This window comes from Balaenoptera borealis (genome assembly GCF_965194805.1).
Source record: "Balaenoptera borealis genome assembly, chromosome: 3".
NCBI lineage: Eukaryota > Metazoa > Chordata > Mammalia > Artiodactyla > Balaenopteridae > Balaenoptera > Balaenoptera borealis.
Window position 1 is genome coordinate 97,708,318 of NC_138866.1, and position 72,089 is coordinate 97,780,406.

Consider the following 72,089-nt stretch of genomic DNA (forward strand, 5'->3'; position numbering starts at 1 on the left):
TTCAATCCAGCAGGCGCACCATTGGACCTCTCACCTGAGAAGACAAGAATCGAGAAGACACAGGCCGCAAAAGCTGCAGTGCAGCCTTATTCACAATAGCCAAGAAAGTGAAGCAATCAAAATGTCCAACAAGAGGTGAATGGATAAAGAAGAAGTGGTCCATGTACACAATGGAATATTAGCCATGGAAGACAATGAACCATTGCTCTCTGAGGCACCACAAATGAGTCTGGAGATAATCACGAAACATGAGGTAAGTCGGAAAGCAAAAGACCTATATTCTATGATATCACTTATAGGCGTTATCTAATAACTGACACAAATGAACGTATTTCCACAGAGAAAGACACCCACAGACTTAGAAAACAAACTATGCTCATCTAAAAGGAAAGGTGGGGGGAATGGATAAATTAAGATTAGTGTTACTATATGTATACAAACACATATTATATATACATATATCAAAAAGACCGACCATATAGCAAGGGAGGTCTGCGGAACCCTCAGTAACATTTTACATGGGAAGAGGATCTGTACTTGAATAGACATATATAATGTACAAATGAACCAGATCGTGTACACCTAGGAGAAACAATATTCTAAGCTTTACCCCAATTAAAAAAAAAATTAAAACCAAGAAGAAATAATGAGACATAATCTTATGGGGGTTTCTCCATGCACATTCCAATGTAATTTACAACCTAGGAACACGACTTCCAGAAAGACTCTGCTGCCCTCGTACCCAGATTTGGGAATGGAGAAATGCTGCCTCCTTGAGGCCACTTCCCACAACAGCAGCTTTAAATCCATTGCCAAAGGTCACTAAATATTCACCAAACTTGCAGTTCGGTAAATGACACCTGCTCTCTAAAAAAATTCTGGGGTGGAAAATCGACCAAAAAATTCAAAAGAGGGAAACCTTCCAAGAAGACAATTGCAAGAGTTATATTGTACTCCCAATTGTTTCCTTTTTTTAACAGAAAAGAAAACGGCAGAGAAAAATGATGAGTTTTACGAATTTTCAAAGACATGCAAACCCAAATTACAAACACCTATCAGCTCACAGCAGCCAGAAGGGCCGTTAGCATAAATGCTGCAAACAATAAATGCTGAAGCGATTGTGGAGAAATGCGTACCCTCGATTCTAAGGGGGACGTGGTAAGAGCCACTAATGAAAACACAAAGAAGGTGCTTTGAAAAGGGTAACACGGTGCTACCAGTCAATCAATCCCAACCACTGCTGGGCCTATCACCTGAGAAAATGAGAATTAAAAAGTCACAGGCTGGCAATCCTGCACTCCAACAATATTTACCATAGCCAACACTTGGAAGCAATGAAAATGTCCATCAACCGAGGAATGCACAAAGTAGAAGTGGTCCACGTACACAGTGGAAAATTACTCCAATAAAAAATAAAAAGTAAATTTAAAAAACCAACAAAAGTAAGGAGACATCAGCTTGTGTGGGTTTGTCTGGGCACACTCCACTCTAATTTATAACCGAGAAACACCACAGGCCGCAAGGGCTTTTCCCTAGGTACCAGGGTGGGGAACATAGAAAGGCTGCCACCCTCTGGCAGTTACCTGCAAAAGCAGCTTTAAAGGCTGTGCTAATGGTCATTTCATAGGAACAAGTACTGCAGAACTGTAAATGAAACCTGCCCTCAAAATGTCTTGAGGGAGGTAATGGCCAAAACATTTCAAAATGTGACACATACTTTAAGAGAACACTTTGAAGAACTAAGGGGTAATCACAGCTTGCAAAATAAAAAGGACATGCCTTAAAGCTCAATTTCAACGGATTATGAGGCGCGTGCGAATTCAACCACAAAAAGGTATCAGCTCACACTTGTCAGAATAACCATCAGCAAGAAAACTACAAACAATAAATGCTGAAGGTGTTGTGGAGAAATGCACACCCTCAACTTCGAGTGGGACGTAAGTTGGAAAGGGCCACGAATGAGAACAGAACGGATGTGCCTTAAAAAGGTCAACGTTGAGCTACCATATGATCCAGCAGGCCCACTCCTCGACCTAAAATCTAAGAAGAGAGAATTGCAAAGACACAGGCAGGCAAATCTGCATGGCACAGTATTACAATAGCCAAGATATGGAAGTAACCAAAAAGTCCACCAACAGATGGGTGGACAAAGAAGAACTCCTCCATGTACAGATGGAATATTCGCTAGTGAAAAAAGTGAAACAATGCCATTTGCAGCACCATAGATGAGTCTAGACGTAATCACGCCACGTGTAGTAAGTGAGAAAGCAAAAGACACATATCCTATCATATCACTTTTAGGAGTTACTTAAAAATTGATACCAATGAACATATTTCCACAGAGAAAGGCAACCAGAGATTCATTAAAAAACTTATGGTTCACCAAATAGAAAGGGATGAGGATTGGCTACATTACCATATTGGGGTTAACAGAGATATACAAACCATGTGAAATATATAATCACCAAAGACGTACGGAAGACCAGGAGAGAGACTACTCAACATTGTGTCATAACCTACATGGAAAAAGGACGCGAGGAAGAATAGATACACGTATATGTGTGAAAGAACCACATCTTGCACACCTAGAACAAACAAACCATTGTAATCAAATTTGCTGGGATAAAAAATCAAAAGTAAATTACAAATATGAACAAGAAGTAATGAGACATAAACTTACAGGGCTTTTTCCTGGCACATTCCATTCTAATTTACAACCTAGAACACCACTTCCATTAAGGCTCTGTTTCCCCAGTAACCAAATTTGGTAAAGGAGAAATGCTGCCACCTTCTGACCTTTCCCTGCAGGAGCAGCTTTAAACTCACAGCTAATGGTCACTTAACATTCCCAAGGACTCAGGGCTGTAAAGGACACCTGCCCTAAAAAATTGTGCTGAAGTAGGGAATGGACAAAAAAATTCAAAACAGGCAAATGTTTCAAGAAGAGAGTAGGAAGAGTTAAGTTTTACTCACGCTCTTTTAAAAAAAAAAGGAAAATGGATAAAAGCTCAACCTCAGGGAGTGTTAGACCCATGCAATCTAATCTACAAAAAGTTTCAACTTACACCAGTCGACTGACCAGCAGCAAAAAGTCTACAGACAATAAATGCTGAAGGGGTTTTAGGGAACTGTGTACCCTCTACCTGCTGGTGAGACGTAAAGGGGTAACAGCCAATAATGAGAACAGAAAGGAGCTGTGTTTAAAAGTAAAAATGGAGGTACCATTCAATCCAGCAGGCGCACCATTGGACCTCTCACCTGAGAAGACAAGAATCGAGAAGACACAGGCCGCAAAAGCTGCAGTGCAGCCTTATTCACAATAGCCAAGAAAGTGAAGCAATCAAAATGTCCAACAAGAGGTGAATGGATAAAGAAGAAGTGGTCCATGTACACAATGGAATATTAGCCATGGAAGACAATGAACCATTGCTCTCTGAGGCACCACAAATGAGTCTGGAGATAATCACGAAACATGAGGTAAGTCGGAAAGCAAAAGACCTATATTCTATGATATCACTTATAGGCGTTATCTAATAACTGACACAAATGAACGTATTTCCACAGAGAAAGACACCCACAGACTTAGAAAACAAACTATGCTCATCTAAAAGGAAAGGTGGGGGGAATGGATAAATTAAGATTAGTGTTACTATATGTATACAAACACATATTATATACATATATCAAAAAGACCGACCATATAGCAAGGGAGGTCTGCGGAACCCTCAGTAACATTTTACATGGGAAGAGGATCTGTACTTGAATAGACATATATAATGTACAAATGAACCAGATTGCGTACACCTAGGAGAAACAATATTCTAAGCTTTACCCCAATTAAAAAAAAATTTAAAACCAAGAAGAAATAATGAGACATAATCTTATGGGGGTTTCTCCATGCACATTCCAATGTAATTTACAACCTAGGAACACGACTTCCAGAAAGACTCTGCTGCCCTCGTACCCAGATTTGGGAATGGAGAAATGCTGCCTCCTTGAGGCCACTTCCCACAACAGCAGCTTTAAATCCATTGCCAAAGGTCACTAAATAGTCACCAAACTTGCAGTTCGGTAAATGACACCTGCTCTCTAAAAAAATTCTGGGGTGGAAAATCGACCAAAAAATTCAAAAGAGGGCAACCTTCCAAGAAGACAATTGCAAGAGTTATATTGTACTCCCAATTGTTTCCTTTTTTAACAGAAAAGAAAACGGCAGAGAAAAATGATGAGTTTTACGAATTTTCAAAGACATGCAAACCCAAATTACAAACACCTATCAGCTCACAGCAGCCAGAAGGGCCGTTAGCATAAATGCTGCAAACAATAAATGCTGAAGCGATTGTGGAGAAATGCGTACCCTCGATTCTAAGGGGGACGTGGTAAGAGCCACTAATGAAAACACAAAGAAGGTGCTTTGAAAAGGGTAACACGGTGCTACCAGTCAATCAATCCCAACCACTGCTGGGCCTATCACCTGAGAAAATGAGAATTAAAAAGTCACAGGCTGGCAATCCTGCACTCCAACAATATTTACCATAGCCAACACTTGGAAGCAATGAAAATGTCCATCAACCGAGGAATGCACAAAGTAGAAGTGGTCCACGTACACAGTGGAAAATTACTCCAATAAAAAATAAAAAGTAAATTTAAAAAACCAACAAAAGTAAGGAGACATCAGCTTGTGTGGGTTTGTCTGGGCACACTCCACTCTAATTTATAACCGAGAAACACCACAGGCCGCAAGGGCTTTTCCCTAGGTACCAGGGTGGGGAACATAGAAAGGCTGCCACCCTCTGGCAGTTACCTGCAAAAGCAGCTTTAAAGGCTGTGCTAATGGTCATTTCATAGGAACAAGTACTGCAGAACTGTAAATGAAACCTGCCCTCAAAATGTCTTGAGGGAGGTAATGGCCAAAACATTTCAAAATGTGACACATACTTTAAGAGAACACTTTGAAGAACTAAGGGGTAATCACAGCTTGCAAAATAAAAAGGACATGCCTTAAAGCTCAATTTCAACGGATTATGAGGCACGTGCGAATTCAACCACAAAAAGGTATCAGCTCACACTTGTCAGAATAACCATCAGCAAGAAAACTACAAACAATAAATGCTGAAGGTGTTGTGGAGAAATGCACACCCTCAACTTCGAGTGGGACGTAAGTTGGAAAGGGCCACGAATGAGAACAGAACGGATGTGCCTTAAAAAGGTCAACGTTGAGCTACCATATGATCCAGCAGGCCCACTCCTCGACCTAAAATCTAAGAAGAGAGAATTGCAAAGACACAGGCAGGCAAATCTGCATGGCACAGTATTACAATAGCCAAGATATGGAAGTAACCAAAAAGTCCACCAACAGATGGGTGGACAAAGAAGAACTCCTCCATGTACAGATGGAATATTCGCTAGTGAAAAAAGTGAAACAATGCCATTTGCAGCACCATAGATGAGTCTAGACGTAATCACGCCACGTGTAGTAAGTGAGAAAGCAAAAGACACATATCCTATCATATCACTTTTAGGAGTTACTTAAAAATTGATACCAATGAAGATATTTCCACAGAGAAAGGCAACCAGAGATTCATTAAAAAACTTATGGTTCACCAAATAGAAAGGGATGAGGATTGGCTACATTACCATATTGGGGTTAACAGAGATATACAAACCATGTGAAATATATAATCACCAAAGACGTACGGAAGACCAGGAGAGAGACTACTCAACATTGTGTCATAACCTACATGGAAAAAGGACGCGAGGAAGAATAGATACACGTATATGTGTGAAAGAACCACATCTTGCACACCTAGAACAAACAAACCATTGTAATCAAATTTGCTGGGATAAAAAATCAAAAGTAAATTACAAATATGAACAAGAAGTAATGAGACATAAACTTACAGGGCTTTTTCCTGGCACATTCCATTCTAATTTACAACCTAGAACACCACTTCCATTAAGGCTCTGTTTCCCCAGTAACCAAATTTGGTAAAGGAGAAATGCTGCCACCTTCTGACCTTTCCCTGCAGGAGCAGCTTTAAACTCACAGCTAATGGTCACTTAACATTCCCAAGGACTCAGGGCTGTAAAGGACACCTGCCCTAAAAAATTGTGCTGAAGTAGGGAATGGACAAAAAAATTCAAAACAGGCAAATGTTTCAAGAAGAGAGTAGGAAGAGTTAAGTTTTACTCACGCTCTTTTAAAAAAAAAAGGAAAATGGATAAAAGCTCAACCTCAGGGAGTGTTAGACCCATGCAATCTAATCTACAAAAAGTTTCAACTTACACCAGTCGACTGACCAGCAGCAAAAAGTCTACAGACAATAAATGCTGAAGGGGTTTTAGGGAACTGTGTACCCTCTACCTGCTGGTGAGACGTAAAGGGGTAACAGCCAATAATGAGAACAGAAAGGAGCTGTGTTTAAAAGTAAAAATGGAGGTACCATTCAATCCAGCAGGCGCACCATTGGACCTCTCACCTGAGAAGACAAGAATCGAGAAGACACAGGCCGCAAAAGCTGCAGTGCAGCCTTATTCACAATAGCCAAGAAAGTGAAGCAATCAAAATGTCCAACAAGAGGTGAATGGATAAAGAAGAAGTGGTCCATGTACACAATGGAATATTAGCCATGGAAGACAATGAACCATTGCTCTCTGAGGCACCACAAATGAGTCTGGAGATAATCACGAAACATGAGGTAAGTCGGAAAGCAAAAGACCTATATTCTATGATATCACTTATAGGCGTTATCTAATAACTGACACAAATGAACGTATTTCCACAGAGAAAGACACCCACAGACTTAGAAAACAAACTATGCTCATCTAAAAGGAAAGGTGGGGGGAATGGATAAATTAAGATTAGTGTTACTATATGTATACAAACACATATTATATACATATATCAAAAAGACCGACCATATAGCAAGGGAGGTCTGCGGAACCCTCAGTAACATTTTACATGGGAAGAGGATCTGTACTTGAATAGACATATATAATGTACAAATGAACCAGATCGCGTACACCTAGGAGAAACAATATTCTAAGCTTTACCCCAATTAAAAAAAAATTTAAAACCAAGAAGAAATAATGAGACATAATCTTATGGGGGTTTCTCCATGCACATTCCAATGTAATTTACAACCTAGGAACACGACTTCCAGAAAGACTCTGCTGCCCTCGTACCCAGATTTGGGAATGGAGAAATGCTGCCTCCTTGAGGCCACTTCCCACAACAGCAGCTTTAAATCCATTGCCAAAGGTCACTAAATAGTCACCAAACTTGCAGTTCGGTAAATGACACCTGCTCTCTAAAAAAATTCTGGGGTGGAAAATCGACCAAAAAATTCAAAAGAGGGAAACCTTCCAAGAAGACAATTGCAAGAGTTATATTGTACTCCCAATTGTTTCCTTTTTTTAACAGAAAAGAAAACGGCAGAGAAAAATGATGAGTTTTACGAATTTTCAAAGACATGCAAACCCAAATTACAAACACCTATCAGCTCACAGCAGCCAGAAGGGCCGTTAGCATAAATGCTGCAAACAATAAATGCTGAAGCGATTGTGGAGAAATGCGTACCCTCGATTCTAAGGGGGACGTGGTAAGAGCCACTAATGAAAACACAAAGAAGGTGCTTTGAAAAGGGTAACACGGTGCTAACCAGTCAATCAATCCCAACCACTGCTGGGCCTATCACCTGAGAAAATGAGAATTAAAAAGTCACAGGCTGGCAATCCTGCACTCCAACAATATTTACCATAGCCAACACTTGGAAGCAATGAAAATGTCCATCAACCGAGGAATGCACAAAGTAGAAGTGGTCCACGTACACAGTGGAAAATTACTCCAATAAAAAATAAAAAGTAAATTTAAAAAACCAACAAAAGTAAGGAGACATCAGCTTGTGTGGGTTTGTCTGGGCACACTCCACTCTAATTTATAACCGAGAAACACCACAGGCCGCAAGGGCTTTTCCCTAGGTACCAGGGTGGGGAACATAGAAAGGCTGCCACCCTCTGGCAGTTACCTGCAAAAGCAGCTTTAAAGGCTGTGCTAATGGTCATTTCATAGGAACAAGTACTGCAGAACTGTAAATGAAACCTGCCCTCAAAATGTCTTGAGGGAGGTAATGGCCAAAACATTTCAAAATGTGACACATACTTTAAGAGAACACTTTGAAGAACTAAGGGGTAATCACAGCTTGCAAAATAAAAAGGACATGCCTTAAAGCTCAATTTCAACGGATTATGAGGCACGTGCGAATTCAACCACAAAAAGGTATCAGCTCACACTTGTCAGAATAACCATCAGCAAGAAAACTACAAACAATAAATGCTGAAGGTGTTGTGGAGAAATGCACACCCTCAACTTCGAGTGGGACGTAAGTTGGAAAGGGCCACGAATGAGAACAGAACGGATGTGCCTTAAAAAGGTCAACGTTGAGCTACCATATGATCCAGCAGGCCCACTCCTCGACCTAAAATCTAAGAAGAGAGAATTGCAAAGACACAGGCAGGCAAATCTGCATGGCACAGTATTACAATAGCCAAGATATGGAAGTAACCAAAAAGTCCACCAACAGATGGGTGGACAAAGAAGAACTCCTCCATGTACAGATGGAATATTCGCTAGTGAAAAAAGTGAAACAATGCCATTTGCAGCACCATAGATGAGTCTAGACGTAATCACGCCACGTGTAGTAAGTGAGAAAGCAAAAGACACATATCCTATCATATCACTTTTAGGAGTTACTTAAAAATTGATACCAATGAACATATTTCCACAGAGAAAGGCAACCAGAGATTCATTAAAAAACTTATGGTTCACCAAATAGAAAGGGATGAGGATTGGCTACATTACCATATTGGGGTTAACAGAGATATACAAACCATGTGAAATATATAATCACCAAAGACGTACGGAAGACCAGGAGAGAGACTACTCAACATTGTGTCATAACCTACATGGAAAAAGGACGCGAGGAAGAATAGATACACGTATATGTGTGAAAGAACCACATCTTGCACACCTAGAACAAACAAACCATTGTAATCAAATTTGCTGGGATAAAAAATCAAAAGTAAATTACAAATATGAACAAGAAGTAATGAGACATAAACTTACAGGGCTTTTTCCTGGCACATTCCATTCTAATTTACAACCTAGAACACCACTTCCATTAAGGCTCTGTTTCCCCAGTAACCAAATTTGGTAAAGGAGAAATGCTGCCACCTTCTGACCTTTCCCTGCAGGAGCAGCTTTAAACTCACAGCTAATGGTCACTTAACATTCCCAAGGACTCAGGGCTGTAAAGGACACCTGCCCTAAAAAATTGTGCTGAAGTAGGGAATGGACAAAAAAATTCAAAACAGGCAAATGTTTCAAGAAGAGAGTAGGAAGAGTTAAGTTTTACTCACGCTCTTTTAAAAAAAAAAGGAAAATGGATAAAAGCTCAACCTCAGGGAGTGTTAGACCCATGCAATCTAATCTACAAAAAGTTTCAACTTACACCAGTCGACTGACCAGCAGCAAAAAGTCTACAGACAATAAATGCTGAAGGGGTTTTAGGGAACTGTGTACCCTCTACCTGCTGGTGAGACGTAAAGGGGTAACAGCCAATAATGAGAACAGAAAGGAGCTGTGTTTAAAAGTAAAAATGGAGGTACCATTCAATCCAGCAGGCGCACCATTGGACCTCTCACCTGAGAAGACAAGAATCGAGAAGACACAGGCCGCAAAAGCTGCAGTGCAGCCTTATTCACAATAGCCAAGAAAGTGAAGCAATCAAAATGTCCAACAAGAGGTGAATGGATAAAGAAGAAGTGGTCCATGTACACAATGGAATATTAGCCATGGAAGACAATGAACCATTGCTCTCTGAGGCACCACAAATGAGTCTGGAGATAATCACGAAACATGAGGTAAGTCGGAAAGCAAAAGACCTATATTCTATGATATCACTTATAGGCGTTATCTAATAACTGACACAAATGAACGTATTTCCACAGAGAAAGACACCCACAGACTTAGAAAACAAACTATGCTCATCTAAAAGGAAAGGTGGGGGGAATGGATAAATTAAGATTAGTGTTACTATATGTATACAAACACATATTATATACATATATCAAAAAGACCGACCATATAGCAAGGGAGGTCTGCGGAACCCTCAGTAACATTTTACATGGGAAGAGGATCTGTACTTGAATAGACATATATAATGTACAAATGAACCAGATTGCGTACACCTAGGAGAAACAATATTCTAAGCTTTACCCCAATTAAAAAAAAATTTAAAACCAAGAAGAAATAATGAGACATAATCTTATGGGGGTTTCTCCATGCACATTCCAATGTAATTTACAACCTAGGAACACGACTTCCAGAAAGACTCTGCTGCCCTCGTACCCAGATTTGGGAATGGAGAAATGCTGCCTCCTTGAGGCCACTTCCCACAACAGCAGCTTTAAATCCATTGCCAAAGGTCACTAAATAGTCACCAAACTTGCAGTTCGGTAAATGACACCTGCTCTCTAAAAAAATTCTGGGGTGGAAAATCGACCAAAAAATTCAAAAGAGGGCAACCTTCCAAGAAGACAATTGCAAGAGTTATATTGTACTCCCAATTGTTTCCTTTTTTAACAGAAAAGAAAACGGCAGAGAAAAATGATGAGTTTTACGAATTTTCAAAGACATGCAAACCCAAATTACAAACACCTATCAGCTCACAGCAGCCAGAAGGGCCGTTAGCATAAATGCTGCAAACAATAAATGCTGAAGCGATTGTGGAGAAATGCGTACCCTCGATTCTAAGGGGGACGTGGTAAGAGCCACTAATGAAAACACAAAGAAGGTGCTTTGAAAAGGGTAACACGGTGCTACCAGTCAATCAATCCCAACCACTGCTGGGCCTATCACCTGAGAAAATGAGAATTAAAAAGTCACAGGCTGGCAATCCTGCACTCCAACAATATTTACCATAGCCAACACTTGGAAGCAATGAAAATGTCCATCAACCGAGGAATGCACAAAGTAGAAGTGGTCCACGTACACAGTGGAAAATTACTCCAATAAAAAATAAAAAGTAAATTTAAAAAACCAACAAAAGTAAGGAGACATCAGCTTGTGTGGGTTTGTCTGGGCACACTCCACTCTAATTTATAACCGAGAAACACCACAGGCCGCAAGGGCTTTTCCCTAGGTACCAGGGTGGGGAACATAGAAAGGCTGCCACCCTCTGGCAGTTACCTGCAAAAGCAGCTTTAAAGGCTGTGCTAATGGTCATTTCATAGGAACAAGTACTGCAGAACTGTAAATGAAACCTGCCCTCAAAATGTCTTGAGGGAGGTAATGGCCAAAACATTTCAAAATGTGACACATACTTTAAGAGAACACTTTGAAGAACTAAGGGGTAATCACAGCTTGCAAAATAAAAAGGACATGCCTTAAAGCTCAATTTCAACGGATTATGAGGCACGTGCGAATTCAACCACAAAAAGGTATCAGCTCACACTTGTCAGAATAACCATCAGCAAGAAAACTACAAACAATAAATGCTGAAGGTGTTGTGGAGAAATGCACACCCTCAACTTCGAGTGGGACGTAAGTTGGAAAGGGCCACGAATGAGAACAGAACGGATGTGCCTTAAAAAGGTCAACGTTGAGCTACCATATGATCCAGCAGGCCCACTCCTCGACCTAAAATCTAAGAAGAGAGAATTGCAAAGACACAGGCAGGCAAATCTGCATGGCACAGTATTACAATAGCCAAGATATGGAAGTAACCAAAAAGTCCACCAACAGATGGGTGGACAAAGAAGAACTCCTCCATGTACAGATGGAATATTCGCTAGTGAAAAAAGTGAAACAATGCCATTTGCAGCACCATAGATGAGTCTAGACGTAATCACGCCACGTGTAGTAAGTGAGAAAGCAAAAGACACATATCCTATCATATCACTTTTAGGAGTTACTTAAAAATTGATACCAATGAAGATATTTCCACAGAGAAAGGCAACCAGAGATTCATTAAAAAACTTATGGTTCACCAAATAGAAAGGGATGAGGATTGGCTACATTACCATATTGGGGTTAACAGAGATATACAAACCATGTGAAATATATAATCACCAAAGACGTACGGAAGACCAGGAGAGAGACTACTCAACATTGTGTCATAACCTACATGGAAAAAGGACGCGAGGAAGAATAGATACACGTATATGTGTGAAAGAACCACATCTTGCACACCTAGAACAAACAAACCATTGTAATCAAATTTGCTGGGATAAAAAATCAAAAGTAAATTACAAATATGAACAAGAAGTAATGAGACATAAACTTACAGGGCTTTTTCCTGGCACATTCCATTCTAATTTACAACCTAGAACACCACTTCCATTAAGGCTCTGTTTCCCCAGTAACCAAATTTGGTAAAGGAGAAATGCTGCCACCTTCTGACCTTTCCCTGCAGGAGCAGCTTTAAACTCACAGCTAATGGTCACTTAACATTCCCAAGGACTCAGGGCTGTAAAGGACACCTGCCCTAAAAAATTGTGCTGAAGTAGGGAATGGACAAAAAAATTCAAAACAGGCAAATGTTTCAAGAAGAGAGTAGGAAGAGTTAAGTTTTACTCACGCTCTTTTAAAAAAAAAAGGAAAATGGATAAAAGCTCAACCTCAGGGAGTGTTAGACCCATGCAATCTAATCTACAAAAAGTTTCAACTTACACCAGTCGACTGACCAGCAGCAAAAAGTCTACAGACAATAAATGCTGAAGGGGTTTTAGGGAACTGTGTACCCTCTACCTGCTGGTGAGACGTAAAGGGGTAACAGCCAATAATGAGAACAGAAAGGAGCTGTGTTTAAAAGTAAAAATGGAGGTACCATTCAATCCAGCAGGCGCACCATTGGACCTCTCACCTGAGAAGACAAGAATCGAGAAGACACAGGCCGCAAAAGCTGCAGTGCAGCCTTATTCACAATAGCCAAGAAAGTGAAGCAATCAAAATGTCCAACAAGAGGTGAATGGATAAAGAAGAAGTGGTCCATGTACACAATGGAATATTAGCCATGGAAGACAATGAACCATTGCTCTCTGAGGCACCACAAATGAGTCTGGAGATAATCACGAAACATGAGGTAAGTCGGAAAGCAAAAGACCTATATTCTATGATATCACTTATAGGCGTTATCTAATAACTGACACAAATGAACGTATTTCCACAGAGAAAGACACCCACAGACTTAGAAAACAAACTATGCTCATCTAAAAGGAAAGGTGGGGGGAATGGATAAATTAAGATTAGTGTTACTATATGTATACAAACACATATTATATACATATATCAAAAAGACCGACCATATAGCAAGGGAGGTCTGCGGAACCCTCAGTAACATTTTACATGGGAAGAGGATCTGTACTTGAATAGACATATATAATGTACAAATGAACCAGATCGCGTACACCTAGGAGAAACAATATTCTAAGCTTTACCCCAATTAAAAAAAAATTTAAAACCAAGAAGAAATAATGAGACATAATCTTATGGGGGTTTCTCCATGCACATTCCAATGTAATTTACAACCTAGGAACACGACTTCCAGAAAGACTCTGCTGCCCTCGTACCCAGATTTGGGAATGGAGAAATGCTGCCTCCTTGAGGCCACTTCCCACAACAGCAGCTTTAAATCCATTGCCAAAGGTCACTAAATAGTCACCAAACTTGCAGTTCGGTAAATGACACCTGCTCTCTAAAAAAATTCTGGGGTGGAAAATCGACCAAAAAATTCAAAAGAGGGAAACCTTCCAAGAAGACAATTGCAAGAGTTATATTGTACTCCCAATTGTTTCCTTTTTTTAACAGAAAAGAAAACGGCAGAGAAAAATGATGAGTTTTACGAATTTTCAAAGACATGCAAACCCAAATTACAAACACCTATCAGCTCACAGCAGCCAGAAGGGCCGTTAGCATAAATGCTGCAAACAATAAATGCTGAAGCGATTGTGGAGAAATGCGTACCCTCGATTCTAAGGGGGACGTGGTAAGAGCCACTAATGAAAACACAAAGAAGGTGCTTTGAAAAGGGTAACACGGTGCTAACCAGTCAATCAATCCCAACCACTGCTGGGCCTATCACCTGAGAAAATGAGAATTAAAAAGTCACAGGCTGGCAATCCTGCACTCCAACAATATTTACCATAGCCAACACTTGGAAGCAATGAAAATGTCCATCAACCGAGGAATGCACAAAGTAGAAGTGGTCCACGTACACAGTGGAAAATTACTCCAATAAAAAATAAAAAGTAAATTTAAAAAACCAACAAAAGTAAGGAGACATCAGCTTGTGTGGGTTTGTCTGGGCACACTCCACTCTAATTTATAACCGAGAAACACCACAGGCCGCAAGGGCTTTTCCCTAGGTACCAGGGTGGGGAACATAGAAAGGCTGCCACCCTCTGGCAGTTACCTGCAAAAGCAGCTTTAAAGGCTGTGCTAATGGTCATTTCATAGGAACAAGTACTGCAGAACTGTAAATGAAACCTGCCCTCAAAATGTCTTGAGGGAGGTAATGGCCAAAACATTTCAAAATGTGACACATACTTTAAGAGAACACTTTGAAGAACTAAGGGGTAATCACAGCTTGCAAAATAAAAAGGACATGCCTTAAAGCTCAATTTCAACGGATTATGAGGCACGTGCGAATTCAACCACAAAAAGGTATCAGCTCACACTTGTCAGAATAACCATCAGCAAGAAAACTACAAACAATAAATGCTGAAGGTGTTGTGGAGAAATGCACACCCTCAACTTCGAGTGGGACGTAAGTTGGAAAGGGCCACGAATGAGAACAGAACGGATGTGCCTTAAAAAGGTCAACGTTGAGCTACCATATGATCCAGCAGGCCCACTCCTCGACCTAAAATCTAAGAAGAGAGAATTGCAAAGACACAGGCAGGCAAATCTGCATGGCACAGTATTACAATAGCCAAGATATGGAAGTAACCAAAAAGTCCACCAACAGATGGGTGGACAAAGAAGAACTCCTCCATGTACAGATGGAATATTCGCTAGTGAAAAAAGTGAAACAATGCCATTTGCAGCACCATAGATGAGTCTAGACGTAATCACGCCACGTGTAGTAAGTGAGAAAGCAAAAGACACATATCCTATCATATCACTTTTAGGAGTTACTTAAAAATTGATACCAATGAACATATTTCCACAGAGAAAGGCAACCAGAGATTCATTAAAAAACTTATGGTTCACCAAATAGAAAGGGATGAGGATTGGCTACATTACCATATTGGGGTTAACAGAGATATACAAACCATGTGAAATATATAATCACCAAAGACGTACGGAAGACCAGGAGAGAGACTACTCAACATTGTGTCATAACCTACATGGAAAAAGGACGCGAGGAAGAATAGATACACGTATATGTGTGAAAGAACCACATCTTGCACACCTAGAACAAACAAACCATTGTAATCAAATTTGCTGGGATAAAAAATCAAAAGTAAATTACAAATATGAACAAGAAGTAATGAGACATAAACTTACAGGGCTTTTTCCTGGCACATTCCATTCTAATTTACAACCTAGAACACCACTTCCATTAAGGCTCTGTTTCCCCAGTAACCAAATTTGGTAAAGGAGAAATGCTGCCACCTTCTGACCTTTCCCTGCAGGAGCAGCTTTAAACGCACAGCTAATGGTCACTTAACATTCCCAAGGACTCAGGGCTGTAAAGGACACCTGCCCTAAAAAATTGTGCTGAAGTAGGGAATGGACAAAAAAATTCAAAACAGGCAAATGTTTCAAGAAGAGAGTAGGAAGAGTTAAGTTTTACTCACGCTCTTTTAAAAAAAAAAAGGAAAATGGATAAAAGCTCAACCTCAGGGAGTGTTAGACCCATGCAATCTAATCTACAAGAAGTTTCAACTTACACCAGTCGACTGACCAGCAGCAAAAAGTCTACAGACAATAAATGCTGAAGGGGTTTTAGGGAACTGTGTACCCTCTACCTGCTGGTGAGACGTAAAGGGGTAACAGCCAATAATGAGAACAGAAAGGAGCTGTGTTTAAAAGTAAAAATGGAGGTACCATTCAATCCAGCAGGCGCACCATTGGACCTCTCACCTGAGAAGACAAGAATCGAGAAGACACAGGCCGCAAAAGCTGCAGTGCAGCCTTATTCACAATAGCCAAGAAAGTGAAGCAATCAAAATGTCCAACAAGAGGTGAATGGATAAAGAAGAAGTGGTCCATGTACACAATGGAATATTAGCCATGGAAGACAATGAACCATTGCTCTCTGAGGCACCACAAATGAGTCTGGAGATAATCACGAAACATGAGGTAAGTCGGAAAGCAAAAGACCTATATTCTATGATATCACTTATAGGCGTTATCTAATAACTGACACAAATGAACGTATTTCCACAGAGAAAGACACCCACAGACTTAGAAAACAAACTATGCTCATCTAAAAGGAAAGGTGGGGGGAATGGATAAATTAAGATTAGTGTTACTATATGTATACAAACACATATTATATATACATATATCAAAAAGACCGACCATATAGCAAGGGAGGTCTGCGGAACCCTCAGTAACATTTTACATGGGAAGAGGATCTGTACTTGAATAGACATATATAATGTACAAATGAACCAGATCGTGTACACCTAGGAGAAACAATATTCTAAGCTTTACCCCAATTAAAAAAAAATTTAAAACCAAGAAGAAATAATGAGACATAATCTTATGGGGGTTTCTCCATGCACATTCCAATGTAATTTACAACCTAGGAACACGACTTCCAGAAAGACTCTGCTGCCCTCGTACCCAGATTTGGGAATGGAGAAATGCTGCCTCCTTGAGGCCACTTCCCACAACAGCAGCTTTAAATCCATTGCCAAAGGTCACTAAATATTCACCAAACTTGCAGTTCGGTAAATGACACCTGCTCTCTAAAAAAATTCTGGGGTGGAAAATCGACCAAAAAATTCAAAAGAGGGAAACCTTCCAAGAAGACAATTGCAAGAGTTATATTGTACTCCCAATTGTTTCCTTTTTTTAACAGAAAAGAAAACGGCAGAGAAAAATGATGAGTTTTACGAATTTTCAAAGACATGCAAACCCAAATTACAAACACCTATCAGCTCACAGCAGCCAGAAGGGCCGTTAGCATAAATGCTGCAAACAATAAATGCTGAAGCGATTGTGGAGAAATGCGTACCCTCGATTCTAAGGGGGACGTGGTAAGAGCCACTAATGAAAACACAAAGAAGGTGCTTTGAAAAGGGTAACACGGTGCTAACCAGTCAATCAATCCCAACCACTGCTGGGCCTATCACCTGAGAAAATGAGAATTAAAAAGTCACAGGCTGGCAATCCTGCACTCCAACAATATTTACCATAGCCAACACTTGGAAGCAATGAAAATGTCCATCAACCGAGGAATGCACAAAGTAGAAGTGGTCCACGTACACAGTGGAAAATTACTCCAATAAAAAATAAAAAGTAAATTTAAAAAACCAACAAAAGTAAGGAGACATCAGCTTGTGTGGGTTTGTCTGGGCACACTCCACTCTAATTTATAACCGAGAAACACCACAGGCCGCAAGGGCTTTTCCCTAGGTACCAGGGTGGGGAACATAGAAAGGCTGCCACCCTCTGGCAGTTACCTGCAAAAGCAGCTTTAAAGGCTGTGCTAATGGTCATTTCATAGGAACAAGTACTGCAGAACTGTAAATGAAACCTGCCCTCAAAATGTCTTGAGGGAGGTAATGGCCAAAACATTTCAAAATGTGACACATACTTTAAGAGAACACTTTGAAGAACTAAGGGGTAATCACAGCTTGCAAAATAAAAAGGACATGCCTTAAAGCTCAATTTCAACGGATTATGAGGCACGTGCGAATTCAACCACAAAAAGGTATCAGCTCACACTTGTCAGAATAACCATCAGCAAGAAAACTACAAACAATAAATGCTGAAGGTGTTGTGGAGAAATGCACACCCTCAACTTCGAGTGGGACGTAAGTTGGAAAGGGCCACGAATGAGAACAGAACGGATGTGCCTTAAAAAGGTCAACGTTGAGCTACCATATGATCCAGCAGGCCCACTCCTCGACCTAAAATCTAAGAAGAGAGAATTGCAAAGACACAGGCAGGCAAATCTGCATGGCACAGTATTACAATAGCCAAGATATGGAAGTAACCAAAAAGTCCACCAACAGATGGGTGGACAAAGAAGAACTCCTCCATGTACAGATGGAATATTCGCTAGTGAAAAAAGTGAAACAATGCCATTTGCAGCACCATAGATGAGTCTAGACGTAATCACGCCACGTGTAGTAAGTGAGAAAGCAAAAGACACATATCCTATCATATCACTTTTAGGAGTTACTTAAAAATTGATACCAATGAACATATTTCCACAGAGAAAGGCAACCAGAGATTCATTAAAAAACTTATGGTTCACCAAATAGAAAGGGATGAGGATTGGCTACATTACCATATTGGGGTTAACAGAGATATACAAACCATGTGAAATATATAATCACCAAAGACGTACGGAAGACCAGGAGAGAGACTACTCAACATTGTGTCATAACCTACATGGAAAAAGGACGCGAGGAAGAATAGATACACGTATATGTGTGAAAGAACCACATCTTGCACACCTAGAACAAACAAACCATTGTAATCAAATTTGCTGGGATAAAAAATCAAAAGTAAATTACAAATATGAACAAGAAGTAATGAGACATAAACTTACAGGGCTTTTTCCTGGCACATTCCATTCTAATTTACAACCTAGAACACCACTTCCATTAAGGCTCTGTTTCCCCAGTAACCAAATTTGGTAAAGGAGAAATGCTGCCACCTTCTGACCTTTCCCTGCAGGAGCAGCTTTAAACTCACAGCTAATGGTCACTTAACATTCCCAAGGACTCAGGGCTGTAAAGGACACCTGCCCTAAAAAATTGTGCTGAAGTAGGGAATGGACAAAAAAATTCAAAACAGGCAAATGTTTCAAGAAGAGAGTAGGAAGAGTTAAGTTTTACTCACGCTCTTTTAAAAAAAAAAGGAAAATGGATAAAAGCTCAACCTCAGGGAGTGTTAGACCCATGCAATCTAATCTACAAAAAGTTTCAACTTACACCAGTCGACTGACCAGCAGCAAAAAGTCTACAGACAATAAATGCTGAAGGGGTTTTAGGGAACTGTGTACCCTCTACCTGCTGGTGAGACGTAAAGGGGTAACAGCCAATAATGAGAACAGAAAGGAGCTGTGTTTAAAAGTAAAAATGGAGGTACCATTCAATCCAGCAGGCGCACCATTGGACCTCTCACCTGAGAAGACAAGAATCGAGAAGACACAGGCCGCAAAAGCTGCAGTGCAGCCTTATTCACAATAGCCAAGAAAGTGAAGCAATCAAAATGTCCAACAAGAGGTGAATGGATAAAGAAGAAGTGGTCCATGTACACAATGGAATATTAGCCATGGAAGACAATGAACCATTGCTCTCTGAGGCACCACAAATGAGTCTGGAGATAATCACGAAACATGAGGTAAGTCGGAAAGCAAAAGACCTATATTCTATGATATCACTTATAGGCGTTATCTAATAACTGACACAAATGAAAGTATTTCCACAGAGAAAGACACCCACAGACTTAGAAAACAAACTATGCTCATCTAAAAGGAAAGGTGGGGGGAATGGATAAATTAAGATTAGTGTTACTATATGTATACAAACACATATTATATACATATATCAAAAAGACCGACCATATAGCAAGGGAGGTCTGCGGAACCCTCAGTAACATTTTACATGGGAAGAGGATCTGTACTTGAATAGACATATATAATGTACAAATGAACCAGATTGCGTACACCTAGGAGAAACAATATTCTAAGCTTTACCCCAATTAAAAAAAAATTTAAAACCAAGAAGAAATAATGAGACATAATCTTATGGGGGTTTCTCCATGCACATTCCAATGTAATTTACAACCTAGGAACACGACTTCCAGAAAGACTCTGCTGCCCTCGTACCCAGATTTGGGAATGGAGAAATGCTGCCTCCTTGAGGCCACTTCCCACAACAGCAGCTTTAAATCCATTGCCAAAGGTCACTAAATAGTCACCAAACTTGCAGTTCGGTAAATGACACCTGCTCTCTAAAAAAATTCTGGGGTGGAAAATCGACCAAAAAATTCAAAAGAGGGCAACCTTCCAAGAAGACAATTGCAAGAGTTATATTGTACTCCCAATTGTTTCCTTTTTTAACAGAAAAGAAAACGGCAGAGAAAAATGATGAGTTTTACGAATTTTCAAAGACATGCAAACCCAAATTACAAACACCTATCAGCTCACAGCAGCCAGAAGGGCCGTTAGCATAAATGCTGCAAACAATAAATGCTGAAGCGATTGTGGAGAAATGCGTACCCTCGATTCTAAGGGGGACGTGGTAAGAGCCACTAATGAAAACACAAAGAAGGTGCTTTGAAAAGGGTAACACGGTGCTACCAGTCAATCAATCCCAACCACTGCTGGGCCTATCACCTGAGAAAATGAGAATTAAAAAGTCACAGGCTGGCAATCCTGCACTCCAACAATATTTACCATAGCCAACACTTGGAAGCAATGAAAATGTCCATCAACCGAGGAATGCACAAAGTAGAAGTGGTCCACGTACACAGTGGAAAATTACTCCAATAAAAAATAAAAAGTAAATTTAAAAAACCAACAAAAGTAAGGAGACATCAGCTTGTGTGGGTTTGTCTGGGCACACTCCACTCTAATTTATAACCGAGAAACACCACAGGCCGCAAGGGCTTTTCCCTAGGTACCAGGGTGGGGAACATAGAAAGGCTGCCACCCTCTGGCAGTTACCTGCAAAAGCAGCTTTAAAGGCTGTGCTAATGGTCATTTCATAGGAACAAGTACTGCAGAACTGTAAATGAAACCTGCCCTCAAAATGTCTTGAGGGAGGTAATGGCCAAAACATTTCAAAATGTGACACATACTTTAAGAGAACACTTTGAAGAACTAAGGGGTAATCACAGCTTGCAAAATAAAAAGGACATGCCTTAAAGCTCAATTTCAACGGATTATGAGGCACGTGCGAATTCAACCACAAAAAGGTATCAGCTCACACTTGTCAGAATAACCATCAGCAAGAAAACTACAAACAATAAATGCTGAAGGTGTTGTGGAGAAATGCACACCCTCAACTTCGAGTGGGACGTAAGTTGGAAAGGGCCACGAATGAGAACAGAACGGATGTGCCTTAAAAAGGTCAACGTTGAGCTACCATATGATCCAGCAGGCCCACTCCTCGACCTAAAATCTAAGAAGAGAGAATTGCAAAGACACAGGCAGGCAAATCTGCATGGCACAGTATTACAATAGCCAAGATATGGAAGTAACCAAAAAGTCCACCAACAGATGGGTGGACAAAGAAGAACTCCTCCATGTACAGATGGAATATTCGCTAGTGAAAAAAGTGAAACAATGCCATTTGCAGCACCATAGATGAGTCTAGACGTAATCACGCCACGTGTAGTAAGTGAGAAAGCAAAAGACACATATCCTATCATATCACTTTTAGGAGTTACTTAAAAATTGATACCAATGAACATATTTCCACAGAGAAAGGCAACCAGAGATTCATTAAAAAACTTATGGTTCACCAAATAGAAAGGGATGAGGATTGGCTACATTACCATATTGGGGTTAACAGAGATATACAAACCATGTGAAATATATAATCACCAAAGACGTACGGAAGACCAGGAGAGAGACTACTCAACATTGTGTCATAACCTACATGGAAAAAGGACGCGAGGAAGAATAGATACACGTATATGTGTGAAAGAACCACATCTTGCACACCTAGAACAAACAAACCATTGTAATCAAATTTGCTGGGATAAAAAATCAAAAGTAAATTACAAATATGAACAAGAAGTAATGAGACATAAACTTACAGGGCTTTTTCCTGGCACATTCCATTCTAATTTACAACCTAGAACACCACTTCCATTAAGGCTCTGTTTCCCCAGTAACCAAATTTGGTAAAGGAGAAATGCTGCCACCTTCTGACCTTTCCCTGCAGGAGCAGCTTTAAACTCACAGCTAATGGTCACTTAACATTCCCAAGGACTCAGGGCTGTAAAGGACACCTGCCCTAAAAAATTGTGCTGAAGTAGGGAATGGACAAAAAAATTCAAAACAGGCAAATGTTTCAAGAAGAGAGTAGGAAGAGTTAAGTTTTACTCACGCTCTTTTAAAAAAAAAAGGAAAATGGATAAAAGCTCAACCTCAGGGAGTGTTAGACCCATGCAATCTAATCTACAAAAAGTTTCAACTTACACCAGTCGACTGACCAGCAGCAAAAAGTCTACAGACAATAAATGCTGAAGGGGTTTTAGGGAACTGTGTACCCTCTACCTGCTGGTGAGACGTAAAGGGGTAACAGCCAATAATGAGAACAGAAAGGAGCTGTGTTTAAAAGTAAAAATGGAGGTACCATTCAATCCAGCAGGCGCACCATTGGACCTCTCACCTGAGAAGACAAGAATCGAGAAGACACAGGCCGCAAAAGCTGCAGTGCAGCCTTATTCACAATAGCCAAGAAAGTGAAGCAATCAAAATGTCCAACAAGAGGTGAATGGATAAAGAAGAAGTGGTCCATGTACACAATGGAATATTAGCCATGGAAGACAATGAACCATTGCTCTCTGAGGCACCACAAATGAGTCTGGAGATAATCACGAAACATGAGGTAAGTCGGAAAGCAAAAGACCTATATTCTATGATATCACTTATAGGCGTTATCTAATAACTGACACAAATGAACGTATTTCCACAGAGAAAGACACCCACAGACTTAGAAAACAAACTATGCTCATCTAAAAGGAAAGGTGGGGGGAATGGATAAATTAAGATTAGTGTTACTATATGTATACAAACACATATTATATACATATATCAAAAAGACCGACCATATAGCAAGGGAGGTCTGCGGAACCCTCAGTAACATTTTACATGGGAAGAGGATCTGTACTTGAATAGACATATATAATGTACAAATGAACCAGATTGCGTACACCTAGGAGAAACAATATTCTAAGCTTTACCCCAATTAAAAAAAAATTTAAAACCAAGAAGAAATAATGAGACATAATCTTATGGGGGTTTCTCCATGCACATTCCAATGTAATTTACAACCTAGGAACACGACTTCCAGAAAGACTCTGCTGCCCTCGTACCCAGATTTGGGAATGGAGAAATGCTGCCTCCTTGAGGCCACTTCCCACAACAGCAGCTTTAAATCCATTGCCAAAGGTCACTAAATAGTCACCAAACTTGCAGTTCGGTAAATGACACCTGCTCTCTAAAAAAATTCTGGGGTGGAAAATCGACCAAAAAATTCAAAAGAGGGCAACCTTCCAAGAAGACAATTGCAAGAGTTATATTGTACTCCCAATTGTTTCCTTTTTTAACAGAAAAGAAAACGGCAGAGAAAAATGATGAGTTTTACGAATTTTCAAAGACATGCAAACCCAAATTACAAACACCTATCAGCTCACAGCAGCCAGAAGGGCCGTTAGCATAAATGCTGCAAACAATAAATGCTGAAGCGATTGTGGAGAAATGCGTACCCTCGATTCTAAGGGGGACGTGGTAAGAGCCACTAATGAAAACACAAAGAAGGTGCTTTGAAAAGGGTAACACGGTGCTACCAGTCAATCAATCCCAACCACTGCTGGGCCTATCACCTGAGAAAATGAGAATTAAAAAGTCACAGGCTGGCAATCCTGCACTCCAACAATATTTACCATAGCCAACACTTGGAAGCAATGAAAATGTCCATCAACCGAGGAATGCACAAAGTAGAAGTGGTCCACGTACACAGTGGAAAATTACTCCAATAAAAAATAAAAAGTAAATTTAAAAAACCAACAAAAGTAAGGAGACATCAGCTTGTGTGGGTTTGTCTGGGCACACTCCACTCTAATTTATAACCGAGAAACACCACAGGCCGCAAGGGCTTTTCCCTAGGTACCAGGGTGGGGAACATAGAAAGGCTGCCACCCTCTGGCAGTTACCTGCAAAAGCAGCTTTAAAGGCTGTGCTAATGGTCATTTCATAGGAACAAGTACTGCAGAACTGTAAATGAAACCTGCCCTCAAAATGTCTTGAGGGAGGTAATGGCCAAAACATTTCAAAATGTGACACATACTTTAAGAGAACACTTTGAAGAACTAAGGGGTAATCACAGCTTGCAAAATAAAAAGGACATGCCTTAAAGCTCAATTTCAACGGATTATGAGGCACGTGCGAATTCAACCACAAAAAGGTATCAGCTCACACTTGTCAGAATAACCATCAGCAAGAAAACTACAAACAATAAATGCTGAAGGTGTTGTGGAGAAATGCACACCCTCAACTTCGAGTGGGACGTAAGTTGGAAAGGGCCACGAATGAGAACAGAACGGATGTGCCTTAAAAAGGTCAACGTTGAGCTACCATATGATCCAGCAGGCCCACTCCTCGACCTAAAATCTAAGAAGAGAGAATTGCAAAGACACAGGCAGGCAAATCTGCATGGCACAGTATTACAATAGCCAAGATATGGAAGTAACCAAAAAGTCCACCAACAGATGGGTGGACAAAGAAGAACTCCTCCATGTACAGATGGAATATTCGCTAGTGAAAAAAGTGAAACAATGCCATTTGCAGCACCATAGATGAGTCTAGACGTAATCACGCCACGTGTAGTAAGTGAGAAAGCAAAAGACACATATCCTATCATATCACTTTTAGGAGTTACTTAAAAATTGATACCAATGAAGATATTTCCACAGAGAAAGGCAACCAGAGATTCATTAAAAAACTTATGGTTCACCAAATAGAAAGGGATGAGGATTGGCTACATTACCATATTGGGGTTAACAGAGATATACAAACCATGTGAAATATATAATCACCAAAGACGTACGGAAGACCAGGAGAGAGACTACTCAACATTGTGTCATAACCTACATGGAAAAAGGACGCGAGGAAGAATAGATACACGTATATGTGTGAAAGAACCACATCTTGCACACCTAGAACAAACAAACCATTGTAATCAAATTTGCTGGGATAAAAAATCAAAAGTAAATTACAAATATGAACAAGAAGTAATGAGACATAAACTTACAGGGCTTTTTCCTGGCACATTCCATTCTAATTTACAACCTAGAACACCACTTCCATTAAGGCTCTGTTTCCCCAGTAACCAAATTTGGTAAAGGAGAAATGCTGCCACCTTCTGACCTTTCCCTGCAGGAGCAGCTTTAAACTCACAGCTAATGGTCACTTAACATTCCCAAGGACTCAGGGCTGTAAAGGACACCTGCCCTAAAAAATTGTGCTGAAGTAGGGAATGGACAAAAAAATTCAAAACAGGCAAATGTTTCAAGAAGAGAGTAGGAAGAGTTAAGTTTTACTCACGCTCTTTTAAAAAAAAAAGGAAAATGGATAAAAGCTCAACCTCAGGGAGTGTTAGACCCATGCAATCTAATCTACAAAAAGTTTCAACTTACACCAGTCGACTGACCAGCAGCAAAAAGTCTACAGACAATAAATGCTGAAGGGGTTTTAGGGAACTGTGTACCCTCTACCTGCTGGTGAGACGTAAAGGGGTAACAGCCAATAATGAGAACAGAAAGGAGCTGTGTTTAAAAGTAAAAATGGAGGTACCATTCAATCCAGCAGGCGCACCATTGGACCTCTCACCTGAGAAGACAAGAATCGAGAAGACACAGGCCGCAAAAGCTGCAGTGCAGCCTTATTCACAATAGCCAAGAAAGTGAAGCAATCAAAATGTCCAACAAGAGGTGAATGGATAAAGAAGAAGTGGTCCATGTACACAATGGAATATTAGCCATGGAAGACAATGAACCATTGCTCTCTGAGGCACCACAAATGAGTCTGGAGATAATCACGAAACATGAGGTAAGTCGGAAAGCAAAAGACCTATATTCTATGATATCACTTATAGGCGTTATCTAATAACTGACACAAATGAACGTATTTCCACAGAGAAAGACACCCACAGACTTAGAAAACAAACTATGCTCATCTAAAAGGAAAGGTGGGGGGAATGGATAAATTAAGATTAGTGTTACTATATGTATACAAACACATATTATATACATATATCAAAAAGACCGACCATATAGCAAGGGAGGTCTGCGGAACCCTCAGTAACATTTTACATGGGAAGAGGATCTGTACTTGAATAGACATATATAATGTACAAATGAACCAGATCGCGTACACCTAGGAGAAACAATATTCTAAGCTTTACCCCAATTAAAAAAAAATTTAAAACCAAGAAGAAATAATGAGACATAATCTTATGGGGGTTTCTCCATGCACATTCCAATGTAATTTACAACCTAGGAACACGACTTCCAGAAAGACTCTGCTGCCCTCGTACCCAGATTTGGGAATGGAGAAATGCTGCCTCCTTGAGGCCACTTCCCACAACAGCAGCTTTAAATCCATTGCCAAAGGTCACTAAATAGTCACCAAACTTGCAGTTCGGTAAATGACACCTGCTCTCTAAAAAAATTCTGGGGTGGAAAATCGACCAAAAAATTCAAAAGAGGGAAACCTTCCAAGAAGACAATTGCAAGAGTTATATTGTACTCCCAATTGTTTCCTTTTTTTAACAGAAAAGAAAACGGCAGAGAAAAATGATGAGTTTTACGAATTTTCAAAGACATGCAAACCCAAATTACAAACACCTATCAGCTCACAGCAGCCAGAAGGGCCGTTAGCATAAATGCTGCAAACAATAAATGCTGAAGCGATTGTGGAGAAATGCGTACCCTCGATTCTAAGGGGGACGTGGTAAGAGCCACTAATGAAAACACAAAGAAGGTGCTTTGAAAAGGGTAACACGGTGCTAACCAGTCAATCAATCCCAACCACTGCTGGGCCTATCACCTGAGAAAATGAGAATTAAAAAGTCACAGGCTGGCAATCCTGCACTCCAACAATATTTACCATAGCCAACACTTGGAAGCAATGAAAATGTCCATCAACCGAGGAATGCACAAAGTAGAAGTGGTCCACGTACACAGTGGAAAATTACTCCAATAAAAAATAAAAAGTAAATTTAAAAAACCAACAAAAGTAAGGAGACATCAGCTTGTGTGGGTTTGTCTGGGCACACTCCACTCTAATTTATAACCGAGAAACACCACAGGCCGCAAGGGCTTTTCCCTAGGTACCAGGGTGGGGAACATAGAAAGGCTGCCACCCTCTGGCAGTTACCTGCAAAAGCAGCTTTAAAGGCTGTGCTAATGGTCATTTCATAGGAACAAGTACTGCAGAACTGTAAATGAAACCTGCCCTCAAAATGTCTTGAGGGAGGTAATGGCCAAAACATTTCAAAATGTGACACATACTTTAAGAGAACACTTTGAAGAACTAAGGGGTAATCACAGCTTGCAAAATAAAAAGGACATGCCTTAAAGCTCAATTTCAACGGATTATGAGGCACGTGCGAATTCAACCACAAAAAGGTATCAGCTCACACTTGTCAGAATAACCATCAGCAAGAAAACTACAAACAATAAATGCTGAAGGTGTTGTGGAGAAATGCACACCCTCAACTTCGAGTGGGACGTAAGTTGGAAAGGGCCACGAATGAGAACAGAACGGATGTGCCTTAAAAAGGTCAACGTTGAGCTACCATATGATCCAGCAGGCCCACTCCTCGACCTAAAATCTAAGAAGAGAGAATTGCAAAGACACAGGCAGGCAAATCTGCATGGCACAGTATTACAATAGCCAAGATATGGAAGTAACCAAAAAGTCCACCAACAGATGGGTGGACAAAGAAGAACTCCTCCATGTACAGATGGAATATTCGCTAGTGAAAAAAGTGAAACAATGCCATTTGCAGCACCATAGATGAGTCTAGACGTAATCACGCCACGTGTAGTAAGTGAGAAAGCAAAAGACACATATCCTATCATATCACTTTTAGGAGTTACTTAAAAATTGATACCAATGAAGATATTTCCACAGAGAAAGGCAACCAGAGATTCATTAAAAAACTTATGGTTCACCAAATAGAAAGGGATGAGGATTGGCTACATTACCATATTGGGGTTAACAGAGATATACAAACCATGTGAAATATATAATCACCAAAGACGTACGGAAGACCAGGAGAGAGACTACTCAACATTGTGTCATAACCTACATGGAAAAAGGACGCGAGGAAGAATAGATACACGTATATGTGTGAAAGAACCACATCTTGCACACCTAGAACAAACAAACCATTGTAATCAAATTTGCTGGGATAAAAAATCAAAAGTAAATTACAAATATGAACAAGAAGTAATGAGACATAAACTTACAGGGCTTTTTCCTGGCACATTCCATTCTAATTTACAACCTAGAACACCACTTCCATTAAGGCTCTGTTTCCCCAGTAACCAAATTTGGTAAAGGAGAAATGCTGCCACCTTCTGACCTTTCCCTGCAGGAGCAGCTTTAAACGCACAGCTAATGGTCACTTAACATTCCCAAGGACTCAGGGCTGTAAAGGACACCTGCCCTAAAAAATTGTGCTGAAGTAGGGAATGGACAAAAAAATTCAAAACAGGCAAATGTTTCAAGAAGAGAGTAGGAAGAGTTAAGTTTTACTCACGCTCTTTTAAAAAAAAAAAGGAAAATGGATAAAAGCTCAACCTCAGGGAGTGTTAGACCCATGCAATCTAATCTACAAGAAGTTTCAACTTACACCAGTCGACTGACCAGCAGCAAAAAGTCTACAGACAATAAATGCTGAAGGGGTTTTAGGGAACTGTGTACCCTCTACCTGCTGGTGAGACGTAAAGGGGTAACAGCCAATAATGAGAACAGAAAGGAGCTGTGTTTAAAAGTAAAAATGGAGGTACCATTCAATCCAGCAGGCGCACCATTGGACCTCTCACCTGAGAAGACAAGAATCGAGAAGACACAGGCCGCAAAAGCTGCAGTGCAGCCTTATTCACAATAGCCAAGAAAGTGAAGCAATCAAAATGTCCAACAAGAGGTGAATGGATAAAGAAGAAGTGGTCCATGTACACAATGGAATATTAGCCATGGAAGACAATGAACCATTGCTCTCTGAGGCACCACAAATGAGTCTGGAGATAATCACGAAACATGAGGTAAGTCGGAAAGCAAAAGACCTATATTCTATGATATCACTTATAGGCGTTATCTAATAACTGACACAAATGAACGTATTTCCACAGAGAAAGACACCCACAGACTTAGAAAACAAACTATGCTCATCTAAAAGGAAAGGTGGGGGGAATGGATAAATTAAGATTAGTGTTACTATATGTATACAAACACATATTATATATACATATATCAAAAAGACCGACCATATAGCAAGGGAGGTCTGCGGAACCCTCAGTAACATTTTACATGGGAAGAGGATCTGTACTTGAATAGACATATATAATGTACAAATGAACCAGATCGTGTACACCTAGGAGAAACAATATTCTAAGCTTTACCCCAATTAAAAAAAAAATTAAAACCAAGAAGAAATAATGAGACATAATCTTATGGGGGTTTCTCCATGCACATTCCAATGTAATTTACAACCTAGGAACACGACTTCCAGAAAGACTCTGCTGCCCTCGTACCCAGATTTGGGAATGGAGAAATGCTGCCTCCTTGAGGCCACTTCCCACAACAGCAGCTTTAAATCCATTGCCAAAGGTCACTAAATATTCACCAAACTTGCAGTTCGGTAAATGACACCTGCTCTCTAAAAAAATTCTGGGGTGGAAAATCGACCAAAAAATTCAAAAGAGGGAAACCTTCCAAGAAGACAATTGCAAGAGTTATATTGTACTCCCAATTGTTTCCTTTTTTTAACAGAAAAGAAAACGGCAGAGAAAAATGATGAGTTTTACGAATTTTCAAAGACATGCAAACCCAAATTACAAACACCTATCAGCTCACAGCAGCCAGAAGGGCCGTTAGCATAAATGCTGCAAACAATAAATGCTGAAGCGATTGTGGAGAAATGCGTACCCTCGATTCTAAGGGGGACGTGGTAAGAGCCACTAATGAAAACACAAAGAAGGTGCTTTGAAAAGGGTAACACGGTGCTAACCAGTCAATCAATCCCAACCACTGCTGGGCCTATCACCTGAGAAAATGAGAATTAAAAAGTCACAGGCTGGCAATCCTGCACTCCAACAATATTTACCATAGCCAACACTTGGAAGCAATGAAAATGTCCATCAACCGAGGAATGCACAAAGTAGAAGTGGTCCACGTACACAGTGGAAAATTACTCCAATAAAAAATAAAAAGTAAATTTAAAAAACCAACAAAAGTAAGGAGACATCAGCTTGTGTGGGTTTGTCTGGGCACACTCCACTCTAATTTATAACCGAGAAACACCACAGGCCGCAAGGGCTTTTCCCTAGGTACCAGGGTGGGGAACATAGAAAGGCTGCCACCCTCTGGCAGTTACCTGCAAAAGCAGCTTTAAAGGCTGTGCTAATGGTCATTTCATAGGAACAAGTACTGCAGAACTGTAAATGAAACCTGCCCTCAAAATGTCTTGAGGGAGGTAATGGCCAAAACATTTCAAAATGTGACACATACTTTAAGAGAACACTTTGAAGAACTAAGGGGTAATCACAGCTTGCAAAATAAAAAGGACATGCCTTAAAGCTCAATTTCAACGGATTATGAGGCACGTGCGAATTCAACCACAAAAAGGTATCAGCTCACACTTGTCAGAATAACCATCAGCAAGAAAACTACAAACAATAAATGCTGAAGGTGTTGTGGAGAAATGCACACCCTCAACTTCGAGTGGGACGTAAGTTGGAAAGGGCCACGAATGAGAACAGAACGGATGTGCCTTAAAAAGGTCAACGTTGAGCTACCATATGATCCAGCAGGCCCACTCCTCGACCTAAAATCTAAGAAGAGAGAATTGCAAAGACACAGGCAGGCAAATCTGCATGGCACAGTATTACAATAGCCAAGATATGGAAGTAACCAAAAAGTCCACCAACAGATGGGTGGACAAAGAAGAACTCCTCCATGTACAGATGGAATATTCGCTAGTGAAAAAAGTGAAACAATGCCATTTGCAGCACCATAGATGAGTCTAGACGTAATCACGCCACGTGTAGTAAGTGAGAAAGCAAAAGACACATATCCTATCATATCACTTTTAGGAGTTACTTAAAAATTGATACCAATGAACATATTTCCACAGAGAAAGGCAACCAGAGATTCATTAAAAAACTTATGGTTCACCAAATAGAAAGGGATGAGGATTGGCTACATTACCATATTGGGGTTAACAGAGATATACAAACCATGTGAAATATATAATCACCAAAGACGTACGGAAGACCAGGAGAGAGACTACTCAACATTGTGTCATAACCTACATGGAAAAAGGACGCGAGGAAGAATAGATACACGTATATGTGTGAAAGAACCACATCTTGCACACCTAGAACAAACAAACCATTGTAATCAAATTTGCTGGGATAAAAAATCAAAAGTAAATTACAAATATGAACAAGAAGTAATGAGACATAAACTTACAGGGCTTTTTCCTGGCACATTCCATTCTAATTTACAACCTAGAACACCACTTCCATTAAGGCTCTGTTTCCCCAGTAACCAAATTTGGTAAAGGAGAAATGCTGCCACCTTCTGACCTTTCCCTGCAGGAGCAGCTTTAAACTCACAGCTAATGGTCACTTAACATTCCCAAGGACTCAGGGCTGTAAAGGACACCTGCCCTAAAAAATTGTGCTGAAGTAGGGAATGGACAAAAAAATTCAAAACAGGCAAATGTTTCAAGAAGAGAGTAGGAAGAGTTAAGTTTTACTCACGCTCTTTTAAAAAAAAAAAAGGAAAATGGATAAAAGCTCAACCTCAGGGAGTGTTAGACCCATGCAATCTAATCTACAAGAAGTTTCAACTTACACCAGTCGACTGACCAGCAGCAAAAAGTCTACAGACAATAAATGCTGAAGGGGTTTTAGGGAACTGTGTACCCTCTACCTGCTGGTGAGACGTAAAGGGGTAACAGCCAATAATGAGAACAGAAAGCAGCTGTGTTTAAAAGTAAAAATGGAGGTACCATTCAATCCAGCAGGCGCACCATTGGACCTCTCACCTGAGAAGACAAGAATCGAGAAGACACAGGCCGCAAAAGCTGCAGTGCAGCCTTATTCACAATAGCCAAGAAAGTGAAGCAATCAAAATGTCCAACAAGAGGTGAATGGATAAAGAAGAAGTGGTCCATGTACACAATGGAATATTAGCCATGGAAGACAATGAACCATTGCTCTCTGAGGCACCACAAATGAGTCTGGAGATAATCACGAAACATGAGGTAAGTCGGAAAGCAAAAGACCTATATTCTATGATATCACTTATAGGCGTTATCTAATAACTGACACAAATGAACGTATTTCCACAGAGAAAGACACCCACAGACTTAGAAAACAAACTATGCTCATCTAAAAGGAAAGGTGGGGGGAATGGATAAATTAAGATTAGTGTTACTATATGTATACAAACACATATTATATATACATATATCAAAAAGACCGACCATATAGCAAGGGAGGTCTGCGGAACCCTCAGTAACATTTTACATGGGAAGAGGATCTGTACTTGAATAGACATATATAATGTACAAATGAACCAGATCGTGTACACCTAGGAGAAACAATATTCTAAGCTTTACCCCAATTAAAAAAAAAATTAAAACCAAGAAGAAATAATGAGACATAATCTTATGGGGGTTTCTCCATGCACATTCCAATGTAATTTACAACCTAGGAACACGACTTCCAGAAAGACTCTGCTGCCCTCGTACCCAGATTTGGGAATGGAGAAATGCTGCCTCCTTGAGGCCACTTCCCACAACAGCAGCTTTAAATCCATTGCCAAAGGTCACTAAATAGTCACCAAACTTGCAGTTCGGTAAATGACACCTGCTCTCTAAAAAAATTCTGGGGTGGAAAATCGACCAAAAATTTCAAAAGAGGGAAACCTTCCAAGAAGACAATTGCAAGAGTTATATTGTACTCCCAATTGTTTCCTTTTTTTAACAGAAAAGAAAACGGCAGAGGAAAATGATGAGTTTTACGAATTTTCAAAGACATGCAAACCCAAATTACAAACACCTATCAGCTCACAGCAGCCAGAAGGGCCGTTAGCATAAATGCTGCAAACAATAAATGCTGAAGCGATTGTGGAGAAATGCGTACCCTCGATTCTAAGGGGGACGTGGTAAGAGCCACTAATGAAAACACAAAGAAGGTGCTTTGAAAAGGGTAACACGGTGCTAACCAGTCAATCAATCCCAACCACTGCTGGGCCTATCACCTGAGAAAATGAGAATTAAAAAGTCACAGGCTGGCAATCCTGCACTCCAACAATATTTACCATAGCCAACACTTGGAAGCAATGAAAATGTCCATCAACCGAGGAATGCACAAAGTAGAAGTGGTCCACGTACACAGTGGAAAATTACTCCAATAAAAAATAAAAAGTAAATTTAAAAAACCAACAAAAGTAAGGAGACATCAGCTTGTGTGGGTTTGTCTGGGCACACTCCACTCTAATTTATAACCGAGAAACACCACAGGCCGCAAGGGCTTTTCCCTAGGTACCAGGGTGGGGAACATAGAAAGGCTGCCACCCTCTGGCAGTTACCTGCAAAAGCAGCTTTAAAGGCTGTGCTAATGGTCATTTCATAGGAACAAGTACTGCAGAACTGTAAATGAAACCTGCCCTCAAAATGTCTTGAGGGAGGTAATGGCCAAAACATTTCAAAATGTGACACATACTTTAAGAGAACACTTTGAAGAACTAAGGGGTAATCACAGCTTGCAAAATAAAAAGGACATGCCTTAAAGCTCAATTTCAACGGATTATGAGGCACGTGCGAATTCAACCACAAAAAGGTATCAGCTCACACTTGTCAGAATAACCATCAGCAAGAAAACTACAAACAATAAATGCTGAAGGTGTTGTGGAGAAATGCACACCCTCAACTTCGAGTGGGACGTAAGTTGGAAAGGGCCACGAATGAGAACAGAACGGATGTGCCTTAAAAAGGTCAACGTTGAGCTACCATATGATCCAGCAGGCCCACTCCTCGACCTAAAATCTAAGAAGAGAGAATTGCAAAGACACAGGCAGGCAAATCTGCATGGCACAGTATTACAATAGCCAAGATATGGAAGTAACCAAAAAGTCCACCAACAGATGGGTGGACAAAGAAGAACTCCTCCATGTACAGATGGAATATTCGCTAGTGAAAAAAGTGAAACAATGCCATTTGCAGCACCATAGATGAGTCTAGACGTAATCACGCCACGTGTAGTAAGTGAGAAAGCAAAAGACACATATCCTATCATATCACTTTTAGGAGTTACTTAAAAATTGATACCAATGAACATATTTCCACAGAGAAAGGCAACCAGAGATTCATTAAAAAACTTATGGTTCACCAAATAGAAAGGGATGAGGATTGGCTACATTACCATATTGGGGTTAACAGAGATATACAAACCATGTGAAATATATAATCACCAAAGACGTACGGAAGACCAGGAGAGAGACTACTCAACATTGTGTCATAACCTACATGGAAAAAGGACGCGAGGAAGAATAGATACACGTATATGTGTGAAAGAACCACATCTTGCACACCTAGAACAAACAAACCATTGTAATCAAATTTGCTGGGATAAAAAATCAAAAGTAAATTACAAATATGAACAAGAAGTAATGAGACATAAACTTACAGGGCTTTTTCCTGGCACATTCCATTCTAATTTACAACCTAGAACACCACTTCCATTAAGGCTCTGTTTCCCCAGTAACCAAATTTGGTAAAGGAGAAATGCTGCCACCTTCTGACCTTTCCCTGCAGGAGCAGCTTTAAACTCACAGCTAATGGTCACTTAACATTCCCAAGGACTCAGGGCTGTAAAGGACACCTGCCCTAAAAAATTGTGCTGAAGTAGGGAATGGACAAAAAAATTCAAAACAGGCAAATGTTTCAAGAAGAGAGTAGGAAGAGTTAAGTTTTACTCACGCTCTTTTAAAAAAAAAAGGAAAATGGATAAAAGCTCAACCTCAGGGAGTGTTAGACCCATGCAATCTAATCTACAAAAAGTTTCAACTTACACCAGTCGACTGACCAGCAGCAAAAAGTCTACAGACAATAAATGCTGAAGGGGTTTTAGGGAACTGTGTACCCTCTACCTGCTGGTGAGACGTAAAGGGGTAACAGCCAATAATGAGAACAGAAAGGAGCTGTGTTTAAAAGTAAAAATGGAGGTACCATTCAATCCAGCAGGCGCACCATTGGACCTCTCACCTGAGAAGACAAGAATCGAGAAGACACAGGCCGCAAAAGCTGCAGTGCAGCCTTATTCACAATAGCCAAGAAAGTGAAGCAATCAAAATGTCCAACAAGAGGTGAATGGATAAAGAAGAAGTGGTCCATGTACACAATGGAATATTAGCCATGGAAGACAATGAACCATTGCTCTCTGAGGCACCACAAATGAGTCTGGAGATAATCACGAAACATGAGGTAAGTCGGAAAGCAAAAGACCTATATTCTATGATATCACTTATAGGCGTTATCTAATAACTGACACAAATGAACGTATTTCCACAGAGAAAGACACCCACAGACTTAGAAAACAAACTATGCTCATCTAAAAGGAAAGGTGGGGGGAATGGATAAATTAAGATTAGTGTTACTATATGTATACAAACACATATTATATACATATATCAAAAAGACCGACCATATAGCAAGGGAGGTCTGCGGAACCCTCAGTAACATTTTACATGGGAAGAGGATCTGTACTTGAATAGACATATATAATGTACAAATGAACCAGATTGCGTACACCTAGGAGAAACAATATTCTAAGCTTTACCCCAATTAAAAAAAAATTTAAAACCAAGAAGAAATAATGAGACATAATCTTATGGGGGTTTCTCCATGCACATTCCAATGTAATTTACAACCTAGGAACACGACTTCCAGAAAGACTCTGCTGCCCTCGTACCCAGATTTGGGAATGGAGAAATGCTGCCTCCTTGAGGCCACTTCCCACAACAGCAGCTTTAAATCCATTGCCAAAGGTCACTAAATAGTCACCAAACTTGCAGTTCGGTAAATGACACCTGCTCTCTAAAAAAATTCTGGGGTGGAAAATCGACCAAAAAATTCAAAAGAGGGCAACCTTCCAAGAAGACAATTGCAAGAGTTATATTGTACTCCCAATTGTTTCCTTTTTTAACAGAAAAGAAAACGGCAGAGAAAAATGATGAGTTTTACGAATTTTCAAAGACATGCAAACCCAAATTACAAACACCTATCAGCTCACAGCAGCCAGAAGGGCCGTTAGCATAAATGCTGCAAACAATAAATGCTGAAGCGATTGTGGAGAAATGCGTACCCTCGATTCTAAGGGGGACGTGGTAAGAGCCACTAATGAAAACACAAAGAAGGTGCTTTGAAAAGGGTAACACGGTGCTACCAGTCAATCAATCCCAACCACTGCTGGGCCTATCACCTGAGAAAATGAGAATTAAAAAGTCACAGGCTGGCAATCCTGCACTCCAACAATATTTACCATAGCCAACACTTGGAAGCAATGAAAATGTCCATCAACCGAGGAATGCACAAAGTAGAAGTGGTCCACGTACACAGTGGAAAATTACTCCAATAAAAAATAAAAAGTAAATTTAAAAAACCAACAAAAGTAAGGAGACATCAGCTTGTGTGGGTTTGTCTGGGCACACTCCACTCTAATTTATAACCGAGAAACACCACAGGCCGCAAGGGCTTTTCCCTAGGTACCAGGGTGGGGAACATAGAAAGGCTGCCACCCTCTGGCAGTTACCTGCAAAAGCAGCTTTAAAGGCTGTGCTAATGGTCATTTCATAGGAACAAGTACTGCAGAACTGTAAATGAAACCTGCCCTCAAAATGTCTTGAGGGAGGTAATGGCCAAAACATTTCAAAATGTGACACATACTTTAAGAGAACACTTTGAAGAACTAAGGGGTAATCACAGCTTGCAAAATAAAAAGGACATGCCTTAAAGCTCAATTTCAACGGATTATGAGGCACGTGCGAATTCAACCACAAAAAGGTATCAGCTCACACTTGTCAGAATAACCATCAGCAAGAAAACTACAAACAATAAATGCTGAAGGTGTTGTGGAGAAATGCACACCCTCAACTTCGAGTGGGACGTAAGTTGGAAAGGGCCACGAATGAGAACAGAACGGATGTGCCTTAAAAAGGTCAACGTTGAGCTACCATATGATCCAGCAGGCCCACTCCTCGACCTAAAATCTAAGAAGAGAGAATTGCAAAGACACAGGCAGGCAAATCTGCATGGCACAGTATTACAATAGCCAAGATATGGAAGTAACCAAAAAGTCCACCAACAGATGGGTGGACAAAGAAGAACTCCTCCATGTACAGATGGAATATTCGCTAGTGAAAAAAGTGAAACAATGCCATTTGCAGCACCATAGATGAGTCTAGACGTAATCACGCCACGTGTAGTAAGTGAGAAAGCAAAAGACACATATCCTATCATATCACTTTTAGGAGTTACTTAAAAATTGATACCAATGAAGATATTTCCACAGAGAAAGGCAACCAGAGATTCATTAAAAAACTTATGGTTCACCAAATAGAAAGGGATGAGGATTGGCTACATTACCATATTGGGGTTAACAGAGATATACAAACCATGTGAAATATATAATCACCAAAGACGTACGGAAGACCAGGAGAGAGACTACTCAACATTGTGTCATAACCTACATGGAAAAAGGACGCGAGGAAGAATAGATACACGTATATGTGTGAAAGAACCACATCTTGCACACCTAGAACAAACAAACCATTGTAATCAAATTTGCTGGGATAAAAAATCAAAAGTAAATTACAAATATGAACAAGAAGTAATGAGACATAAACTTACAGGGCTTTTTCCTGGCACATTCCATTCTAATTTACAACCTAGAACACCACTTCCATTAAGGCTCTGTTTCCCCAGTAACCAAATTTGGTAAAGGAGAAATGCTGCCACCTTCTGACCTTTCCCTGCAGGAGCAGCTTTAAACTCACAGCTAATGGTCACTTAACATTCCCAAGGACTCAGGGCTGTAAAGGACACCTGCCCTAAAAAATTGTGCTGAAGTAGGGAATGGACAAAAAAATTCAAAACAGGCAAATGTTTCAAGAAGAGAGTAGGAAGAGTTAAGTTTTACTCACGCTCTTTTAAAAAAAAAAGGAAAATGGATAAAAGCTCAACCTCAGGGAGTGTTAGACCCATGCAATCTAATCTACAAAAAGTTTCAACTTACACCAGTCGACTGACCAGCAGCAAAAAGTCTACAGACAATAAATGCTGAAGGGGTTTTAGGGAACTGTGTACCCTCTACCTGCTGGTGAGACGTAAAGGGGTAACAGCCAATAATGAGAACAGAAAGGAGCTGTGTTTAAAAGTAAAAATGGAGGTACCATTCAATCCAGCAGGCGCACCATTGGACCTCTCACCTGAGAAGACAAGAATCGAGAAGACACAGGCCGCAAAAGCTGCAGTGCAGCCTTATTCACAATAGCCAAGAAAGTGAAGCAATCAAAATGTCCAACAAGAGGTGAATGGATAAAGAAGAAGTGGTCCATGTACACAATGGAATATTAGCCATGGAAGACAATGAACCATTGCTCTCTGAGGCACCACAAATGAGTCTGGAGATAATCACGAAACATGAGGTAAGTCGGAAAGCAAAAGACCTATATTCTATGATATCACTTATAGGCGTTATCTAATAACTGACACAAATGAACGTATTTCCACAGAGAAAGACACCCACAGACTTAGAAAACAAACTATGCTCATCTAAAAGGAAAGGTGGGGGGAATGGATAAATTAAGATTAGTGTTACTATATGTATACAAACACATATTATATACATATATCAAAAAGACCGACCATATAGCAAGGGAGGTCTGCGGAACCCTCAGTAACATTTTACATGGGAAGAGGATCTGTACTTGAATAGACATATATAATGTACAAATGAACCAGATCGCGTACACCTAGGAGAAACAATATTCTAAGCTTTACCCCAATTAAAAAAAAATTTAAAACCAAGAAGAAATAATGAGACATAATCTTATGGGGGTTTCTCCATGCACATTCCAATGTAATTTACAACCTAGGAACACGACTTCCAGAAAGACTCTGCTGCCCTCGTACCCAGATTTGGGAATGGAGAAATGCTGCCTCCTTGAGGCCACTTCCCACAACAGCAGCTTTAAATCCATTGCCAAAGGTCACTAAATAGTCACCAAACTTGCAGTTCGGTAAATGACACCTGCTCTCTAAAAAAATTCTGGGGTGGAAAATCGACCAAAAAATTCAAAAGAGGGAAACCTTCCAAGAAGACAATTGCAAGAGTTATATTGTACTCCCAATTGTTTCCTTTTTTTAACAGAAAAGAAAACGGCAGAGAAAAATGATGAGTTTTACGAATTTTCAAAGACATGCAAACCCAAATTACAAACACCTATCAGCTCACAGCAGCCAGAAGGGCCGTTAGCATAAATGCTGCAAACAATAAATGCTGAAGCGATTGTGGAGAAATGCGTACCCTCGATTCTAAGGGGGACGTGGTAAGAGCCACTAATGAAAACACAAAGAAGGTGCTTTGAAAAGGGTAACACGGTGCTAACCAGTCAATCAATCCCAACCACTGCTGGGCCTATCACCTGAGAAAATGAGAATTAAAAAGTCACAGGCTGGCAATCCTGCACTCCAACAATATTTACCATAGCCAACACTTGGAAGCAATGAAAATGTCCATCAACCGAGGAATGCACAAAGTAGAAGTGGTCCACGTACACAGTGGAAAATTACTCCAATAAAAAATAAAAAGTAAATTTAAAAAACCAACAAAAGTAAGGAGACATCAGCTTGTGTGGGTTTGTCTGGGCACACTCCACTCTAATTTATAACCGAGAAACACCACAGGCCGCAAGGGCTTTTCCCTAGGTACCAGGGTGGGGAACATAGAAAGGCTGCCACCCTCTGGCAGTTACCTGCAAAAGCAGCTTTAAAGGCTGTGCTAATGGTCATTTCATAGGAACAAGTACTGCAGAACTGTAAATGAAACCTGCCCTCAAAATGTCTTGAGGGAGGTAATGGCCAAAACATTTCAAAATGTGACACATACTTTAAGAGAACACTTTGAAGAACTAAGGGGTAATCACAGCTTGCAAAATAAAAAGGACATGCCTTAAAGCTCAATTTCAACGGATTATGAGGCACGTGCGAATTCAACCACAAAAAGGTATCAGCTCACACTTGTCAGAATAACCATCAGCAAGAAAACTACAAACAATAAATGCTGAAGGTGTTGTGGAGAAATGCACACCCTCAACTTCGAGTGGGACGTAAGTTGGAAAGGGCCACGAATGAGAACAGAACGGATGTGCCTTAAAAAGGTCAACGTTGAGCTACCATATGATCCAGCAGGCCCACTCCTCGACCTAAAATCTAAGAAGAGAGAATTGCAAAGACACAGGCAGGCAAATCTGCATGGCACAGTATTACAATAGCCAAGATATGGAAGTAACCAAAAAGTCCACCAACAGATGGGTGGACAAAGAAGAACTCCTCCATGTACAGATGGAATATTCGCTAGTGAAAAAAGTGAAACAATGCCATTTGCAGCACCATAGATGAGTCTAGACGTAATCACGCCACGTGTAGTAAGTGAGAAAGCAAAAGACACATATCCTATCATATCACTTTTAGGAGTTACTTAAAAATTGATACCAATGAAGATATTTCCACAGAGAAAGGCAACCAGAGATTCATTAAAAAACTTATGGTTCACCAAATAGAAAGGGATGAGGATTGGCTACATTACCATATTGGGGTTAACAGAGATATACAAACCATGTGAAATATATAATCACCAAAGACGTACGGAAGACCAGGAGAGAGACTACTCAACATTGTGTCATAACCTACATGGAAAAAGGACGCGAGGAAGAATAGATACACGTATATGTGTGAAAGAACCACATCTTGCACACCTAGAACAAACAAACCATTGTAATCAAATTTGCTGGGATAAAAAATCAAAAGTAAATTACAAATATGAACAAGAAGTAATGAGACATAAACTTACAGGGCTTTTTCCTGGCACATTCCATTCTAATTTACAACCTAGAACACCACTTCCATTAAGGCTCTGTTTCCCCAGTAACCAAATTTGGTAAAGGAGAAATGCTGCCACCTTCTGACCTTTCCCTGCAGGAGCAGCTTTAAACGCACAGCTAATGGTCACTTAACATTCCCAAGGACTCAGGGCTGTAAAGGACACCTGCCCTAAAAAATTGTGCTGAAGTAGGGAATGGACAAAAAAATTCAAAACAGGCAAATGTTTCAAGAAGAGAGTAGGAAGAGTTAAGTTTTACTCACGCTCTTTTAAAAAAAAAAAGGAAAATGGATAAAAGCTCAACCTCAGGGAGTGTTAGACCCATGCAATCTAATCTACAAGAAGTTTCAACTTACACCAGTCGACTGACCAGCAGCAAAAAGTCTACAGACAATAAATGCTGAAGGGGTTTTAGGGAACTGTGTACCCTCTACCTGCTGGTGAGACGTAAAGGGGTAACAGCCAATAATGAGAACAGAAAGGAGCTGTGTTTAAAAGTAAAAATGGAGGTACCATTCAATCCAGCAGGCGCACCATTGGACCTCTCACCTGAGAAGACAAGAATCGAGAAGACACAGGCCGCAAAAGCTGCAGTGCAGCCTTATTCACAATAGCCAAGAAAGTGAAGCAATCAAAATGTCCAACAAGAGGTGAATGGATAAAGAAGAAGTGGTCCATGTACACAATGGAATATTAGCCATGGAAGACAATGAACCATTGCTCTCTGAGGCACCACAAATGAGTCTGGAGATAATCACGAAACATGAGGTAAGTCGGAAAGCAAAAGACCTATATTCTATGATATCACTTATAGGCGTTATCTAATAACTGACACAAATGAACGTATTTCCACAGAGAAAGACACCCACAGACTTAGAAAACAAACTATGCTCATCTAAAAGGAAAGGTGGGGGGAATGGATAAATTAAGATTAGTGTTACTATATGTATACAAACACATATTATATATACATATATCAAAAAGACCGACCATATAGCAAGGGAGGTCTGCGGAACCCTCAGTAACATTTTACATGGGAAGAGGATCTGTACTTGAATAGACATATATAATGTACAAATGAACCAGATCGTGTACACCTAGGAGAAACAATATTCTAAGCTTTACCCCAATTAAAAAAAAAATTAAAACCAAGAAGAAATAATGAGACATAATCTTATGGGGGTTTCTCCATGCACATTCCAATGTAATTTACAACCTAGGAACACGACTTCCAGAAAGACTCTGCTGCCCTCGTACCCAGATTTGGGAATGGAGAAATGCTGCCTCCTTGAGGCCACTTCCCACAACAGCAGCTTTAAATCCATTGCCAAAGGTCACTAAATATTCACCAAACTTGCAGTTCGGTAAATGACACCTGCTCTCTAAAAAAATTCTGGGGTGGAAAATCGACCAAAAAATTCAAAAGAGGGAAACCTTCCAAGAAGACAATTGCAAGAGTTATATTGTACTCCCAATTGTTTCCTTTTTTTAACAGAAAAGAAAACGGCAGAGAAAAATGATGAGTTTTACGAATTTTCAAAGACATGCAAACCCAAATTACAAACACCTATCAGCTCACAGCAGCCAGAAGGGCCGTTAGCATAAATGCTGCAAACAATAAATGCTGAAGCGATTGTGGAGAAATGCGTACCCTCGATTCTAAGGGGGACGTGGTAAGAGCCACTAATGAAAACACAAAGAAGGTGCTTTGAAAAGGGTAACACGGTGCTAACCAGTCAATCAATCCCAACCACTGCTGGGCCTATCACCTGAGAAAATGAGAATTAAAAAGTCACAGGCTGGCAATCCTGCACTCCAACAATATTTACCATAGCCAACACTTGGAAGCAATGAAAATGTCCATCAACCGAGGAATGCACAAAGTAGAAGTGGTCCACGTACACAGTGGAAAATTACTCCAATAAAAAATAAAAAGTAAATTTAAAAAACCAACAAAAGTAAGGAGACATCAGCTTGTGTGGGTTTGTCTGGGCACACTCCACTCTAATTTATAACCGAGAAACACCACAGGCCGCAAGGGCTTTTCCCTAGGTACCAGGGTGGGGAACATAGAAAGGCTGCCACCCTCTGGCAGTTACCTGCAAAAGCAGCTTTAAAGGCTGTGCTAATGGTCATTTCATAGGAACAAGTACTGCAGAACTGTAAATGAAACCTGCCCTCAAAATGTCTTGAGGGAGGTAATGGCCAAAACATTTCAAAATGTGACACATACTTTAAGAGAACACTTTGAAGAACTAAGGGGTAATCACAGCTTGCAAAATAAAAAGGACATGCCTTAAAGCTCAATTTCAACGGATTATGAGGCACGTGCGAATTCAACCACAAAAAGGTATCAGCTCACACTTGTCAGAATAACCATCAGCAAGAAAACTACAAACAATAAATGCTGAAGGTGTTGTGGAGAAATGCACACCCTCAACTTCGAGTGGGACGTAAGTTGGAAAGGGCCACGAATGAGAACAGAACGGATGTGCCTTAAAAAGGTCAACGTTGAGCTACCATATGATCCAGCAGGCCCACTCCTCGACCTAAAATCTAAGAAGAGAGAATTGCAAAGACACAGGCAGGCAAATCTGCATGGCACAGTATTACAATAGCCAAGATATGGAAGTAACCAAAAAGTCCACCAACAGATGGGTGGACAAAGAAGAACTCCTCCATGTACAGATGGAATATTCGCTAGTGAAAAAAGTGAAACAATGCCATTTGCAGCACCATAGATGAGTCTAGACGTAATCACGCCACGTGTAGTAAGTGAGAAAGCAAAAGACACATATCCTATCATATCACTTTTAGGAGTTACTTAAAAATTGATACCAATGAACATATTTCCACAGAGAAAGGCAACCAGAGATTCATTAAAAAACTTATGGTTCACCAAATAGAAAGGGATGAGGATTGGCTACATTACCATATTGGGGTTAACAGAGATATACAAACCATGTGAAATATATAATCACCAAAGACGTACGGAAGACCAGGAGAGAGACTACTCAACATTGTGTCATAACCTACATGGAAAAAGGACGCGAGGAAGAATAGATACACGTATATGTGTGAAAGAACCACATCTTGCACACCTAGAACAAACAAACCATTGTAATCAAATTTGCTGGGATAAAAAATCAAAAGTAAATTACAAATATGAACAAGAAGTAATGAGACATAAACTTACAGGGCTTTTTCCTGGCACATTCCATTCTAATTTACAACCTAGAACACCACTTCCATTAAGGCTCTGTTTCCCCAGTAACCAAATTTGGTAAAGGAGAAATGCTGCCACCTTCTGACCTTTCCCTGCAGGAGCAGCTTTAAACTCACAGCTAATGGTCACTTAACATTCCCAAGGACTCAGGGCTGTAAAGGACACCTGCCCTAAAAAATTGTGCTGAAGTAGGGAATGGACAAAAAAATTCAAAACAGGCAAATGTTTCAAGAAGAGAGTAGGAAGAGTTAAGTTTTACTCACGCTCTTTTAAAAAAAAAAAAGGAAAATGGATAAAAGCTCAACCTCAGGGAGTGTTAGACCCATGCAATCTAATCTACAAGAAGTTTCAACTTACACCAGTCGACTGACCAGCAGCAAAAAGTCTACAGACAATAAATGCTGAAGGGGTTTTAGGGAACTGTGTACCCTCTACCTGCTGGTGAGACGTAAAGGGGTAACAGCCAATAATGAGAACAGAAAGCAGCTGTGTTTAAAAGTAAAAATGGAGGTACCATTCAATCCAGCAGGCGCACCATTGGACCTCTCACCTGAGAAGACAAGAATCGAGAAGACACAGGCCGCAAAAGCTGCAGTGCAGCCTTATTCACAATAGCCAAGAAAGTGAAGCAATCAAAATGTCCAACAAGAGGTGAATGGATAAAGAAGAAGTGGTCCATGTACACAATGGAATATTAGCCATGGAAGACAATGAACCATTGCTCTCTGAGGCACCACAAATGAGTCTGGAGATAATCACGAAACATGAGGTAAGTCGGAAAGCAAAAGACCTATATTCTATGATATCACTTATAGGCGTTATCTAATAACTGACACAAATGAACGTATTTCCACAGAGAAAGACACCCACAGACTTAGAAAACAAACTATGCTCATCTAAAAGGAAAGGTGGGGGGAATGGATAAATTAAGATTAGTGTTACTATATGTATACAAACACATATTATATATACATATATCAAAAAGACCGACCATATAGCAAGGGAGGTCTGCGGAACCCTCAGTAACATTTTACATGGGAAGAGGATCTGTACTTGAATAGACATATATAATGTACAAATGAACCAGATCGTGTACACCTAGGAGAAACAATATTCTAAGCTTTACCCCAATTAAAAAAAAAATTAAAACCAAGAAGAAATAATGAGACATAATCTTATGGGGGTTTCTCCATGCACATTCCAATGTAATTTACAACCTAGGAACACGACTTCCAGAAAGACTCTGCTGCCCTCGTACCCAGATTTGGGAATGGAGAAATGCTGCCTCCTTGAGGCCACTTCCCACAACAGCAGCTTTAAATCCATTGCCAAAGGTCACTAAATAGTCACCAAACTTGCAGTTCGGTAAATGACACCTGCTCTCTAAAAAAATTCTGGGGTGGAAAATCGACCAAAAATTTCAAAAGAGGGAAACCTTCCAAGAAGACAATTGCAAGAGTTATATTGTACTCCCAATTGTTTCCTTTTTTTAACAGAAAAGAAAACGGCAGAGGAAAATGATGAGTTTTACGAATTTTCAAAGACATGCAAACCCAAATTACAAACACCTATCAGCTCACAGCAGCCAGAAGGGCCGTTAGCATAAATGCTGCAAACAATAAATGCTGAAGCGATTGTGGAGAAATGCGTACCCTCGATTCTAAGGGGGACGTGGTAAGAGCCACTAATGAAAACACAAAGAAGGTGCTTTGAAAAGGGTAACACGGTGCTAACCAGTCAATCAATCCCAACCACTGCTGGGCCTATCACCTGAGAAAATGAGAATTAAAAAGTCACAGGCTGGCAATCCTGCACTCCAACAATATTTACCATAGCCAACACTTGGAAGCAATGAAAATGTCCATCAACCGAGGAATGCACAAAGTAGAAGTGGTCCACGTACACAGTGGAAAATTACTCCAATAAAAAATAAAAAGTAAATTTAAAAAACCAACAAAAGTAAGGAGACATCAGCTTGTGTGGGTTTGTCTGGGCACACTCCACTCTAATTTATAACCGAGAAACACCACAGGCCGCAAGGGCTTTTCCCTAGGTACCAGGGTGGGGAACATAGAAAGGCTGCCACCCTCTGGCAGTTACCTGCAAAAGCAGCTTTAAAGGCTGTGCTAATGGTCATTTCATAGGAACAAGTACTGCAGAACTGTAAATGAAACCTGCCCTCAAAATGTCTTGAGGGAGGTAATGGCCAAAACATTTCAAAATGTGACACATACTTTAAGAGAACACTTTGAAGAACTAAGGGGTAATCACAGCTTGCAAAATAAAAAGGACATGCCTTAAAGCTCAATTTCAACGGATTATGAGGCACGTGCGAATTCAACCACAAAAAGGTATCAGCTCACACTTGTCAGAATAACCATCAGCAAGAAAACTACAAACAATAAATGCTGAAGGTGTTGTGGAGAAATGCACACCCTCAACTTCGAGTGGGACGTAAGTTGGAAAGGGCCACGAATGAGAACAGAACGGATGTGCCTTAAAAAGGTCAACGTTGAGCTACCATATGATCCAGCAGGCCCACTCCTCGACCTAAAATCTAAGAAGAGAGAATTGCAAAGACACAGGCAGGCAAATCTGCATGGCACAGTATTACAATAGCCAAGATATGGAAGTAACCAAAAAGTCCACCAACAGATGGGTGGACAAAGAAGAACTCCTCCATGTACAGATGGAATATTCGCTAGTGAAAAAAGTGAAACAATGCCATTTGCAGCACCATAGATGAGTCTAGACGTAATCACGCCACGTGTAGTAAGTGAGAAAGCAAAAGACACATATCCTATCATATCACTTTTAGGAGTTACTTAAAAATTGATACCAATGAACATATTTCCACAGAGAAAGGCAACCAGAGATTCATTAAAAAACTTATGGTTCACCAAATAGAAAGGGATGAGGATTGGCTACATTACCATATTGGGGTTAACAGAGATATACAAACCATGTGAAATATATAATCACCAAAGACGTACGGAAGACCAGGAGAGAGACTACTCAACATTGTGTCATAACCTACATGGAAAAAGGACGCGAGGAAGAATAGATACACGTATATGTGTGAAAGAACCACATCTTGCACACCTAGAACAAACAAACCATTGTAATCAAATTTGCTGGGATAAAAAATCAAAAGTAAATTACAAATATGAACAAGAAGTAATGAGACATAAACTTACAGGGCTTTTTCCTGGCACATTCCATTCTAATTTACAACCTAGAACACCACTTCCATTAAGGCTCTGTTTCCCCAGTAACCAAATTTGGTAAAGGAGAAATGCTGCCACCTTCTGACCTTTCCCTGCAGGAGCAGCTTTAAACTCACAGCTAATGGTCACTTAACATTCCCAAGGACTCAGGGCTGTAAAGGACACCTGCCCTAAAAAATTGTGCTGAAGTAGGGAATGGACAAAAAAATTCAAAACAGGCAAATGTTTCAAGAAGAGAGTAGGAAGAGTTAAGTTTTACTCACGCTCTTTTAAAAAAAAAAGGAAAATGGATAAAAGCTCAACCTCAGGGAGTGTTAGACCCATGCAATCTAATCTACAAAAAGTTTCAACTTACACCAGTCGACTGACCAGCAGCAAAAAGTCTACAGACAATAAATGCTGAAGGGGTTTTAGGGAACTGTGTACCCTCTACCTGCTGGTGAGACGTAAAGGGGTAACAGCCAATAATGAGAACAGAAAGGAGCTGTGTTTAAAAGTAAAAATGGAGGTACCATTCAATCCAGCAGGCGCACCATTGGACCTCTCACCTGAGAAGACAAGAATCGAGAAGACACAGGCCGCAAAAGCTGCAGTGCAGCCTTATTCACAATAGCCAAGAAAGTGAAGCAATCAAAATGTCCAACAAGAGGTGAATGGATAAAGAAGAAGTGGTCCATGTACACAATGGAATATTAGCCATGGAAGACAATGAACCATTGCTCTCTGAGGCACCACAAATGAGTCTGGAGATAATCACGAAACATGAGGTAAGTCGGAAAGCAAAAGACCTATATTCTATGATATCACTTATAGGCGTTATCTAATAACTGACACAAATGAACGTATTTCCACAGAGAAAGACACCCACAGACTTAGAAAACAAACTATGCTCATCTAAAAGGAAAGGTGGGGGGAATGGATAAATTAAGATTAGTGTTACTATATGTATACAAACACATATTATATACATATATCAAAAAGACCGACCATATAGCAAGGGAGGTCTGCGGAACCCTCAGTAACATTTTACATGGGAAGAGGATCTGTACTTGAATAGACATATATAATGTACAAATGAACCAGATTGCGTACACCTAGGAGAAACAATATTCTAAGCTTTACCCCAATTAAAAAAAAATTTAAAACCAAGAAGAAATAATGAGACATAATCTTATGGGGGTTTCTCCATGCACATTCCAATGTAATTTACAACCTAGGAACACGACTTCCAGAAAGACTCTGCTGCCCTCGTACCCAGATTTGGGAATGGAGAAATGCTGCCTCCTTGAGGCCACTTCCCACAACAGCAGCTTTAAATCCATTGCCAAAGGTCACTAAATAGTCACCAAACTTGCAGTTCGGTAAATGACACCTGCTCTCTAAAAAAATTCTGGGGTGGAAAATCGACCAAAAAATTCAAAAGAGGGCAACCTTCCAAGAAGACAATTGCAAGAGTTATATTGTACTCCCAATTGTTTCCTTTTTTAACAGAAAAGAAAACGGCAGAGAAAAATGATGAGTTTTACGAATTTTCAAAGACATGCAAACCCAAATTACAAACACCTATCAGCTCACAGCAGCCAGAAGGGCCGTTAGCATAAATGCTGCAAACAATAAATGCTGAAGCGATTGTGGAGAAATGCGTACCCTCGATTCTAAGGGGGACGTGGTAAGAGCCACTAATGAAAACACAAAGAAGGTGCTTTGAAAAGGGTAACACGGTGCTACCAGTCAATCAATCCCAACCACTGCTGGGCCTATCACCTGAGAAAATGAGAATTAAAAAGTCACAGGCTGGCAATCCTGCACTCCAACAATATTTACCATAGCCAACACTTGGAAGCAATGAAAATGTCCATCAACCGAGGAATGCACAAAGTAGAAGTGGTCCACGTACACAGTGGAAAATTACTCCAATAAAAAATAAAAAGTAAATTTAAAAAACCAACAAAAGTAAGGAGACATCAGCTTGTGTGGGTTTGTCTGGGCACACTCCACTCTAATTTATAACCGAGAAACACCACAGGCCGCAAGGGCTTTTCCCTAGGTACCAGGGTGGGGAACATAGAAAGGCTGCCACCCTCTGGCAGTTACCTGCAAAAGCAGCTTTAAAGGCTGTGCTAATGGTCATTTCATAGGAACAAGTACTGCAGAACTGTAAATGAAACCTGCCCTCAAAATGTCTTGAGGGAGGTAATGGCCAAAACATTTCAAAATGTGACACATACTTTAAGAGAACACTTTGAAGAACTAAGGGGTAATCACAGCTTGCAAAATAAAAAGGACATGCCTTAAAGCTCAATTTCAACGGATTATGAGGCACGTGCGAATTCAACCACAAAAAGGTATCAGCTCACACTTGTCAGAATAACCATCAGCAAGAAAACTACAAACAATAAATGCTGAAGGTGTTGTGGAGAAATGCACACCCTCAACTTCGAGTGGGACGTAAGTTGGAAAGGGCCACGAATGAGAACAGAACGGATGTGCCTTAAAAAGGTCAACGTTGAGCTACCATATGATCCAGCAGGCCCACTCCTCGACCTAAAATCTAAGAAGAGAGAATTGCAAAGACACAGGCAGGCAAATCTGCATGGCACAGTATTACAATAGCCAAGATATGGAAGTAACCAAAAAGTCCACCAACAGATGGGTGGACAAAGAAGAACTCCTCCATGTACAGATGGAATATTCGCTAGTGAAAAAAGTGAAACAATGCCATTTGCAGCACCATAGATGAGTCTAGACGTAATCACGCCACGTGTAGTAAGTGAGAAAGCAAAAGACACATATCCTATCATATCACTTTTAGGAGTTACTTAAAAATTGATACCAATGAAGATATTTCCACAGAGAAAGGCAACCAGAGATTCATTAAAAAACTTATGGTTCACCAAATAGAAAGGGATGAGGATTGGCTACATTACCATATTGGGGTTAACAGAGATATACAAACCATGTGAAATATATAATCACCAAAGACGTACGGAAGACCAGGAGAGAGACTACTCAACATTGTGTCATAACCTACATGGAAAAAGGACGCGAGGAAGAATAGATACACGTATATGTGTGAAAGAACCACATCTTGCACACCTAGAACAAACAAACCATTGTAATCAAATTTGCTGGGATAAAAAATCAAAAGTAAATTACAAATATGAACAAGAAGTAATGAGACATAAACTTACAGGGCTTTTTCCTGGCACATTCCATTCTAATTTACAACCTAGAACACCACTTCCATTAAGGCTCTGTTTCCCCAGTAACCAAATTTGGTAAAGGAGAAATGCTGCCACCTTCTGACCTTTCCCTGCAGGAGCAGCTTTAAACTCACAGCTAATGGTCACTTAACATTCCCAAGGACTCAGGGCTGTAAAGGACACCTGCCCTAAAAAATTGTGCTGAAGTAGGGAATGGACAAAAAAATTCAAAACAGGCAAATGTTTCAAGAAGAGAGTAGGAAGAGTTAAGTTTTACTCACGCTCTTTTAAAAAAAAAAGGAAAATGGATAAAAGCTCAACCTCAGGGAGTGTTAGACCCATGCAATCTAATCTACAAAAAGTTTCAACTTACACCAGTCGACTGACCAGCAGCAAAAAGTCTACAGACAATAAATGCTGAAGGGGTTTTAGGGAACTGTGTACCCTCTACCTGCTGGTGAGACGTAAAGGGGTAACAGCCAATAATGAGAACAGAAAGGAGCTGTGTTTAAAAGTAAAAATGGAGGTACCATTCAATCCAGCAGGCGCACCATTGGACCTCTCACCTGAGAAGACAAGAATCGAGAAGACACAGGCCGCAAAAGCTGCAGTGCAGCCTTATTCACAATAGCCAAGAAAGTGAAGCAATCAAAATGTCCAACAAGAGGTGAATGGATAAAGAAGAAGTGGTCCATGTACACAATGGAATATTAGCCATGGAAGACAATGAACCATTGCTCTCTGAGGCACCACAAATGAGTCTGGAGATAATCACGAAACATGAGGTAAGTCGGAAAGCAAAAGACCTATATTCTATGATATCACTTATAGGCGTTATCTAATAACTGACACAAATGAACGTATTTCCACAGAGAAAGACACCCACAGACTTAGAAAACAAACTATGCTCATCTAAAAGGAAAGGTGGGGGGAATGGATAAATTAAGATTAGTGTTACTATATGTATACAAACACATATTATATACATATATCAAAAAGACCGACCATATAGCAAGGGAGGTCTGCGGAACCCTCAGTAACATTTTACATGGGAAGAGGATCTGTACTTGAATAGACATATATAATGTACAAATGAACCAGATCGCGTACACCTAGGAGAAACAATATTCTAAGCTTTACCCCAATTAAAAAAAAATTTAAAACCAAGAAGAAATAATGAGACATAATCTTATGGGGGTTTCTCCATGCACATTCCAATGTAATTTACAACCTAGGAACACGACTTCCAGAAAGACTCTGCTGCCCTCGTACCCAGATTTGGGAATGGAGAAATGCTGCCTCCTTGAGGCCACTTCCCACAACAGCAGCTTTAAATCCATTGCCAAAGGTCACTAAATAGTCACCAAACTTGCAGTTCGGTAAATGACACCTGCTCTCTAAAAAAATTCTGGGGTGGAAAATCGACCAAAAAATTCAAAAGAGGGAAACCTTCCAAGAAGACAATTGCAAGAGTTATATTGTACTCCCAATTGTTTCCTTTTTTTAACAGAAAAGAAAACGGCAGAGAAAAATGATGAGTTTTACGAATTTTCAAAGACATGCAAACCCAAATTACAAACACCTATCAGCTCACAGCAGCCAGAAGGGCCGTTAGCATAAATGCTGCAAACAATAAATGCTGAAGCGATTGTGGAGAAATGCGTACCCTCGATTCTAAGGGGGACGTGGTAAGAGCCACTAATGAAAACACAAAGAAGGTGCTTTGAAAAGGGTAACACGGTGCTAACCAGTCAATCAATCCCAACCACTGCTGGGCCTATCACCTGAGAAAATGAGAATTAAAAAGTCACAGGCTGGCAATCCTGCACTCCAACAATATTTACCATAGCCAACACTTGGAAGCAATGAAAATGTCCATCAACCGAGGAATGCACAAAGTAGAAGTGGTCCACGTACACAGTGGAAAATTACTCCAATAAAAAATAAAAAGTAAATTTAAAAAACCAACAAAAGTAAGGAGACATCAGCTTGTGTGGGTTTGTCTGGGCACACTCCACTCTAATTTATAACCGAGAAACACCACAGGCCGCAAGGGCTTTTCCCTAGGTACCAGGGTGGGGAACATAGAAAGGCTGCCACCCTCTGGCAGTTACCTGCAAAAGCAGCTTTAAAGGCTGTGCTAATGGTCATTTCATAGGAACAAGTACTGCAGAACTGTAAATGAAACCTGCCCTCAAAATGTCTTGAGGGAGGTAATGGCCAAAACATTTCAAAATGTGACACATACTTTAAGAGAACACTTTGAAGAACTAAGGGGTAATCACAGCTTGCAAAATAAAAAGGACATGCCTTAAAGCTCAATTTCAACGGATTATGAGGCACGTGCGAATTCAACCACAAAAAGGTATCAGCTCACACTTGTCAGAATAACCATCAGCAAGAAAACTACAAACAATAAATGCTGAAGGTGTTGTGGAGAAATGCACACCCTCAACTTCGAGTGGGACGTAAGTTGGAAAGGGCCACGAATGAGAACAGAACGGATGTGCCTTAAAAAGGTCAACGTTGAGCTACCATATGATCCAGCAGGCCCACTCCTCGACCTAAAATCTAAGAAGAGAGAATTGCAAAGACACAGGCAGGCAAATCTGCATGGCACAGTATTACAATAGCCAAGATATGGAAGTAACCAAAAAGTCCACCAACAGATGGGTGGACAAAGAAGAACTCCTCCATGTACAGATGGAATATTCGCTAGTGAAAAAAGTGAAACAATGCCATTTGCAGCACCATAGATGAGTCTAGACGTAATCACGCCACGTGTAGTAAGTGAGAAAGCAAAAGACACATATCCTATCATATCACTTTTAGGAGTTACTTAAAAATTGATACCAATGAAGATATTTCCACAGAGAAAGGCAACCAGAGATTCATTAAAAAACTTATGGTTCACCAAATAGAAAGGGATGAGGATTGGCTACATTACCATATTGGGGTTAACAGAGATATACAAACCATGTGAAATATATAATCACCAAAGACGTACGGAAGACCAGGAGAGAGACTACTCAACATTGTGTCATAACCTACATGGAAAAAGGACGCGAGGAAGAATAGATACACGTATATGTGTGAAAGAACCACATCTTGCACACCTAGAACAAACAAACCATTGTAATCAAATTTGCTGGGATAAAAAATCAAAAGTAAATTACAAATATGAACAAGAAGTAATGAGACATAAACTTACAGGGCTTTTTCCTGGCACATTCCATTCTAATTTACAACCTAGAACACCACTTCCATTAAGGCTCTGTTTCCCCAGTAACCAAATTTGGTAAAGGAGAAATGCTGCCACCTTCTGACCTTTCCCTGCAGGAGCAGCTTTAAACGCACAGCTAATGGTCACTTAACATTCCCAAGGACTCAGGGCTGTAAAGGACACCTGCCCTAAAAAATTGTGCTGAAGTAGGGAATGGACAAAAAAATTCAAAACAGGCAAATGTTTCAAGAAGAGAGTAGGAAGAGTTAAGTTTTACTCACGCTCTTTTAAAAAAAAAAAGGAAAATGGATAAAAGCTCAACCTCAGGGAGTGTTAGACCCATGCAATCTAATCTACAAGAAGTTTCAACTTACACCAGTCGACTGACCAGCAGCAAAAAGTCTACAGACAATAAATGCTGAAGGGGTTTTAGGGAACTGTGTACCCTCTACCTGCTGGTGAGACGTAAAGGGGTAACAGCCAATAATGAGAACAGAAAGGAGCTGTGTTTAAAAGTAAAAATGGAGGTACCATTCAATCCAGCAGGCGCACCATTGGACCTCTCACCTGAGAAGACAAGAATCGAGAAGACACAGGCCGCAAAAGCTGCAGTGCAGCCTTATTCACAATAGCCAAGAAAGTGAAGCAATCAAAATGTCCAACAAGAGGTGAATGGATAAAGAAGAAGTGGTCCATGTACACAATGGAATATTAGCCATGGAAGACAATGAACCATTGCTCTCTGAGGCACCACAAATGAGTCTGGAGATAATCACGAAACATGAGGTAAGTCGGAAAGCAAAAGACCTATATTCTATGATATCACTTATAGGCGTTATCTAATAACTGACACAAATGAACGTATTTCCACAGAGAAAGACACCCACAGACTTAGAAAACAAACTATGCTCATCTAAAAGGAAAGGTGGGGGGAATGGATAAATTAAGATTAGTGTTACTATATGTATACAAACACATATTATATATACATATATCAAAAAGACCGACCATATAGCAAGGGAGGTCTGCGGAACCCTCAGTAACATTTTACATGGGAAGAGGATCTGTACTTGAATAGACATATATAATGTACAAATGAACCAGATCGTGTACACCTAGGAGAAACAATATTCTAAGCTTTACCCCAATTAAAAAAAAAATTAAAACCAAGAAGAAATAATGAGACATAATCTTATGGGGGTTTCTCCATGCACATTCCAATGTAATTTACAACCTAGGAACACGACTTCCAGAAAGACTCTGCTGCCCTCGTACCCAGATTTGGGAATGGAGAAATGCTGCCTCCTTGAGGCCACTTCCCACAACAGCAGCTTTAAATCCATTGCCAAAGGTCACTAAATATTCACCAAACTTGCAGTTCGGTAAATGACACCTGCTCTCTAAAAAAATTCTGGGGTGGAAAATCGACCAAAAAATTCAAAAGAGGGAAACCTTCCAAGAAGACAATTGCAAGAGTTATATTGTACTCCCAATTGTTTCCTTTTTTTAACAGAAAAGAAAACGGCAGAGAAAAATGATGAGTTTTACGAATTTTCAAAGACATGCAAACCCAAATTACAAACACCTATCAGCTCACAGCAGCCAGAAGGGCCGTTAGCATAAATGCTGCAAACAATAAATGCTGAAGCGATTGTGGAGAAATGCGTACCCTCGATTCTAAGGGGGACGTGGTAAGAGCCACTAATGAAAACACAAAGAAGGTGCTTTGAAAAGGGTAACACGGTGCTAACCAGTCAATCAATCCCAACCACTGCTGGGCCTATCACCTGAGAAAATGAGAATTAAAAAGTCACAGGCTGGCAATCCTGCACTCCAACAATATTTACCATAGCCAACACTTGGAAGCAATGAAAATGTCCATCAACCGAGGAATGCACAAAGTAGAAGTGGTCCACGTACACAGTGGAAAATTACTCCAATAAAAAATAAAAAGTAAATTTAAAAAACCAACAAAAGTAAGGAGACATCAGCTTGTGTGGGTTTGTCTGGGCACACTCCACTCTAATTTATAACCGAGAAACACCACAGGCCGCAAGGGCTTTTCCCTAGGTACCAGGGTGGGGAACATAGAAAGGCTGCCACCCTCTGGCAGTTACCTGCAAAAGCAGCTTTAAAGGCTGTGCTAATGGTCATTTCATAGGAACAAGTACTGCAGAACTGTAAATGAAACCTGCCCTCAAAATGTCTTGAGGGAGGTAATGGCCAAAACATTTCAAAATGTGACACATACTTTAAGAGAACACTTTGAAGAACTAAGGGGTAATCACAGCTTGCAAAATAAAAAGGACATGCCTTAAAGCTCAATTTCAACGGATTATGAGGCACGTGCGAATTCAACCACAAAAAGGTATCAGCTCACACTTGTCAGAATAACCATCAGCAAGAAAACTACAAACAATAAATGCTGAAGGTGTTGTGGAGAAATGCACACCCTCAACTTCGAGTGGGACGTAAGTTGGAAAGGGCCACGAATGAGAACAGAACGGATGTGCCTTAAAAAGGTCAACGTTGAGCTACCATATGATCCAGCAGGCCCACTCCTCGACCTAAAATCTAAGAAGAGAGAATTGCAAAGACACAGGCAGGCAAATCTGCATGGCACAGTATTACAATAGCCAAGATATGGAAGTAACCAAAAAGTCCACCAACAGATGGGTGGACAAAGAAGAACTCCTCCATGTACAGATGGAATATTCGCTAGTGAAAAAAGTGAAACAATGCCATTTGCAGCACCATAGATGAGTCTAGACGTAATCACGCCACGTGTAGTAAGTGAGAAAGCAAAAGACACATATCCTATCATATCACTTTTAGGAGTTACTTAAAAATTGATACCAATGAACATATTTCCACAGAGAAAGGCAACCAGAGATTCATTAAAAAACTTATGGTTCACCAAATAGAAAGGGATGAGGATTGGCTACATTACCATATTGGGGTTAACAGAGATATACAAACCATGTGAAATATATAATCACCAAAGACGTACGGAAGACCAGGAGAGAGACTACTCAACATTGTGTCATAACCTACATGGAAAAAGGACGCGAGGAAGAATAGATACACGTATATGTGTGAAAGAACCACATCTTGCACACCTAGAACAAACAAACCATTGTAATCAAATTTGCTGGGATAAAAAATCAAAAGTAAATTACAAATATGAACAAGAAGTAATGAGACATAAACTTACAGGGCTTTTTCCTGGCACATTCCATTCTAATTTACAACCTAGAACACCACTTCCATTAAGGCTCTGTTTCCCCAGTAACCAAATTTGGTAAAGGAGAAATGCTGCCACCTTCTGACCTTTCCCTGCAGGAGCAGCTTTAAACTCACAGCTAATGGTCACTTAACATTCCCAAGGACTCAGGGCTGTAAAGGACACCTGCCCTAAAAAATTGTGCTGAAGTAGGGAATGGACAAAAAAATTCAAAACAGGCAAATGTTTCAAGAAGAGAGTAGGAAGAGTTAAGTTTTACTCACGCTCTTTTAAAAAAAAAAAAGGAAAATGGATAAAAGCTCAACCTCAGGGAGTGTTAGACCCATGCAATCTAATCTACAAGAAGTTTCAACTTACACCAGTCGACTGACCAGCAGCAAAAAGTCTACAGACAATAAATGCTGAAGGGGTTTTAGGGAACTGTGTACCCTCTACCTGCTGGTGAGACGTAAAGGGGTAACAGCCAATAATGAGAACAGAAAGCAGCTGTGTTTAAAAGTAAAAATGGAGGTACCATTCAATCCAGCAGGCGCACCATTGGACCTCTCACCTGAGAAGACAAGAATCGAGAAGACACAGGCCGCAAAAGCTGCAGTGCAGCCTTATTCACAATAGCCAAGAAAGTGAAGCAATCAAAATGTCCAACAAGAGGTGAATGGATAAAGAAGAAGTGGTCCATGTACACAATGGAATATTAGCCATGGAAGACAATGAACCATTGCTCTCTGAGGCACCACAAATGAGTCTGGAGATAATCACGAAACATGAGGTAAGTCGGAAAGCAAAAGACCTATATTCTATGATATCACTTATAGGCGTTATCTAATAACTGACACAAATGAACGTATTTCCACAGAGAAAGACACCCACAGACTTAGAAAACAAACTATGCTCATCTAAAAGGAAAGGTGGGGGGAATGGATAAATTAAGATTAGTGTTACTATATGTATACAAACACATATTATATATACATATATCAAAAAGACCGACCATATAGCAAGGGAGGTCTGCGGAACCCTCAGTAACATTTTACATGGGAAGAGGATCTGTACTTGAATAGACATATATAATGTACAAATGAACCAGATCGTGTACACCTAGGAGAAACAATATTCTAAGCTTTACCCCAATTAAAAAAAAAATTAAAACCAAGAAGAAATAATGAGACATAATCTTATGGGGGTTTCTCCATGCACATTCCAATGTAATTTACAACCTAGGAACACGACTTCCAGAAAGACTCTGCTGCCCTCGTACCCAGATTTGGGAATGGAGAAATGCTGCCTCCTTGAGGCCACTTCCCACAACAGCAGCTTTAAATCCATTGCCAAAGGTCACTAAATAGTCACCAAACTTGCAGTTCGGTAAATGACACCTGCTCTCTAAAAAAATTCTGGGGTGGAAAATCGACCAAAAATTTCAAAAGAGGGAAACCTTCCAAGAAGACAATTGCAAGAGTTATATTGTACTCCCAATTGTTTCCTTTTTTTAACAGAAAAGAAAACGGCAGAGGAAAATGATGAGTTTTACGAATTTTCAAAGACATGCAAACCCAAATTACAAACACCTATCAGCTCACAGCAGCCAGAAGGGCCGTTAGCATAAATGCTGCAAACAATAAATGCTGAAGCGATTGTGGAGAAATGCGTACCCTCGATTCTAAGGGGGACGTGGTAAGAGCCACTAATGAAAACACAAAGAAGGTGCTTTGAAAAGGGTAACACGGTGCTAACCAGTCAATCAATCCCAACCACTGCTGGGCCTATCACCTGAGAAAATGAGAATTAAAAAGTCACAGGCTGGCAATCCTGCACTCCAACAATATTTACCATAGCCAACACTTGGAAGCAATGAAAATGTCCATCAACCGAGGAATGCACAAAGTAGAAGTGGTCCACGTACACAGTGGAAAATTACTCCAATAAAAAATAAAAAGTAAATTTAAAAAACCAACAAAAGTAAGGAGACATCAGCTTGTGTGGGTTTGTCTGGGCACACTCCACTCTAATTTATAACCGAGAAACACCACAGGCCGCAAGGGCTTTTCCCTAGGTACCAGGGTGGGGAACATAGAAAGGCTGCCACCCTCTGGCAGTTACCTGCAAAAGCAGCTTTAAAGGCTGTGCTAATGGTCATTTCATAGGAACAAGTACTGCAGAACTGTAAATGAAACCTGCCCTCAAAATGTCTTGAGGGAGGTAATGGCCAAAACATTTCAAAATGTGACACATACTTTAAGAGAACACTTTGAAGAACTAAGGGGTAATCACAGCTTGCAAAATAAAAAGGACATGCCTTAAAGCTCAATTTCAACGGATTATGAGGCACGTGCGAATTCAACCACAAAAAGGTATCAGCTCACACTTGTCAGAATAACCATCAGCAAGAAAACTACAAACAATAAATGCTGAAGGTGTTGTGGAGAAATGCACACCCTCAACTTCGAGTGGGACGTAAGTTGGAAAGGGCCACGAATGAGAACAGAACGGATGTGCCTTAAAAAGGTCAACGTTGAGCTACCATATGATCCAGCAGGCCCACTCCTCGACCTAAAATCTAAGAAGAGAGAATTGCAAAGACACAGGCAGGCAAATCTGCATGGCACAGTATTACAATAGCCAAGATATGGAAGTAACCAAAAAGTCCACCAACAGATGGGTGGACAAAGAAGAACTCCTCCATGTACAGATGGAATATTCGCTAGTGAAAAAAGTGAAACAATGCCATTTGCAGCACCATAGATGAGTCTAGACGTAATCACGCCACGTGTAGTAAGTGAGAAAGCAAAAGACACATATCCTATCATATCACTTTTAGGAGTTACTTAAAAATTGATACCAATGAACATATTTCCACAGAGAAAGGCAACCAGAGATTCATTAAAAAACTTATGGTTCACCAAATAGAAAGGGATGAGGATTGGCTACATTACCATATTGGGGTTAACAGAGATATACAAACCATGTGAAATATATAATCACCAAAGACGTACGGAAGACCAGGAGAGAGACTACTCAACATTGTGTCATAACCTACATGGAAAAAGGACGCGAGGAAGAATAGATACACGTATATGTGTGAAAGAACCACATCTTGCACACCTAGAACAAACAAACCATTGTAATCAAATTTGCTGGGATAAAAAATCAAAAGTAAATTACAAATATGAACAAGAAGTAATGAGACATAAACTTACAGGGCTTTTTCCTGGCACATTCCATTCTAATTTACAACCTAGAACACCACTTCCATTAAGGCTCTGTTTCCCCAGTAACCAAATTTGGTAAAGGAGAAATGCTGCCACCTTCTGACCTTTCCCTGCAGGAGCAGCTTTAAACTCACAGCTAATGGTCACTTAACATTCCCAAGGACTCAGGGCTGTAAAGGACACCTGCCCTAAAAAATTGTGCTGAAGTAGGGAATGGACAAAAAAATTCAAAACAGGCAAATGTTTCAAGAAGAGAGTAGGAAGAGTTAAGTTTTACTCACGCTCTTTTAAAAAAAAAAAAGGAAAATGGATAAAAGCTCAACCTCAGGGAGTGTTAGACCCATGCAATCTAATCTACAAGAAGTTTCAACTTACACCAGTCGACTGACCAGCAGCAAAAAGTCTACAGACAATAAATGCTGAAGGGGTTTTAGGGAACTGTGTACCCTCTACCTGCTGGTGAGACGTAAAGGGGTAACAGCCAATAATGAGAACAGAAAGCAGCTGTGTTTAAAAGTAAAAATGGAGGTACCATTCAATCCAGCAGGCGCACCATTGGACCTCTCACCTGAGAAGACAAGAATCGAGAAGACACAGGCCGCAAAAGCTGCAGTGCAGCCTTATTCACAATAGCCAAGAAAGTGAAGCAATCAAAATGTCCAACAAGAGGTGAATGGATAAAGAAGAAGTGGTCCATGTACACAATGGAATATTAGCCATGGAAGACAATGAACCATTGCTCTCTGAGGCACCACAAATGAGTCTGGAGATAATCACGAAACATGAGGTAAGTCGGAAAGCAAAAGACCTATATTCTATGATATCACTTATAGGCGTTATCTAATAACTGACACAAATGAACGTATTTCCACAGAGAAAGACACCCACAGACTTAGAAAACAAACTATGCTCATCTAAAAGGAAAGGTGGGGGGAATGGATAAATTAAGATTAGTGTTACTATATGTATACAAACACATATTATATATACATATATCAAAAAGACCGACCATATAGCAAGGGAGGTCTGCGGAACCCTCAGTAACATTTTACATGGGAAGAGGATCTGTACTTGAATAGACATATATAATGTACAAATGAACCAGATCGTGTACACCTAGGAGAAACAATATTCTAAGCTTTACCCCAATTAAAAAAAAAATTAAAACCAAGAAGAAATAATGAGACATAATCTTATGGGGGTTTCTCCATGCACATTCCAATGTAATTTACAACCTAGGAACACGACTTCCAGAAAGACTCTGCTGCCCTCGTACCCAGATTTGGGAATGGAGAAATGCTGCCTCCTTGAGGCCACTTCCCACAACAGCAGCTTTAAATCCATTGCCAAAGGTCACTAAATAGTCACCAAACTTGCAGTTCGGTAAATGACACCTGCTCTCTAAAAAAATTCTGGGGTGGAAAATCGACCAAAAAATTCAAAAGAGGGAAACCTTCCAAGAAGACAATTGCAAGAGTTATATTGTACTCCCAATTGTTTCCTTTTTTTAACAGAAAAGAAAACGGCAGAGAAAAATGATGAGTTTTACGAATTTTCAAAGACATGCAAACCCAAATTACAAACACCTATCAGCTCACAGCAGCCAGAAGGGCCGTTAGCATAAATGCTGCAAACAATAAATGCTGAAGCGATTGTGGAGAAATGCGTACCCTCGATTCTAAGGGGGACGTGGTAAGAGCCACTAATGAAAACACAAAGAAGGTGCTTTGAAAAGGGTAACACGGTGCTAACCAGTCAATCAATCCCAACCACTGCTGGGCCTATCACCTGAGAAAATGAGAATTAAAAAGTCACAGGCTGGCAATCCTGCACTCCAACAATATTTACCATAGCCAACACTTGGAAGCAATGAAAATGTCCATCAACTGAGGAATGCACAAAGTAGAAGTGGTCCACGTACACAGTGGAAAATTACTCCAATAAAAAATAAAAAGTAAATTTAAAAAACCAACAAAAGTAAGGAGACATCAGCTTGTGTGGGTTTGTCTGGGCACACTCCACTCTAATTTATAACCGAGAAACACCACAGGCCGCAAGGGCTTTTCCCTAGGTACCAGGGTGGGGAACATAGAAAGGCTGCCACCCTCTGGCAGTTACCTGCAAAAGCAGCTTTAAAGGCTGTGCTAATGGTCATTTCATAGGAACAAGTACTGCAGAACTGTAAATGAAACCTGCCCTCAAAATGTCTTGAGGGAGGTAATGGCCAAAACATTTCAAAATGTGACACATACTTTAAGAGAACACTTTGAAGAACTAAGGGGTAATCACAGCTTGCAAAATAAAAAGGACATGCCTTAAAGCTCAATTTCAACGGATTATGAGGCACGTGCGAATTCAACCACAAAAAGGTATCAGCTCACACTTGTCAGAATAACCATCAGCAAGAAAACTACAAACAATAAATGCTGAAGGTGTTGTGGAGAAATGCACACCCTCAACTTCGAGTGGGACGTAAGTTGGAAAGGGCCACGAATGAGAACAGAACGGATGTGCCTTAAAAAGGTCAACGTTGAGCTACCATATGATCCAGCAGGCCCACTCCTCGACCTAAAATCTAAGAAGAGAGAATTGCAAAGACACAGGCAGGCAAATCTGCATGGCACAGTATTACAATAGCCAAGATATGGAAGTAACCAAAAAGTCCACCAACAGATGGGTGGACAAAGAAGAACTCCTCCATGTACAGATGGAATATTCGCTAGTGAAAAAAGTGAAACAATGCCATTTGCAGCACCATAGATGAGTCTAGACGTAATCACGCCACGTGTAGTAAGTGAGAAAGCAAAAGACACATATCCTATCATATCACTTTTAGGAGTTACTTAAAAATTGATACCAATGAAGATATTTCCACAGAGAAAGGCAACCAGAGATTCATTAAAAAACTTATGGTTCACCAAATAGAAAGGGATGAGGATTGGCTACATTACCATATTGGGGTTAACAGAGATATACAAACCATGTGAAATATATAATCACCAAAGACGTACGGAAGACCAGGAGAGAGACTACTCAACATTGTGTCATAACCTACATGGAAAAAGGACGCGAGGAAGAATAGATACACGTATATGTGTGAAAGAACCACATCTTGCACACCTAGAACAAACAAACCATTGTAATCAAATTTGCTGGGATAAAAAATCAAAAGTAAATTACAAATATGAACAAGAAGTAATGAGACATAAACTTACAGGGCTTTTTCCTGGCACATTCCATTCTAATTTACAACCTAGAACACCACTTCCATTAAGGCTCTGTTTCCCCAGTAACCAAATTTGGTAAAGGAGAAATGCTGCCACCTTCTGACCTTTCCCTGCAGGAGCAGCTTTAAACTCACAGCTAATGGTCACTTAACATTCCCAAGGACTCAGGGCTGTAAAGGACACCTGCCCTAAAAAATTGTGCTGAAGTAGGGAATGGACAAAAAAATTCAAAACAGGCAAATGTTTCAAGAAGAGAGTAGGAAGAGTTAAGTTTTACTCACGCTCTTTTAAAAAAAAAAGGAAAATGGATAAAAGCTCAACCTCAGGGAGTGTTAGACCCATGCAATCTAATCTACAAAAAGTTTCAACTTACACCAGTCGACTGACCAGCAGCAAAAAGTCTACAGACAATAAATGCTGAAGGGGTTTTAGGGAACTGTGTACCCTCTACCTGCTGGTGAGACGTAAAGGGGTAACAGCCAATAATGAGAACAGAAAGGAGCTGTGTTTAAAAGTAAAAATGGAGGTACCATTCAATCCAGCAGGCGCACCATTGGACCTCTCACCTGAGAAGACAAGAATCGAGAAGACACAGGCCGCAAAAGCTGCAGTGCAGCCTTATTCACAATAGCCAAGAAAGTGAAGCAATCAAAATGTCCAACAAGAGGTGAATGGATAAAGAAGAAGTGGTCCATGTACACAATGGAATATTAGCCATGGAAGACAATGAACCATTGCTCTCTGAGGCACCACAAATGAGTCTGGAGATAATCACGAAACATGAGGTAAGTCGGAAAGCAAAAGACCTATATTCTATGATATCACTTATAGGCGTTATCTAATAACTGACACAAATGAACGTATTTCCACAGAGAAAGACACCCACAGACTTAGAAAACAAACTATGCTCATCTAAAAGGAAAGGTGGGGGGAATGGATAAATTAAGATTAGTGTTACTATATGTATACAAACACATATTATATACATATATCAAAAAGACCGACCATATAGCAAGGGAGGTCTGCGGAACCCTCAGTAACATTTTACATGGGAAGAGGATCTGTACTTGAATAGACATATATAATGTACAAATGAACCAGATCGCGTACACCTAGGAGAAACAATATTCTAAGCTTTACCCCAATTAAAAAAAAATTTAAAACCAAGAAGAAATAATGAGACATAATCTTATGGGGGTTTCTCCATGCACATTCCAATGTAATTTACAACCTAGGAACACGACTTCCAGAAAGACTCTGCTGCCCTCGTACCCAGATTTGGGAATGGAGAAATGCTGCCTCCTTGAGGCCACTTCCCACAACAGCAGCTTTAAATCCATTGCCAAAGGTCACTAAATAGTCACCAAACTTGCAGTTCGGTAAATGACACCTGCTCTCTAAAAAAATTCTGGGGTGGAAAATCGACCAAAAAATTCAAAAGAGGGAAACCTTCCAAGAAGACAATTGCAAGAGTTATATTGTACTCCCAATTGTTTCCTTTTTTTAACAGAAAAGAAAACGGCAGAGAAAAATGATGAGTTTTACGAATTTTCAAAGACATGCAAACCCAAATTACAAACACCTATCAGCTCACAGCAGCCAGAAGGGCCGTTAGCATAAATGCTGCAAACAATAAATGCTGAAGCGATTGTGGAGAAATGCGTACCCTCGATTCTAAGGGGGACGTGGTAAGAGCCACTAATGAAAACACAAAGAAGGTGCTTTGAAAAGGGTAACACGGTGCTAACCAGTCAATCAATCCCAACCACTGCTGGGCCTATCACCTGAGAAAATGAGAATTAAAAAGTCACAGGCTGGCAATCCTGCACTCCAACAATATTTACCATAGCCAACACTTGGAAGCAATGAAAATGTCCATCAACCGAGGAATGCACAAAGTAGAAGTGGTCCACGTACACAGTGGAAAATTACTCCAATAAAAAATAAAAAGTAAATTTAAAAAACCAACAAAAGTAAGGAGACATCAGCTTGTGTGGGTTTGTCTGGGCACACTCCACTCTAATTTATAACCGAGAAACACCACAGGCCGCAAGGGCTTTTCCCTAGGTACCAGGGTGGGGAACATAGAAAGGCTGCCACCCTCTGGCAGTTACCTGCAAAAGCAGCTTTAAAGGCTGTGCTAATGGTCATTTCATAGGAACAAGTACTGCAGAACTGTAAATGAAACCTGCCCTCAAAATGTCTTGAGGGAGGTAATGGCCAAAACATTTCAAAATGTGACACATACTTTAAGAGAACACTTTGAAGAACTAAGGGGTAATCACAGCTTGCAAAATAAAAAGGACATGCCTTAAAGCTCAATTTCAACGGATTATGAGGCACGTGCGAATTCAACCACAAAAAGGTATCAGCTCACACTTGTCAGAATAACCATCAGCAAGAAAACTACAAACAATAAATGCTGAAGGTGTTGTGGAGAAATGCACACCCTCAACTTCGAGTGGGACGTAAGTTGGAAAGGGCCACGAATGAGAACAGAACGGATGTGCCTTAAAAAGGTCAACGTTGAGCTACCATATGATCCAGCAGGCCCACTCCTCGACCTAAAATCTAAGAAGAGAGAATTGCAAAGACACAGGCAGGCAAATCTGCATGGCACAGTATTACAATAGCCAAGATATGGAAGTAACCAAAAAGTCCACCAACAGATGGGTGGACAAAGAAGAACTCCTCCATGTACAGATGGAATATTCGCTAGTGAAAAAAGTGAAACAATGCCATTTGCAGCACCATAGATGAGTCTAGACGTAATCACGCCACGTGTAGTAAGTGAGAAAGCAAAAGACACATATCCTATCATATCACTTTTAGGAGTTACTTAAAAATTGATACCAATGAACATATTTCCACAGAGAAAGGCAACCAGAGATTCATTAAAAAACTTATGGTTCACCAAATAGAAAGGGATGAGGATTGGCTACATTACCATATTGGGGTTAACAGAGATATACAAACCATGTGAAATATATAATCACCAAAGACGTACGGAAGACCAGGAGAGAGACTACTCAACATTGTGTCATAACCTACATGGAAAAAGGACGCGAGGAAGAATAGATACACGTATATGTGTGAAAGAACCACATCTTGCACACCTAGAACAAACAAACCATTGTAATCAAATTTGCTGGGATAAAAAATCAAAAGTAAATTACAAATATGAACAAGAAGTAATGAGACATAAACTTACAGGGCTTTTTCCTGGCACATTCCATTCTAATTTACAACCTAGAACACCACTTCCATTAAGGCTCTGTTTCCCCAGTAACCAAATTTGGTAAAGGAGAAATGCTGCCACCTTCTGACCTTTCCCTGCAGGAGCAGCTTTAAACGCACAGCTAATGGTCACTTAACATTCCCAAGGACTCAGGGCTGTAAAGGACACCTGCCCTAAAAAATTGTGCTGAAGTAGGGAATGGACAAAAAAATTCAAAACAGGCAAATGTTTCAAGAAGAGAGTAGGAAGAGTTAAGTTTTACTCACGCTCTTTTAAAAAAAAAAAGGAAAATGGATAAAAGCTCAACCTCAGGGAGTGTTAGACCCATGCAATCTAATCTACAAGAAGTTTCAACTTACACCAGTCGACTGACCAGCAGCAAAAAGTCTACAGACAATAAATGCTGAAGGGGTTTTAGGGAACTGTGTACCCTCTACCTGCTGGTGAGACGTAAAGGGGTAACAGCCAATAATGAGAACAGAAAGGAGCTGTGTTTAAAAGTAAAAATGGAGGTACCATTCAATCCAGCAGGCGCACCATTGGACCTCTCACCTGAGAAGACAAGAATCGAGAAGACACAGGCCGCAAAAGCTGCAGTGCAGCCTTATTCACAATAGCCAAGAAAGTGAAGCAATCAAAATGTCCAACAAGAGGTGAATGGATAAAGAAGAAGTGGTCCATGTACACAATGGAATATTAGCCATGGAAGACAATGAACCATTGCTCTCTGAGGCACCACAAATGAGTCTGGAGATAATCACGAAACATGAGGTAAGTCGGAAAGCAAAAGACCTATATTCTATGATATCACTTATAGGCGTTATCTAATAACTGACACAAATGAACGTATTTCCACAGAGAAAGACACCCACAGACTTAGAAAACAAACTATGCTCATCTAAAAGGAAAGGTGGGGGGAATGGATAAATTAAGATTAGTGTTACTATATGTATACAAACACATATTATATATACATATATCAAAAAGACCGACCATATAGCAAGGGAGGTCTGCGGAACCCTCAGTAACATTTTACATGGGAAGAGGATCTGTACTTGAATAGACATATATAATGTACAAATGAACCAGATCGTGTACACCTAGGAGAAACAATATTCTAAGCTTTACCCCAATTAAAAAAAAAATTAAAACCAAGAAGAAATAATGAGACATAATCTTATGGGGGTTTCTCCATGCACATTCCAATGTAATTTACAACCTAGGAACACGACTTCCAGAAAGACTCTGCTGCCCTCGTACCCAGATTTGGGAATGGAGAAATGCTGCCTCCTTGAGGCCACTTCCCACAACAGCAGCTTTAAATCCATTGCCAAAGGTCACTAAATATTCACCAAACTTGCAGTTCGGTAAATGACACCTGCTCTCTAAAAAAATTCTGGGGTGGAAAATCGACCAAAAAATTCAAAAGAGGGAAACCTTCCAAGAAGACAATTGCAAGAGTTATATTGTACTCCCAATTGTTTCCTTTTTTTAACAGAAAAGAAAACGGCAGAGAAAAATGATGAGTTTTACGAATTTTCAAAGACATGCAAACCCAAATTACAAACACCTATCAGCTCACAGCAGCCAGAAGGGCCGTTAGCATAAATGCTGCAAACAATAAATGCTGAAGCGATTGTGGAGAAATGCGTACCCTCGATTCTAAGGGGGACGTGGTAAGAGCCACTAATGAAAACACAAAGAAGGTGCTTTGAAAAGGGTAACACGGTGCTAACCAGTCAATCAATCCCAACCACTGCTGGGCCTATCACCTGAGAAAATGAGAATTAAAAAGTCACAGGCTGGCAATCCTGCACTCCAACAATATTTACCATAGCCAACACTTGGAAGCAATGAAAATGTCCATCAACCGAGGAATGCACAAAGTAGAAGTGGTCCACGTACACAGTGGAAAATTACTCCAATAAAAAATAAAAAGTAAATTTAAAAAACCAACAAAAGTAAGGAGACATCAGCTTGTGTGGGTTTGTCTGGGCACACTCCACTCTAATTTATAACCGAGAAACACCACAGGCCGCAAGGGCTTTTCCCTAGGTACCAGGGTGGGGAACATAGAAAGGCTGCCACCCTCTGGCAGTTACCTGCAAAAGCAGCTTTAAAGGCTGTGCTAATGGTCATTTCATAGGAACAAGTACTGCAGAACTGTAAATGAAACCTGCCCTCAAAATGTCTTGAGGGAGGTAATGGCCAAAACATTTCAAAATGTGACACATACTTTAAGAGAACACTTTGAAGAACTAAGGGGTAATCACAGCTTGCAAAATAAAAAGGACATGCCTTAAAGCTCAATTTCAACGGATTATGAGGCACGTGCGAATTCAACCACAAAAAGGTATCAGCTCACACTTGTCAGAATAACCATCAGCAAGAAAACTACAAACAATAAATGCTGAAGGTGTTGTGGAGAAATGCACACCCTCAACTTCGAGTGGGACGTAAGTTGGAAAGGGCCACGAATGAGAACAGAACGGATGTGCCTTAAAAAGGTCAACGTTGAGCTACCATATGATCCAGCAGGCCCACTCCTCGACCTAAAATCTAAGAAGAGAGAATTGCAAAGACACAGGCAGGCAAATCTGCATGGCACAGTATTACAATAGCCAAGATATGGAAGTAACCAAAAAGTCCACCAACAGATGGGTGGACAAAGAAGAACTCCTCCATGTACAGATGGAATATTCGCTAGTGAAAAAAGTGAAACAATGCCATTTGCAGCACCATAGATGAGTCTAGACGTAATCACGCCACGTGTAGTAAGTGAGAAAGCAAAAGACACATATCCTATCATATCACTTTTAGGAGTTACTTAAAAATTGATACCAATGAAGATATTTCCACAGAGAAATGCAACCAGAGATTCATTAAAAAACTTATGGTTCACCAAATAGAAAGGGATGAGGATTGGCTACATTACCATATTGGGGTTAACAGAGATATACAAACCATGTGAAATATATAATCACCAAAGACGTACGGAAGACCAGGAGAGAGACTACTCAACATTGTGTCATAACCTACATGGAAAAAGGACGCGAGGAAGAATAGATACACGTATATGTGTGAAAGAACCACATCTTGCACACCTAGAACAAACAAACCATTGTAATCAAATTTGCTGGGATAAAAAATCAAAAGTAAATTACAAATATGAACAAGAAGTAATGAGACATAAACTTACAGGGCTTTTTCCTGGCACATTCCATTCTAATTTACAACCTAGAACACCACTTCCATTAAGGCTCTGTTTCCCCAGTAACCAAATTTGGTAAAGGAGAAATGCTGCCACCTTCTGACCTTTCCCTGCAGGAGCAGCTTTAAACTCACAGCTAATGGTCACTTAACATTCCCAAGGACTCAGGGCTGTAAAGGACACCTGCCCTAAAAAATTGTGCTGAAGTAGGGAATGGACAAAAAAATTCAAAACAGGCAAATGTTTCAAGAAGAGAGTAGGAAGAGTTAAGTTTTACTCACGCTCTTTTAAAAAAAAAAAAGGAAAATGGATAAAAGCTCAACCTCAGGGAGTGTTAGACCCATGCAATCTAATCTACAAGAAGTTTCAACTTACACCAGTCGACTGACCAGCAGCAAAAAGTCTACAGACAATAAATGCTGAAGGGGTTTTAGGGAACTGTGTACCCTCTACCTGCTGGTGAGACGTAAAGGGGTAACAGCCAATAATGAGAACAGAAAGCAGCTGTGTTTAAAAGTAAAAATGGAGGTACCATTCAATCCAGCAGGCGCACCATTGGACCTCTCACCTGAGAAGACAAGAATCGAGAAGACACAGGCCGCAAAAGCTGCAGTGCAGCCTTATTCACAATAGCCAAGAAAGTGAAGCAATCAAAATGTCCAACAAGAGGTGAATGGATAAAGAAGAAGTGGTCCATGTACACAATGGAATATTAGCCATGGAAGACAATGAACCATTGCTCTCTGAGGCACCACAAATGAGTCTGGAGATAATCACGAAACATGAGGTAAGTCGGAAAGCAAAAGACCTATATTCTATGATATCACTTATAGGCGTTATCTAATAACTGACACAAATGAACGTATTTCCACAGAGAAAGACACCCACAGACTTAGAAAACAAACTATGCTCATCTAAAAGGAAAGGTGGGGGGAATGGATAAATTAAGATTAGTGTTACTATATGTATACAAACACATATTATATATACATATATCAAAAAGACCGACCATATAGCAAGGGAGGTCTGCGGAACCCTCAGTAACATTTTACATGGGAAGAGGATCTGTACTTGAATAGACATATATAATGTACAAATGAACCAGATCGCGTACACCTAGGAGAAACAATATTCTAAGCTTTACCCCAATTAAAAAAAAAATTAAAACCAAGAAGAAATAATGAGACATAATCTTATGGGGGTTTCTCCATGCACATTCCAATGTAATTTACAACCTAGGAACACGACTTCCAGAAAGACTCTGCTGCCCTCGTACCCAGATTTGGGAATGGAGAAATGCTGCCTCCTTGAGGCCACTTCCCACAACAGCAGCTTTAAATCCATTGCCAAAGGTCACTAAATAGTCACCAAACTTGCAGTTCGGTAAATGACACCTGCTCTCTAAAAAAATTCTGGGGTGGAAAATCGACCAAAAAATTCAAAAGAGGGAAACCTTCCAAGAAGACAATTGCAAGAGTTATATTGTACTCCCAATTGTTTCCTTTTTTTAACAGAAAAGAAAACGGCAGAGAAAAATGATGAGTTTTACGAATTTTCAAAGACATGCAAACCCAAATTACAAACACCTATCAGCTCACAGCAGCCAGAAGGGCCGTTAGCATAAATGCTGCAAACAATAAATGCTGAAGCGATTGTGGAGAAATGCGTACCCTCGATTCTAAGGGGGACGTGGTA